Raw genomic sequence first — 72,089 nt, 5'->3', positions numbered from 1 at the left:
TGCTGGTTAGAGGCTCAATCCTCCGTGATTTTCCCAAACTCTGATGGTTAGAGGCTGAATCCACCATGATTTTCCCAAACTCTGCTGGTTAGAAGCTGAATCCACCTGATTTCCCCAAACTCTGCTGGTTAGAGGCTCAATCCACCCTGATTTCCCCAAACTCTGCTGGTTAGAGGCTCAATCCACCCTGATTTCCCCAAACTCTGCTGGTTAGAGGCTGAATCCACCCTGATTTCCCCAAACTCTGCTGGTTAGAGGCTGAATCTACCGTGATTTCCCAAACTCTGCTGGTTAGAGGATGAATCCACTGTGATTTTCCCAAACTCTGCTGGTTAGAGGCTAAATCCACTCTGATTTCCCCAAACTCTGCTGGTTAGAGGGTGAATCAACCCTGATTTTCCCAAACTCTTCTGGTTAGAGGCTGAATCTACCGTGATTTCCCGAAACTCTGCTGGTTAGAGGCTGAATCCACCCTGATTTCCCCAAACTCTGCTGGTTAGAGGGTGAATCAACCCTGATTTCCCCAAACTCTGCTGGTTAGAGGCTGAATCTACCGTGATTTCCCAAAACTTTGCTGGTTAGAGGCTGAATCCACCTGATTTCCCCAAACTCTGCTGGTTAGAGGCTGAATGAGATAAGATAAGATATTCCTTTAATAGTCCCACAATGGGGAAATTTCAGTGATACAGTTTCATAGATGGTACAGTAGTATATAACGGGAGAGAAACACATACAACCTCATGGCAGATAGAGAAATCCTAGGAATCAGAGCAACTAAAAAAAGAAAGAAACACAGACACATTGCAGGATCATTTAGTTCTCTGTGCGGATTGATGTTAATAATAATAATAATAATAATAATAATACAGCCGACTTGGTTGTAGGACACGAGGAGGGGGTCACAGCATGTAGATATAACAAGCAGAAAATTTTGCAGAGGTGGGGGACATAGTCAGCTATTATGATAACATGTGGTAGTTCTTGGTAGGTAGTGAGATCTCCTGCTCACAGCTGATAGTTCGGTATCTTGTATCAGCACTATTGTCCTTTTAACCACAAAAAAAAAAATGCCCCAAATGTCCTTCATCACAAGCCCTCCTCCTCCTCCTTCCTTCTTACCACAGTGTTCTACTGCCCCAAGGAAGTCAGAGACCATCCAGGTATACATGGTGCTGCTCTCTTGCCAAGCTTCCATAACTCCTGGGGTAGGTGGGTGATGGTAGGTTCCCAGGCTGTAGCAGAGTCCCATGTGTCCACAGTAATAAAAAGAAAGAAATACCAGTCAGCTGTAGGCATCCTCACACATCAGCAATTGACGCCAAAAATCATCTCCTTGAAGAAGAAGTCCACACTTCCATGTAGGTTTTCCTCCATGCCGCATGGTGAGCCATGCTGTCCTAGCTGGGGGGATGGTAACAGGCACATGTGGAAACCAGCTGAACCAGGTCTTGTCATTGTCCATGCTTTTCAATGGAAAACAAAAGGAACAAAATACTCCACAGGGTCTTCCATTCGATTTATAGTTGCTAATTCATAGTGCTAGATTGCTTAGTTACCGGATTCTTGAATATACAGAGAAAAAAGTGAAAAAGGAAAGAAAAGTTTGCTCCCAGCTTGGAGCACTGCATCAAGGCAGCCAAGCCCCTCAGGGGGGCGGCGCCAAAAATAAAAAATAAAAATCCACCATGATTTTCCCAAACTCTGCTGGTTAGAGGCTTAATCCACCCTGATTTCCCCAAATTCTGCTGGTTAGAGGATGAATCCACCGTGATTTTCCCAAATTCTGCTGGTTAGAGTCTGAATCAACTCTAATTTCCCCAAACTCTGCTGGTTAGAGTCTGAATCCACCCTGATTTCCCCAAGCTCTGCTGGTTAGAGGCTGAATCTACCGTGATTTCCCAAACTCTGCTGGTTAGAGGATGAATCCACTGTGATTTTCCCAAACTTTGCTGGTTAGAGGCTGAATCCTCCCTGATTTCCTCAAATTCTGCTGGTTAGAGGATGAATCCACCATGATTTTCCCAAACTCTGCTGGTTAGAAGCTGAATCCACCTGATTTCCCCAAACTCTGCTGGTTAGAGGCTGAATCTACCTGATTTCCCCAAATTCTGCTGGTTAGAGGCTCAATCCACCCTGAATCCCCCAAACTCTGCTGGTTAGAGGCTGAATCCACCTGATTTCCCCAAAATCTGCTGGTTAGAGGCTGAATCCACCCTGATTCCCCCAAACTCTGCTGGTTAGAGGCTCAATCCACCCTGATTTCCCCAAAGTCTGCTGGTTAGAGGCTGAATCTACCGTGATTTCCCGAAACTCTGCTGGTTAGAGGCTGAATTCACCCTGATTTCCCCAAATTCTGCTGGTTAGAGGATGAATCCACCATGATTTTCCCAAACTCTGCTGGTTAGAGGCTAAATCCACTCTGATTTCCCCAAACTCTGCTGGTTAGAGTCTGAATCCACCCTGATTTCCCCAAGCTCTGCTGGTTAGAGGCTCAATCCACCCTGATTTCCCCAAACTCTGCTGGTTAGAGGCTGAATGCACCCTGATTTCCCCAAACTCTGCTGGTTAGAGACTCAATCCACCCTGATTTCCCCCAACTCTGCTGGTTAGAGGCTCAATCCACCCTGATTTTAACAAACGGCTGGTTTGTTGTTTGCTGGTTAGAGGTAATACAGGGACTTTGGCGTGTTAGATGCGGTCCTGAGTCAAATATTGGTTTCCTCCTAAACGAGGATATTCGTTCGAACAGTCGAGTTTTGAGGGGCTACTCAAATTGAATATCGAAATTCGAACATTTCACTGTTCGCTCATCTCTAGTTGCGCTCTAACGAGGACAGGCATATTCAGCTTGGGATGACCACTGACAGAAAATAATGCATTTCAATGCTTTTTATAGAACAGGTGAAAGGAGAACGCCTACATGCCCAGGAACAAGATAGTCAACAGCACCTGGGATTCCCAGTCAGTCTCCCACGCTGGTTCTTGCTAGGCCTTAAGCTGCTTGGCGGCTGCGATCCGATGAGGGCAGGCATATACGACTTACTATGACCAATGACGGAAAGTAACGTATTTCAATGTTCTTTATAGAATAGGTGGAAGGGGAACACCTAAATGCCTAGGAATAAAATAGTCAACGGCACCTGGGCTTCCCAGCCAGTCTCCCGCGCTTGTACTTGCCAGGCCTTAAGCTGCATGGCAGCTGCGATTTGACAAGGGCAGGCTTTTTCAGTTTAGGATAGCCGCTGACAAAAAATGATGTAATTCAGAGGGGGCGGAGCTTGACCGCCGAGTACAGCGGACGCATGAGCCTGTAGCTCCGTTGTATCTGAGGCTAAAAGGAACGATAGAGCAGCAGTACCAAGACAAGAATGGTCAAGATCGGCAAGGAGAATCCTGGGGATTCCCCTTCTACCCCCAAAACGAGCCGTTCGCAGCTGGACCTGCGGAAATTTGCCAGGACAGCCCACATAACAAACAAGGAGAAGCCAAGAGGGCGCTGGAGATCGCGAAGCATAGGCCCGATCCCCATGTAGCGGCAGACATGGAGAGCGAGGGAGAAAAAAGTGCCTGTGAACTTAACACTTCATGTATTTCGAAATCATTCTTTAGGCAGGCACCTTCACAAGCGCTCCATCCAGTTCTGTCGGATCTAGCAGAACTTAAAGCCGAAATCCCATACTTACGTCAGAGAGTAGAAGTGGTTGAAGACGCATGCGCAGAGCTAACGACTCACTCATCCGCCATTGTGGACCTGCTTACGATACAGAAAGCTCAGCTAGACAACGCCCTGACCCTCCTGGAGGACCAGGAGAATAGGGGCCGATGCCGGAATGTACGCATAAAAGGCCTAGCAGAGTCTTACGCTCCGACTGTCCTAAAGGAGACTGTAAGTGACGTTTTTTCTATATTATTGGGCCCGGATAGAGCTAGCTCCCTAGCTATTGAGAGCACGCATACAGCCCTTAGGCCTAAGCCAAAAGAGGGAGACCCTCCCAGAGACGCTATTTGTAGTCTTCTTTCATATGTAGACAGGCAGGATATTCTTTCACTAGGTTGGTCTAAGGGAAAGGGATGGCTTATGGGGAAGACAAACTTACCTTCTATCAAGATTTGTCACCTTCAACACTTGCCAAGAGAAGGACACTCCGTCCATTACTTGAAACTTTAAGAGGCCACAACATGTTCACACTCTGGCAGACCTTCTGGCCTTGTGGGATCAGCTCGATATCACCCCAGTGGACATTCCCTCATGGCTCCCAACTCCAGATATCGCCACTCTTCCTCCGCTACCTGATTTCTCCTCCTGGCAGAAACCACTGAGAACCAAATCGCTTAAGACAAAGAGGTCACTACACCGCTATCAAGATGATACCTGAGGAATGAAGATCTGGCTCATCTCTACATGCTCTACATTTGCTGGTAACAGTAAAACAGGTTCTAATGCTTATATTTTCTGTTCTTTTTTCCCCAGTTATAGCTCTTCACATAGATACTAGGGATATGGCCAAAATACCCCTATTGAGTCACCTTAAAGTTCACATGTTATCTGTGCACACTATTTTTGATTTTTGGATTATTTACTGCTACAGTACTGCGCCCTCCAAAGTATATCTCTAAATGTGATTTTTCTTTCTACCAACCCAGAAAAGAGTTTCTCTAAGATTTTAGAAATTATTGAAAATTATGGCCATATTTCCCACTACAAAGTCAACTTGGATAAATGTGAAATTTTAAATATTTCTGTATCCGACCCATCAGCTATAGCTTTTATGAAAACCCTCCCATTTAAGTGGGCACCCTCTAGCATTAAATATTTGGGAGTTAAAATTCCAGGTCACATTAGAGATATTTACTTGCGAAATTTTGAGGAATTGCTTTTGGAAATTGATAGATTACTACGCCAATATGATATCCCATTTATTTCTTGGTTTGGTTGGCGGAACTTGATCCAGATGTATGTTCTCCCGAAGATCCTATATTTTCTGAGAATGCTTCCCATTAAGCTTGACTTCAGATTCTTTTCTGCCATCACCAAATTGTTCTCGAAGTTTTTGTGGAAAAGCAAAAGACCTCCACTAACTTATCGCTTGCTTCAACGACATAAACTAGAGGGCGGCATAAGTCTTCCAAACGTAAAACAGTACTAGGATGCAATCCAACTTCAACTCTGGGCAGAACTCTCAACACCTACAGGTACTTCCTCGGTCAAGAAATTGCTACTGGCGCTATATGGTCCAAATCTTCTTAAGGCCCTCTGGTTGACCACACCCTCGCAATCTGCGACTGATCTTAATTGCTGGAGAAACAATATCCGTTTAAGAGGGGCAGTAGACACGTGGAAAAAATACAGTGCAGACTTACCACCTTATGCCTTCTCGCTGCTTACCTTTGGGACTTATGCCACACGTCACACCAGGTTTTAGGAGACCACTAGAAGACTTTTGGAGACTCCTTCTCCAGATCTCTTTAGATCAATTGATCTCAGAAGGGTCTTTACAAAATGCAGACTTCTTGCAGACACATCTGGGAGCTGCAACCCAGAATTCCATTACCTTTTTGCATAAGGCTCATTTTGAAGCGTGCAGAGACAAATTTAAAACCTCCATGAATTGGCAGAGATCCCACACCGAGTTCGAAAAAGCTGGTCTGAATCATACGCCTTCTTCTACACGTATCACACATTTCTTCACAGATTTATTGCGCCAACTGCTCTGCCCAAACCAAAATTCATTACCAAATTGGAAAGAGATTTACACCTGCAACTTAGCCCAATAGATTTAGAGCTAGCCCTTGAAAGATCCCATGGACTCTCTACATGTGTTCACCTGCAGGAGATGCATTCTAAGTTATTCTCCAGATGGTATCGCACTCCCAAGTGGCTCTTTGAACGAGGACTCATTGATTCCCCCAGATGCTGAAGGTGCCTTGCAGATGAAGGCACGATGCTTCATTTATGGTGGTCATGCCCCAAAATGACCTCTTATTGTTGGGTCGCTATTGAGGACCAAATCAAAAGACTAGGTCTACCTAGGTTCAAGATCACATCTGACCTCCTGATATTCTTTCTCCCAATTTCCGAGACCAAGGCGGCGACGCAAAAGCTGATTTACCATCTTCTGTTAGCAGCTAAGTCACTGATCCCTCTCTACTGGAAACAAACTGCTCCACCTCCCGTAGACAGATGGATTGCGAAAGCAAACCAAGTTGCCAGATTTGAAGAAATGTTAGCATGGGCTAGAAGAACTCACCCAAAGTACCTTGAAGTGTGGACACCTTGGCTAGAGAACAGACTTGTACCCTATGCCACCCCAATGCCTAACGACGATGATACCTGATTCTACCAGACTGGGTAAACCAGAAGACTGCGTAACTTCAGACCTGGCCTCGACAGCTCAACACCTCAAACCTCCTGACCTTCTACTTCCTTTAACTTCTAGGCTTTTCTTCTCTACTCCCTTCTTCTCTCCCCCTGGTTCTCTTTCCCTCCTCCTTCCCTCTCCCTTTCCTCCCTACCTCGATTTTCCCTCTCTCTATTCTTATACTTAACCCACCCTCCTCTCCCCTCTTATATGACGGCTTTAATATGGTTACAATGGTTTCCTAATTTGTATTTCATGAAAATGGAAAATCTGTTATTATAAAAGTGTTATTGACTAGAGATGAGCGAGTAGTGTTCGATCGAGTAGGTGTTCGATCGAATACTACGGTATTCGAGATACTCGTACTCGATCAAACACTACTAGCTGTTCGAAGTTTAAGGTTCGATGCAGAATCAGCGTTGATTGGCAGAATGCTATACATTCTGCCAATCAACGCTGGTTCTTCTCTTACCTTTCCAAAGTCTTCTCCTCGCTGCGTCCCCGCGTCTTCTTCCGGGTGGAATTCACTCTGCCTAGGCATCCGGCTTAGGCAGAGCCGACTGCGCATGCGCGGGCATGCCCTCGCATGCGCAGTCGGCTCTGCTCAGGCGTCGGGCCGGGCAAAGCCGACCGCGCATGCGCAGTCGGCTCTGCCTAGGCCCCGATGCCTAGACAGAGTGAATTCCAGCCGGAAGACGCCGCGCCGGGAGAAGACTTAAAGGGGAATGCAGCCCGACCGTCACTCGTGGACTTGGTAAGTATAATTGTATCGAATTTTGCCTACCCCTGAAACGAGCATTTCCCCCCATAGACTATAATGGGGTTCGAACAGCCGAACAGTGTGCGGCTGTTCGAATCAGATTTCGAACCTCGGACATTTTAGTGTTCGCTCATCTCTATTATTGACCTATCTCACTTCAATTGTGTATGGAAGGGGTTTGCGCAGTCCCTTCATTTTGTTAAACGAGATTATAATTGTTGCTCACCTCTGTTTTCTATGTCAAACTGGTCAATAAACATTAAATTTAAAAAAAAAAAAAAAAAAAAAAGAAAATGATATAATTCGATGCTTTTTATAGAAAAGGAGGAAGAAGATCGCATAAATTTCCAGGAATAAAATTGTCAACGGCACCTGGAATTCCCAGCCAGTCTCCCACGCTCGTACTTGCCAGGCCTTAAGCTGCTTAGCTGTTGCAATCTGACAAGGGCAGCCATATTCAGCTTAAAACGACCACTGACATAAAAGAATGTAATTCAATGCTTTTTGTAGAACAGGTGGAAAGAGAACGCCTAAATGCCCAGAAACAAAATAGTCAACGGCACCTGGAATTCCCAATCAGTCTCCCACTTGCCAGGCCTTAAGCTGCTTAGCAGCTGCGATCTGACGAGGTCAGGAATATTCAGCTTAGGATGCCCGCTGGCAGAAAATGATGTAATTTTATGCTTTTTGCAGAAAAGGTGGAAGGAGAACGATTAAATGCCCAGGAATAAAATAGTCAACGGCACCTGGGATTCCCAGCCAGTCTCCCACGCTGGTACTTGCCAAACCTGAAACTGTTTGGCGGCTACAATCGGAAAAGGGAAAGCATATTGAATTTAGCATGCCTGCTGACAAGAAATGAAGTAATTCGATGCTTTTTATAGAACAGGTGGAAGGAAAACACCTAAATGCCCAGGAAAAAATATACATTCAACAGCACCTTGAACTCCCAGCCAGTCTCCAACACGGGTACTTGCCAGGCCTTCATCTGCTTAGTTTCTGCGATCTAACGGGGCAGGTACATTCAGCTGAGGATGAACGCTCACAGCAAAGGATGTAATTCGATGCTTTTTGTAGAACAAGTGGAGGGAGAACGCTTAAATGCTCAGGAATAAAATAGTCAATGGCACCTGGGATTCCCATCCAGTCTCCCACACTGGTACTTGTCAAGCCTGAAGCTGCTTAGCAGTTGCAATCTGACAAGGGCAGGCATGTGCAGCTTAGGATGACCGCTCTGAAAATAGAATGTAATTCGACGCTTTTTGTAGAACAGTTGGAAGGAGAACGCTTAAAGGGGTTGGCCACTTTCAGACCAATATTAACAAACAAATGTACAATAAAAAGATATACAATTTTCCAATATACTTTCTTTATCAATTCCTCACGGTTTTCTAGATCTCTGCTTGCTGTCACTCATTCTGTTACTTCTGGAGGATAAAACTCTGACCATGGTCATGTGATTTACGGTCCATGGTCATGTGACTTGCACACAGGTGTACAGCTGATTACCAGGCAGATGTCTGATTACTGTGCTGTGACTGTAACGAGCGGCACCTGTGTGCGCATCACATGACCATGGACCGTAAATCACATGACCATGGTCAGCGTTTTATCCTCTAGAAGTAACGGAATGAGTGACAGCAAGCAGAGATCTAGAAAACCGTGAGAAATCGATAAAGAAAGTATATTGGAAAATTGTATATCTTTTTATTGTACAATTGTTTGTCCATGTTGGTCTGAAGGTGGCCAACCCCTTTAAATGCCCAGGAACGAGATAGTCAATGGCACCTTGGATTCTGAGCCAGTCTCCCACACTGGCGCTTGCCAGGCCTTGGGCTGTTTAGTTGTTGCAATCTAAAGAGGGGAGGCAAATTCAGCTTAGGAAGACCGCTGACGCTATAGGACGTAATTCAATGCTTTTTGCAGAACAGTTGAAAGGAGAATGCCTAGGAACAAAATAGTCAACAGCACCTTGGATTCCCAGCCAGTCTCCCATGCTGGTACTTGCCAGGTTTTTAGCTGCTTGACAACTAGCGATCTGACGAGGGCAGCCATATGTAAGAGAGTGAAACAGCCCCTGTGGAGTGAATGTGCAATGTGTAATTGAGTTGGTGTTTTCATAACCTGATATTTTGTTGTTTGACCACAAGAGGTCGCTGTTGCAAGATGACAAGTAAAAGGAAAAAGGCTGTATGCCCCTGGAGTATTGATGTGGGAACCCTGATCGTTGTAGGAGGGTTTAGGAGCCATCTTTGAGACAGTATGTGCTGGAATCTGAAGCAGAAGAGAGAGCTGTGGAGACATCTCGGTGCAGAGAGGGTCCTTGGAGGAAGAAGCCACAGCAAGAATAGCTGAGAATTCAAAACTTTCAGAGTTTGTCCAGACACCATCCTAAGGAGAAGATTACTGTCAGAGACTTGGCTGAGAAGTGAGACTGTCAGTGAGACCGCATGCTGTCTGAGGAGCTCCTCTTCAACCTGATGCTAACAGAGACTAAAAGGTACCCAACAGAAGTAAACGTGCACGCACCACACTGCAAGTTTGGTGCCAAATTGCTTGGCACTGAGTAAAAGCCTGTAGTTAGCTAGTTAGGTATAATCATCACCCCAGGCTGCAATACTGGTGAACTATCTACCTGTCTGGTAGAAGGACTAAGTCACAGAAGATTTCTACAGAGTTATATCTCTCAGAAAGGGACTTTTAAGGACGTCTGGGAGCAACAATTAGTTTAACTTTGCACTGTTTGGCTTGCAAGCTAACCAACTATTATGCTTGCTTAGTTGTACTTGGTTTGGGGGGGGAATTTAGTAGTATTGCGATAAGATTGTAAACTTTGATGTTACTCCGCCGGTGCCTGTGTCACACACACTGAATTGTTCCTGTGTAATAGGATAATAAAAGGTAACAGGCAGCTGCATAGGCACAGCCTGCAGGTAGGTAAAAGCTTGGAGTGTATTGAAGGCCACATTAGTGGGCACCGTGCTGTATAACACCAGGGTCCCAGTCTCTAGGCTGTGTAAATGTAATACCTGGGAGTGTTCTTTTGGACAAAAGAGGTTAAGTAAACTAAGTAAAATCCTATCTTGGTTAAATTAAATTGGACTCACTTCCTTTGTTCGTGACTTCGCTGTATCCTGGGGAGCCCACCTCGGTACACGGCTTACACATCCTCAGCTTAGGATGACCGCTGATATAAAATGATGTATTTCGATGCTTTTTATTGAACAGGTGGAAAGAGAAATAGTCAACAGCACGTGGGATTCTCATACAGTCTCCCATGCTCGTACTTGTCAGGTCCTAAGCTGTTTGGCAGCTGCAATCTTACAAGGGTAGACATATTCAGCTTAGGATAACTACTGACGAAAACTGATGTAATTCGATGCTTTTTGTAGAACAGGTGGAAGAAGAACGCCTTTTTGCCCAAGAAACAAAATAGTCAACGGCACCTAGGATTCCCAGCCAGTCTCCCATGCTGGTACTTGCCAGGTTTTTAGCTGCGATCTAACGAGGGCAGGCATATTTAGCTTAGGATGACCACTGACATAGATTGAGGTATTTTGATGCTTTTTATAGAACAGGTGGAAGGAGAATGTTTAAATGCCCAGGAATAAAATGGTCAACGGCACCTGAGAATCCCAGCCAGTCTCTCACGCTGGTACTTGCCAGGCCTTAAACTGCTTAGCTGTTGTGATCTAATAAGGGCAGGCATATTTGGCTTAGGATGCCCACAGAGAGAAAACACTGTATTTCAATGCTTTCTACAGAACAGGTGGAAGAAGAACGTCTTGCCCAAGAAACAAACTAGTCAACGGCACCTGGGATTCCCAGTCAGTCTCCCACACTCATATTTGCCAGACCCTAAGCTGCTTGGCGCCTGCGAGATAACAAGTGCAGGAACATTCAGCTTAGGATGACTGCTGACAAAAGTGAATATAATTCAAAGCTTTTTTTGTAGAACATTTCAAAGGAGATTGCTTAAACACCCAGGAATAAAATAGTCAATGGCGCCTGGGATTCCCATCCAGTCTCCCACGCTGGCACTTGCGAGGCCGTAAGCTGTTTAGCGGTTGCAATCTGACAAGGGCAGGCATGTGCAGCTTAGGATGACCGCTGTGAAAATAGAATGTAATTTGACGCTTTTTGTAAAACAGTTGGAAGGAGAACGCCTAACTGCCCAGGAACAAAATAGTCAACGGCATCTGGGATTCCCAGCCAGTCTCTCACACTGGTACTTACCAGGCCTTTAGCGGCTTGGAAGCTGCGATCTGAGGAGAGGAGGCATATTCAGCTTAGGATGACCGCTGAAAAGAAATAATGTAAATTGATGTTTTTTATAATATAATAATATAGTTACATAGTAGATGAGGTTGGATAAAGACATTAGTCCATCAAGTCCAACCAATAACCCTACAATCACTACAGTGTTGATCCAGGGGAAGGCAAAAAAAACCCTATGAGGCTTATGCCAATTGCCCCATTTCAGGGGAAAAAATTCCTTCCCGACTACAAATCTAGCAGTCAGTATAAAAACCCTGGCTCAACGTGTCCTTAAAATCTAGAGTCCATAACCTGTGATATTTTTCTCTTCAAGAAAGGCATCCAGACCCTCTTTGAACTTGTTTAATGAATCCGCCATCACCACTTCCTGGGGCAAAGAGTTCCATAGCCTCTCAGTTCTTACTGTGAAGAATCCCCTTCTATGTTTCTGGTGAAACCCTCTCTCCTCCATACGTAGTGGATGTCCTCTTGTAACAGTCACTGGCCTAGGAGTAAAAAGATCCTTTGAAAGTTCTTTGCATTGTCGCTTCATGTATTTGTACATTGTTCTAAGATCTCCCCGTAGACGTTTTTCTCTACACTGAATAACCCCAAATTTGTTAATCGATCGTTGTACTCCAGTCCACCCATTCCCCTAATCATTTTGGTTGCCCGTCTTTGCACTTTTTTAAGTTCACTTATGTCTTTCTTGTATATCGGGGCCCAAAATTGCGCACAATATTCTAAGTGTGGCCGTACCAGTGATTTGTATAGAGGCATAACTATGTCCTTGTCATGAGAATCTAGACCTCTTTTGATGCGTCCCATAATTTTATTTGCCTTGGCAGCAGCTGCCTGGCACTGGTCACTAAAGGTAAGCTTGCTGTCCACCAAAATCCCTAAGTCTTTCTCATTGTTAGTCTTTACCCAGTAATTTACTATTAAGTACATAATTAGAGATGAGCGAACACCGTTCGATCGAATAGGTATTCGATCGAATATCAGACCGTTCGAGGTATTCGTTTCCAATCGAATACCACGCAGCATACGCAGTAAAAATTTGTATCCCCTCCCACCTTCCCTGGCGCGTTTTTGCACCAATAACTGTGCAGGAGAGGTGGGACAAGAACTACGACTACGGAGGCATTGAAAAAAATTGTAAAAACCCATTGGCTGCCGAAAACATGTGACCTCCCATTTATAAGAATAGCCAGCGCCATCTTCGTGTCATTTTGCGGCTTGTAGATGTAGGGACAGATGACCTGCTGAGGGCTAGAGAGGATTTAGTAGGCAGGGAAAAACTGAAGAAAAACAATAGCTCTTTTCAAAGCTATACTGCAGGGAGAGGAGTCGAGCTTTCCATGGGGTGTCCCCCCGAAACAGGAATACAGAGCAATTCAGTCCAGTTCTATACGCTCAACCCAGCTTTCCACGGGGTGTCCCCCCAAACACCTAACAGGGATACAGAGCAATTCAGTCCAGTTCTATACCCTCAACCCAGCTTTCCACATGCTGTACCCCCCCAAAGCTAAGTGGGAGACAGCCGTTCAGTCAGGCCATGTATGGTCAAACCTGTTTTTAATGCTGTACCCCCCAAAGCTAAGTGGGAGACACAGCAATTCAATCAGGCTATATCAGCTCAATCCAATTTTTAAGGGTCTACCCCCCAAAAGCTAAGTGTGATACACAGCAATTCAGTCACGCTATATAAGCTCAATCCAATTTTTTGTTCAATCCAGTATTGTTTGCTCTCCATGATGTGAACTATTCCTTTGTCTCTTGAAAAGAAACCCAACATGAAGTCAGCCATGTGTGCCAGTGTATTACTTGGCATGACTTCGCTGCCCCCAACTGTAAGGGTCACTCTCCTTTTCCTCCATTTTCCACTCCCCTTCACACCATCCGTGCTGAAGCAATGGATGCACTGAACTTCACCCTCAAGCCTCGTGTGGGACAGTGACATGAAATGCCACTTCATCCCCCTCGTCTTCCTCTGCCAGCCAATGGTGCGAAGATGACAGGAGTGTGCTCTGAATGTTTTCAGCCTAACAGAGGCTACTTTTCACTTACGAAAATGGCTGCACTTTGACCAGTATATCAGGCACAATGGTGTAGGTTTCAAAGAACCTTTGCATCAACAACTTTAAAACGTGGGCCATGTGTGGACCGTGTTTGAGACTGGCAAGCTCCAGATCTGCTACCAGGTTCCTGCCATTATCACATATGCAAACATGCCTGGGCCCAGGTGCAGCAGGGAAAACCATATTGCCATATCATCCAGGATGGCATCCCTCTCCTCGGAGGCAGTGTGCTGACTGTCCCCCAAGCTTATGAGCTTCAGCACGGCCTGCTGACATCTCCCCATGCCAGTGTTACAGCGTTTTCAGCTCGTAGCTTGGGTCGAGGTTGCAGCGCAGGAGTAGGCTTTCAGAGAACCCCTGCCATGAATTTTGGGCTAGGAGAGGAGATAGACCACCCCAGTTTTCACCCTGGGCCCAGACTCTACTACATTCACCTGGCCTATCATTAAAGAGAAGCAGCATCCCTGACCGCAGGCGCTTGTCGATGCGCCGGTGGTCAAGTGGACCTTGCAGCAAAGCGCGGAACTCTGGGCACAACTGATGTTATGGGACACGTGCAGGCGCAAGGCGGGGACAGCACACCAAGAGAAGTAGCAACGGCTAAGCCCAGCATAGCGAGGTGCCACAGCTGCCATCTGATGAAGGAAGGCCTGAGTAAACAGAAGCATAAACTCCAACATCTCCAGGACCAGCACTTTTTAGATGAGGCCGTTGAAGGCTTGGGCATGTGGGTGGCTTGTGCTGTGCTTCTGCCTGCAATGAAACGCCTGGGAGATGGGGAGTGGCTGGGAAGGGGCATGATGGTGCAGGCAAAAGGGCGGATGGGGGTGAACTGCTCTGCTGCAGAGCGCTCGCCATAGCAATCGGGTCTCCGCTATACGTGGAGGCCCGATGCTAATGCCTGCAATCAGAATGTACTCTGATTCAAGGCATTAAAACTTAACTCCACCCTCGTCCACAAAGCGGCCCCATATCTTTAAAGTTGCAGGCCGGGTGAGCCGACCTGTTCCGGTGACAGCCGGGAGCGTACTGAAGGCTTCCAGACCTGTCATAGCGATATTACAATCGTGGCTAGTCTATGACCAGCTGTGATAGTAATGTACAAAATCTCCCATAGACGGCAATACGCTTGTATTGTCGTCTATAGGGATATGCAATCAAATGATTGCAGGTTTAAGCCCCCTAGGTGGGGGCTAATAAAAATAGTTAAAAAAAAAAAAAAGTTTTAAAAAAAATCTAAAAAATAAAAAAAAGTTCTATTCTAAATCACATCCTTTCCCTAGAATACATATAAAAGTAGAAAACTACTGTGATACATACACACATTAGTTACCCCTATGTCCGAAAATGCCCAGCGCCAAACCGCCATTTTTTTTTTTACAGTTTCGCCTCTGATTTAAAGAAAATAAAAAAAGGTGATCTAAGCATTAGACATTCCCCTAAATGGTATGTCTTTGATAACTGTGGCCCCGCCAGATTGTCAGTGCAAAAAAAAAAAGGTTATCCAGGCGGAGAGGTCGCATACGGACACCGGCGGTTTGCTATACAACCCATTCAAATGAATGGGTTGTAAAGCAGACCGCTGGCAAGCCGCCGCCTGTTCTGTTTCTCTGGGGTTTAGGACGGAAACCCCAGGGTGGACAGCGGCGGTAGCGTGAACCCTCCTTTACAGAAAAGATGGTTCAGGACTGGAAAGCAAATAAAAAGCATTAAAGAGTATGCCATGGGGTAAATGTGCATTAAGAAGAGGTACCCCACAGAAGAGGTAGTCTTATATGGCGAGTATATCCCAAACTCTATATTTTAAATGGAAAAGTTGGGGGTCGTCTTATACGCTGGAAAATACGGTATATATGTAAAATGTATTTTTTGTCGCAGATTTTGCAGCAGTTTTTTGAGCCAAAGTAATGGAATGAGGAGAAGTGAGAAGTATAAATGCTAACTATATATTTCCCATTTCACTCTAGGCTTTGGCTCAAAAAAAAAAAAAAAAAATGCAGCAAAAACTGCAACTACAAAAAAGTTGCTTTTCCACAACATGAGGCCTTTGCCTAAAGCTTATGTTCCGAATTTCACGTGACCATTAGGGTTGAGCCGATCTTGAGATTTCAGGATCGTTTTTAAAATCCGATTTCCGATCATTTTCCATCTGAACCTGATCCCAATTCCGATCCTAATGCAAGTCAATGTGATTTTTAATGATCAAAGATCAGATTTAAAAAACGATCCTATTCACTACACAGCATGTACTCCACGCTGCGTAGTGATTAAAAAATCCGCAGGCTACTTAGTCCCCCCCTCCCTGTTGTCCGCTTACCTGCACAGATCCGCTGTCGCTCCCCGTTCTTCTCGATCCGATCCTCTCCTATTCACATGCTTTCAGAGCGCTGTGTGTGCCCCCGCCTCCCAGGCTAGTGTTACTGAAGCTGGGAGTAGGCGGGCTTGTTGTGGCTTAAGAGAGTGTGGGCGGCTACAGGGTGGGGAGACGTGAGTGCATCACTCACTTCTCCCCTCTCAGTACCCACCCACACTCTCCTAAGCCACAAGCCCCGCCTTCTTCCTAGGTCTGTAACACTAGCGCACGCCGCTCTGAAAGCATGTGAATGAGAGAGGATCGGACCGAGAAGAACGGGGAGCGACAGCGGATCTGTGCAGGTAAGTTCAGTGATCGGAATCAGAATTCCGTTCCCAATCTTTTTTTTTAGGCAGGATCAAAACCCAATCGCGATCGTGAAATTTACTCGATCACCGATCGGGATCCGATCTTTTCTGATCCTGAACGCTCAACCCTAGTGACCATGCAGTGATAACATACCACACATGTGACTTCTGCAGCCAATCACTGGCCTTATAGTTCTTGTGCCGTAAATACAATCACTACTGTGGTGACACCAGTACAAGTGAAAGACTGTTTAGAGCAGGGGTCTCAAACTCAACTCAGCATGTGGGCCGCAGAGCAAGATCCCAGCCAGTCGGCGGGCCGCACCGTGGCAAATTTAGCTCCACCCACTTTTATGTTGACTCCGCCCATTCATTTTTCATGTGCCCCCCACACTGTATAATCCTCCTACAGTCACCCGTAAACTATATGTCCCCCCTCCATCTTTCCCCCAGTTACATATACACCCTTCATCTGCCCCCAGATTCATGTCCCCCCATCTCTGCCCCCAGATTCATGTCCTTCCATCTCTGCCCCCAGATTCATGTCCCTCCATCTCTGCCCCCAGATTCATGTCCCTCCATCTCTGCCCCCAGATTCATGTCCCCCCATCTCTGCCCCCAGATTCATGTCCCTCCATCTCTGCCCCCAGATTCATGTCCCCCCATCTCTGCCCCCAGATTCATGTCCCTCCATCTCTGCCCCCAGATTCATGTCCCCCATCTCTGCCCCCAGATTCATATCCCCACATCTCTGCCACCAGATTCATGTCCCCCCATCTCTGCCCCCAGATTCATGTCCCCCCATCTCTGCCCCCAGATTCATGTCCCCTCCATCTCTGCCCCCAGATTCATGTCCCCACATCTCTGCCACCAGATTCATGTCCCCCCATCTCTGCCCCCAGATTCATGTCCCCTTATCTCTGCCCCCAGATTCATGTCCCCCCATCTCTGCCCCAGATTCATGTCCCCACATCTCTGCCCCAGATTCATGTCCCCCCTCCATCTCTGCCCCCAGATTCATGTCCCCCCATCTCTGCCCCAGATTCATGTCCCCCCCATCTCTGCCCCCAGAATCATGTCCCCCATCTTTGCCCTCAGATTCATGTCCCCCCCATCTCTGCCCCCAGAATCATGTCCCCCATCTCTGCCCTCAGATTCATGTCCCCCCCATCTCTTCCCCCAGAATCATGTCCCCCATCTCTGCCCTAAGATTCATGTCCCCCCATCTCTGCCCCCAGATTCATGTCCCCCATCTTGCTGACACACAGCCTGAACCTCCTATCATGCTCACACACAGCCTGCATCCCCTCCTATCATACTCAAACACTGCTTGCATCCACGTCCCACCCCTTGCTTACACTTGCTGTCTCCTCCCTCCATCTTACCTTCCAGTCTCCACTCACTTCAGCCTTCTCTTCTCAGCGGCTAAAGCCATCGGAAATATGTATTTTCCGATGGCTTTAGGCGACCCCTGTGCTTTGGTCGTTCGACCCCCGCCGGGGTCGTGACCCACAGGTTGAGAACCGCTGACGTATGACCTGTCCTAAACTGTATTATGCGTCGTAGGATGCTTCTGCGGGCCGCACAAAACTGTTTGCCGGGCGCGATTTTGAGACCCCTGGTTTAGAGGAACCACCACTTAAGTAGAAGTTATATTTTCAGAGGAAAACATTTCCGATTTAATTAAAAAAATGAATCTGGACAACACCTTTATACCTCAACCACAAATAGAAATAAAACTTGGATAGAATAGCAGAACTCTGTCAAACTCCAATATAGTCAGTTGGGCACTGTTTGTATTTATTATGTCACCTATAACATTATTTTCACTGTTCTGTTCCATAAGGTGTCCACACCATAATTACTTCATCTAACCAACGTGTGTATTGGAAGCAAATGTATCACCTTCAACAGTCTGTACGAGGGATTGCAAATTTTCATTTTAGGCAAGTACATTATGATCTCAGTGTTTTTGTTTTAAATTCTGATTTTATTAATAATTTTACAAATTTTAACAATGAGTTCACAGAAGAGGTACAGAAAACAGATACTAGTCAAGAAAAAATAAAAACAAGCAGCTAATAGCAAATAGAGTGAAACATAGCAAGTAATCAAACAATGAAATGAAAACAACGTAAGAATATTATCGGTAAGAAACAACCAAAATACAGATTATGGGTCGTAACCTCGTTCTACAAATATAGAAGAGTATACACATATCCCACTAAAGAACCTAACATATTAACTTTCCATACTGGGACGAGGGGTAGGTAATATGACTAGACAAATGTGTATTGATTAAGCATTAGGGGGGGAGGGTACCTAAAAAAATGGGGAAGAAGGGTTCAGGTTGGAGGATAAGAGGGGGGGGGGGGGGAATTGTGTTATCAGTCCAGAAATTGGGGTAGGAAATAAGACAATAGAATAGCCGGTTTTTATTGGCTAGTGGCTAGATCCTCATAAACCTTCCACCAGGGAGACCATATTTTCAAGTACGTATCTCGTGTGCGCGATTTGCAGTACATTAATTCCTCATACCTGGCGATTTGATGATTTTTTTTCTCTCCAGAGTCGTATCGTTGGGGGAGTAGATTAGAGCCAGAATAAAGGCAACAGTGATTTTGCTGCTTCGATTAAATGGGTAATGAGTAGAGATGAGTGAACACTAAAATATTCGAGGTTCGAAATTCGATTCGAACAGCCGCTCACTGTTCGTGTGTTCGAACGGGTTTCGAACCCCATTATAGTCTATGGGGAACATATACTCGTTAAGGGGGAAACCCAAATCTGTGTCTGGAGGGTCACCAAGTCCACTATGACACCCCAGGAAATGATGCCAACACCTCTGGAATGACACTGGGACAGCAGGGGAAGCATGTCTGGGGGCATCTAACACACCAAAGACCCTCTATTACCCCATCATCACAGCCTAACAACTACACACTTTACACACTCAATACCACCTCTCAGACAGTAGGAAAACACCTTGAAACATGTGTATTTGGCACTTGGAGTGAGGACAGCTTGTCACCAGCAGTGAATTTGGCCCTTGTAGTAAGTTGAGGTTGGCACCAACATTTGTTTTGAAAATCAGGGTGGATTGAGCCTCTAACCAGCAGAGTTTGGGCAAATTCATGGTGGAGGGAGCCTCTAAACAGCCCAGTTTGGACCAATTCATGGTGGAGGGAGCCTCTAAACAGCCAAGTTTTGGGAAATTCATGGTGGAGGGAGCCTCTAAAACCCCCAGTTTGGACCAATTCATGGTGGAGGGAGCCTCTAAACAGCCAAGCTATGGGAAGTTCATGGTGGAGGGAGCCTCTAACCAGCCCAGTTTGGACCAATTCATGGTGGAGGGAGCCTCTAAAAACCCCAGTTTGGACCAATTCATGGTGGAGGGAGCCTCTAACCAGCCCAGTTTGGACCAATTCATGGTGGAGGGAGCCTCTAAACAGCCAAGTTTTGGGAAATTCATGGTGGAGGGAGCCTCTAAACAGCCAAGTTTTGGGAAATTCATGGTGGAGGGAGCCTCTAAAAACCCCTGTTTGGACCAATTCATAGTGGAGGGAGCCTCTAAACAGCCAAGCTATGGGAAGTTCATGGTGGAGGGAGCCTCTAACCAGCCCAGTTTGGACCAATTCATGGTGGAGGGAGCCTCTAAACAGCCAAGTTTTGGGAAATTCATGGTGAAGGGAGCCTCTAAAAACCCCAGTTTGGACCAATTCATGGTGGAGGGAGCCTCTAACCAGCCCAGTTTGGACCAATTCATGGTGGAGGGAGCCTCTAAACAGCCAAGTTTTGGGAAATTCATGGTGGAGGGAGCCTCTAAAAACCCCAGTTTGGACCAATTCATGGTGGAGGGAGCCTCTAACCAGCAGAGTTGTGGGAAATCAGGGTGGAGGGAGCCTCTAAACAGCCAAGTTTTGGGAAATTCATGGTGAAGGGAGCCTCTAAAAACCCCAGTTTGGACCAATTCATGGTGGAGGGAGCCTCTAACCAGCCCAGTTTGGACCAATTCATGGTGGAGGGAGCCTCTAAACAGCCAAGTTTTGGGAAATTCATGGTGGAGGGAGCCTCTAAAAACCCCAGTTTGGACCAATTCATGGTGGAGGGAGCCTCTAACCAGCAGAGTTGTGGGAAATCAGGGTGGAGGGAGCCTCTAACCAGCAGAGTTGTGGGAAATCAGGGTGGAGGGAGCCTCTAACCAGCAGAGTTGGGGGAAATTAGGGTGGAGGGAGCCTCTAACCAGCAGAGTTGGGGGAAATCAGGGTGGAGGGAGCCTCTAACCAGCAGAGTTGGGGGAAATCAGGGTGGAGGGAGCCTCTAACCAGCAGAGTTGTGGGAAATCAGGGTGGAGGGAGCCTAGTATTAGCAGAATTGTGCAACGCTTATGTTGGATGAGTATGAGGATGCGGAGGAATTGGAGAGGTTGAGCACAGACATGGAGTTTCATGTTGGGGTGCTTTACACAGGTGGGCACGAAAATGAAGGCTCTATCCAATGGTGGTTCATTTTTATCAAAGTGAGCCGGTCGGCACTCTCAGCTGACAGACGGGTGCGCTTGTCAGTGATGATGCCACCGGCTGCACTGAACACCCTCTCAGATAGGACGCTGGTGGCAGGACAGGACAGCACCTCCAAGGCATATAGGGCAAGTTCAAGCCACAGGTCCAACTTCGACACCCAATACGTGTAGGGCGCAGAGGGGTCGGAGAGGACACGGCTGTGGTCGGAAAGGTATTCCCGCAATATGCGCCTATACTTCTCACGCCTGGTGACACTAGGACCCTCCGTGGCGGCACTTTGGCGAGGGGGTGCCATCAAGGTGTCCCAGACCTTAGACAGTGTGCCCCTCGTTTGTGTGGACCGGTGAGAGCTTGGTCGCCTACTGGAGGAACTGCCCTCCCTGCTGCCAACGTCACATGCTGGAAACATCTCCATCTTATTCTGCACCAATTGCTTGTGGCAAGCATTGATGCGATTGGCCCTCCCCTCTACCGGAATAAAAGAGGAGATGTTGTTTTTATACCGGGGGTCAAGGATAGCAAAGATCCAGTACTGGTTGTCCTCCATGATTTTGACAATACGCTTGTCGGTTGTAAAGCACCCCAACATGAACTCAGCCATGTCTGCCACAGTGTTAGTTGGCATGACTCCTCTGGCCCCCCGGAAAGTTCAATCGCCATTTCCTCCTCATCGTCCATGTCTACCCATCCGCGCTGCAACAATGGGACGATTCAAAGTTGCCCGGAAGCCTCCTGTATCACCATCACATCATCGGACAACTCTTCTTCCTCCTCCTCCTCCATTAAACGTGATGAAGCGGACAGATGTGTGGACCTACTCTCCAGCTGTGACGGATCGGATGCTATCCCTGACTCCTCTGTGTGATCTGAGTTATCCCTGATGTCAATCAGGGATTCTCTCAGAACACACAAGAGCGGGATTGTAAGGCTCACCATCGCATCCTCAGAGCTCACCCTCCTTGTGGACTCCTCAAACACCCATAGGATGTCACAAAGGTCTCTCATCCATGGCCACTCATGGATGAGAAACTGAGGCAGCTGACTTTGTGGCACCCTAGGGTTTTGTAGCTGGTATTCCATCAAAGGTCTCTGCTGCTCAACCACTCTATTCAACATCTGAAACGTTGAGTTCCAGCGTGTGGGGACGTCGCACAAAAGCCGGTGTTGTGGCACAATCAGGCGTTGCTGGAGAGATTTTAAGCTAGCAGCGGCTACTGTCGACTTGCGAAAGTGGGCGCACATGCGCCGCACTTTCACCAGTAGCTCTGGAACATTGGGGTAGCTCTTTAGGAAACGTTGCACCACTAGGTTGAAGACGTGGGCCAGGCATGGAACATGTTGGAGTCCGGCAAGCTCCAGAGCTGCTACCAGGTTCCAGCCGTTATCACAAACGACCATGCCTGGGCCCAGGTGCAGCGGCTTAAACCATATTGCCGTCTCATCGAGGAGGGCATCCCTCACCTCGGAGGCAGTGTGCTGTCTGTCCCCCAAGCTGATCAGCTTCAGCACGGCCTGCTGCCGTCTACCAACGCCAGTGCTGCAACGTTTCCAACTCGTAGCTGGGGTCAACCTAACAGCGGAGGAGGAGGCGGTGGCGGAGAAGGAGGCGGTGGCGGAGGAGGAGCCGGTGGGGGAGGAGGAGGCGGTGGAGGAGGAGGGGGGTGTTCTTCTCGTGTCCCTGCCAGGAATGTGAGGCGGGGAGACGAGGTACACCGGGCCAGTTTGGGAAGCAGTCCCAGCCTCAACTACATTCACCCAGTGTGCCGTCAGTGAAATGTAGCGTCCCTGTCCGCATGCACTTGTCCACGCGTCGGTGGTCAAGTGGACCTTTGTGCAAAGCGCGGAACTAAGGGCCCGCCTGATGTTGAGTGACACGTGCTGGTGCAAGGCGGGGACGGCACACCGGGAGAAGTAGTGACGGCTAGGGACGGCATAGCGAGGTGCCGCAGTTGCCATCAGGTCCAGGAAGGCGGGAGTTTCAACAAGCCGGAACGCCAACATCTCCTGGGCCAGCAGTTTAGCGATGTTGGCGTTCAAGGCTTGCGCGTGTGGGTGGTTAGCGGTGTATTTCTGCCGCCGCTCCAATGTCTGAGAGATGGTGGGTTGTTGTAAAGAAGCGCCTGATGGTGCCTTTGATGGTGCAGGAGAAGGAGATAAGACAGGAACAGGGGAGGATGAGGAAGAAGTCAACAAAGTGGCGGAGGCAGATGAAGTGGTGTCCTGGCTCGTCCTCTGGAGTGCATCGCCAGCACAGTCAGCAGTGGCAGTGGCAGAGGCAGAGGCAGTGGCGTGAACGGCAGGTGGCCTTTGTCCTGCCGTTGCTGCCTGCCACTGATTCCAGTGCTTGGATTCCAAATGACGGCGCATTGAAGTGGTGGACAGGTTGCTCTTCTCAGAGCCCCTAATCAATTTCGAGAGGCAAATTGTGCAGACAACACTATATCTGTCCTCGGCGCATTCCTTGAAAAAACTCCACACCTTCGAGAAACGTGCCCTCGAGGTGGGAGTTTTTCGGGGCTGGGTACGAACTAGAACATCTTGGGAGATTCCGGGTGTGGCCTGGCTTCGCCTAAGCTGCTGACCTCTGCCTCTGCCTCTAGCTACCCTTTTTGGTGCTGCACCTGCCTCAACATCCACACTACTTTCCCTGCTTGACATCCCCCCTGTCCAGGTCGGGTCAGTGTCCTCATCATCCACCACTTCCTCTTCCAACTCCTGTCTCATCTCCTCCTCCCGCACAATGTGCAGGTCAACTGGAAGCCCTGACGGAAAATGCGTCACATCGTCGTCGATGAGGGTGGGTTGCTGGTCATCCACCACCAAATCGAACGGAGATGGAGGAGACTCTAGTGTTTGAGCATCTGGACACAGATGCTCCTCTGTTAGGTCCGTGGAATCGTGACATGGAGGGGCAGGTTGAGGGACAATGAAAGGAGCGGGGAGCAGGGACAGTTGGGCTTATTGTTCTTTGAAGCTTGGGAATTTTGGGAGGAAGGAGGACAAGACTGTTGGGTAATAGGAGGAGAGGAGGCAGAGCCTGACTGGCTGCTGGACAATGTGCTGTAAGCGTTATCCGACAGCCATTGCAAGACCTGTTCCTGGTTCTCGGGCCTACTAAGGTTTGTACCCTGCAGTTTAGTTAATGTGGCAAGCAACCCTAGCACTGTGGAGTGGCGCAATGCTTGCTGCCCCACAGGAGTAGGCACGGGACACCCTGTGGCTTCACTGCTACCTTGCTCCCCAGAACCATTCCCCCGACCTCGCCAACGGCCTCGTCCACGTACCTTTCCGGGAGCCTTGCGCATTTTGAATTCCCAGTCAGAAACTGGCACTATAAGGCAGTAGCAAGAAATGAGCGTATTTGTAACCCCAATATATTCTTTGAATTCCCAGTCAGACAATGGCACTATATGGCAGTAGCAAGAAATGAGGGTATTTGTAAACCCAATATATTCTTTGAATTCCCAGTCAGAAACTGGCACTATATGTCAGTGGCAGGACTTGAAGGTATTTGTAACCCCAATATATTCTTGGAATTCCCAGTCAGACAATTGCACTATATGGCAGTAGCAAGAAATGAGGGTATTTGTAACCCCAATATATTCTTTGAATTCCCAGTCAGAAACTGGCACTATATGTCAGTGGCAGAATTTGAAGGTATTTGTAACCCCAATATATTCTTGGAATTCCCAGTCAGACAATGGCACTATATGGCAGTAGCAAGAAATGAGGGTATTTGTAACAACAATATATTCTTGGAATTCCCAGTCAGACAATGGCACTATATGGCAGTGGCAGGACTTGAAGGTATTTGTAACCCCAATATATTATTGGAATTCCCAGTCAGACAATGGCACTATATGGCAGTAGCAAGAAATGAGGGTATTTGTAACCCCAATATATTCTTGGAATTCCCAGTCAGACAATGGCACTATATGTCAGTGGCAGGACTTGAACGTATTTGTAACCCTAATATATTATTGGAATTCCCAGTCAGACAATGGCACTATATGGCAGTAGCATGAAATGAGGGTATTTGTAACCCCAATATATTCTTGGAATTCCCAGTCAGACAATGGCACTATATGGCAGAGGCAGGACTTGAAGGTATTTGTAACCCCAATATATTCTTGGAAATCCCAGTCAGACAATGGCACTATATGGCAGTAGCAAGAAATGAGGGTATTTGTAACCTCAATATATTCTTGGAATTCCCAGTCAGACAATGGCACTATATGGCAGCGGCAGGACTTGAAGGTATTTGTAACCCTAATATATTATTGGAATTCCCAGTCAGACAATGGCACTATATGGCAGTAGCAAGAAATGAGGGTATTTGTAACCCCAATATTTTCTTGGAATTCCCAGTCAGACAATGGCACTATATGGCAGTGGCAGGATTTGAAGGTATTTGTAACCCCAATATATTCTTGGAATTCCCAGTCAGACAATGGCACTATATGGCAGTGGCAGGACTTGAAGGTATTTGTAACCCCAATATATTCTTGGAATTCCCAGTCAGACAATGGCACTATATGTCAGTGGCAGGACTTGAAGGTATTTGTAACCCCAATATATTATTGGAATTCCCAGTCAGACAATGGCACTATATGGCAGTAGCAAGAAATGAGGGTATTTGTAACCCCAATATATTCTTGGAATTCCCAGTCAGACAATGGCACTATATGGCAGCGGCAGGACTTGAAGGTATTTGTAACCCCAATATATTCTTGGAATTCCCAGTCAGACAATGGCACTATATGGCAGTGGCAGGACTTGAAGGTATTTGTAACCCCAATATATTCTTGGAATTCCCAGTCAGATAATGGCACTATATGTCAGTGGCAGGACTTGAAGGTATTTGTAACCCCAATATATTATTGGAATTCCCAGTCAGATAATGGCACTATATGGCAGTAGCAAGAAATGAGGGTATTTGTAACCCCAATATATTCTTGGAATTCCCAGTCAGACAATGGCACTATATGGCAGCGGCAGGACTTGAAGGTATTTGTAACCCCAATATATTCTTGGAATTCCCAGTCAGACAATGGCACTATATGGCAGTGGCAGGACTTGAAGGTATTTGTAACCCCAATATATTCTTGGAATTCCCAGTCAGACAATGGCACTATATGGCAGTGGCAGGACTTGAAGGTATTTGTAACCCCAATATATTATTGGAATTCCCAGTCAGAAACTGGCACTATATGTCAGTGGCAGGACTTGAAGGTATTTGTAACCCCAATATATTCTTGGAATTCCCAGTCAGACAATGGCACTATATGTCAGTGGCAGGACTTGAAGGTATTTGTAACCCCAATATATTCTTGGAATTCCCAGTCAGACAATGGCACTCTATGGCAGTGGCAGGACTTGAAGGTATTTGTAACCCCAATATATTCTTGGAATTCCCAGTCAGAAACTGGCACTATATGTCAGTGGCAGGACTTGAAGGTATTTGTAACCCCAATATATTCTTGGAATTCCCAGTCAGACAATGGCACTCTATGGCAGTGGCAGGACTTGAAGGTATTTGTAACCCCAATATATTCTTGGAATTCCCAGTCGGAAACTGGCACTATATGTCAGTGGCAGGACTTGAAGGTATTTGTAACCCCAATATATTCTTGGAATTCCCAGTCAGACAATGGCACTATATGGCAGTAGCAAGAAATGAGGGTATTTGTAACCCCAATATATTCTTGGAATTCCTAGTCAGACAATGGCACTATATGGCAGAGGCAGGACTTGAAGGTATTTGTAACCCCAATATATTCTTGGAATTCCCAGTCAGACAATGGCACTATATGGCAGTGGCAGGACTTGAAGGTATTTGTAACCCCAATATATTATTGGAATTCCCATTCAGACAATGGCACTATATGGCAGTAGCAAGAAATGAGGGTATTTGTAACCCCAATATATTATTGGAATTCCCAGTCAGACAATGGCACTATATGGCAGTAGCAAGAAATGAGGGTATTTGTAACCCCAATGTATTCTTGGAATTCCCAGTCAGAAACTGGCACTATATGGCAGTAGCAAGAAATGAGGGTATTTGTAACCGCAATATATTCTTTGAATTCCCAGTCAGAAACTGGCACTATATGTCAGTGGCAGAACTTGAAGGTATTTGTAACCCCAATATATTATTGGAATTCCCAGTCAGACAATGGCACTATATGGCAGTAGCAAGAAATGAGGGTATTTGTAACCCCAATATATTCTTGGAATTCCTAGTCAGACAATGGCACTATATGGCAGTGGCAGGACTTGAAGGTTTTTGTAACCCCAATATATTCTTGGAATTCCCAGTCAGAAACTGGCACTATATGTCAGTCTTAGAAAAATAAACACAAATGTGTCAGCTCACTCACGTGTTCTCTGATGAAAAAATCTGCGGGTGCCATGACATGCAATATCCGTGGGAAATCCTGATAAAGAAGGAAGGTGCACGGAGATTCAGCCTCCCAGCCCGAGGCACAAATGCAAAACCTCCGAATAGAATACTCCAGCATCCGAATTCCTCTCGATTAAAACTTAACCTTTATTGTGAAAGTTATTCATGAACATGGAATGTTCAAATAAAATTGTATATCTCAACAAATATCCATAATGGCAGAGTTGAATGAGCAAAACGTCCGACTGACGCGTTTCGGGGCACCTATATTCGCCCCTTTCTCATAGTCTGACGCCATAGAAAGACTGACCATCTTATATAGCTCTAAATGTCATTACTGCACCTGAGGTGCTAAGGTCAGAGACTCTACGTAATAACCAAAGGTCACAATGAAAAACATAACAAACACACAAAATAAACAAAGTAAACTAATACACCTATACAATGGATTAATACAAACACTGTCACTTGTTACATAATACAAAACAAACAGGGATAAAAAATAATTAAAAACTTACAAATTAACTTGTAAAAAGAGATAGAAACGAGATGAACCATCTACCGCGTAACATGGGCTCCCGTTCTGCCCATAATGAAGATGTCCGACTTCTAACCTATGCGCATGCGTGTTCAATCCTCCCAGTCACATGGGTGGATAGACCAATCAAGGTAAGTATATGCCGCTACGCCAATGTATGGGGTAAGACGTTGTGAACTCCGTTACTACACTGATACATTGTTCCTGAAATAAATGTATTGTGAAAACTATTGTAATTTAGCAAGTATAAACACTGCAAAACCACCCTAACTTATATTACTCTCTGGAATACAAATGACTATGAATATAACAGTTGTTGACAATCCCATGAATGCCGCTGTGTATATCTATATCCTTCAGTATCCCAACCACTATTATATAACGTTATTGATGTGTCGTGCTGTAACCTGATAATATATACTCGTGACCTATATGAATCATAAACATAAGCCTAAATAAATGTAATTGACTACAAAAATGTCAACTATGGTTATGTGGTTCTCAGTATTTATATATGTAAGAAAGATCATTTTTATAATTCATTCCTTTCGGCACTCTTGTGTCCAATTTGAGCACCCAAAATGCTTCTCTAATTCTGACCATATGCTCCCAGTTACCTCCCCTAACTGGTTTGGCAATCCGTTCGATAGCCTTGAAACTTAGGGATGATATATCCCCTCCATGTTTTTCCCGGAAGTGTCTAGTTACTCCTGTAATTTTCAAAGAATTTTTGTTAACAATACTCTGTACATGTTCCGAAACTCTAAGTTTGAGAGACCTGATGGTACTTCCTATGTATTGTAAATTGCATGTTTTACACGTAACCATATAGACCACGTGATCCGTGGTACAATTCATGAATCCATTGATGTTATAGGTTGAAGTATAAGTAGAATTTTGAAATACAGATGTTTTCTCTACATATTTACATGTTTGGCATCTGCTGTGACCACATTTGTAGAAACCCTTAATATGTAACCAGGTCTCTGATTTGATTCTATTTTCCTCCAAAAAAAGACTAGGGGATAAATAATTTGCCAATGTTTTCCCTCTTCTGGAGACAAATTTCACTCCATCAGTAAGTATGGTACACAACGTCTCATCCTGATATAATATACCCATATTTCTGCGTATTATATTCATTACTTCCTTGTAGTCTGTGCTGAATCTAGTAGAGAAATAAAGGTTAAAACCTTTTTGTGTGGTAGTTTTCGGTTTGTTTTTGTTCTTATTAGAGGATAGCAGCATTGCCCTATCAGTCCCCTCTACTATTTTCCTCGCTCTGTTTAATGACCAGCTGGAATATCCTCTTTCCTTCAAACGTTTAAAAATCTGCTCAGACTGTGACTTGTATATATCATCCCTGCTGCAAGCTCTTTTGAGTCTCATCATCTCCCCCACTGGTAATGCTCGAATAGTATGGGCTGGGTGAGAACTATCTGCATGCAACAATGTGTTACCTGATTGACTTTTGCGAAAAAGGCTAGTGTGAACTACACCCTCTTCAGCATTTCCCGAAAGGGTAACATCTAGAAAATCAATAGTGATTCTGTCAAATCTATATGTGAATTTGAGGTTAAATTGGTTCACATTTATATAATCCACGAAATCAATAATTTCTCTATCCTCCCCCTTCCAAACAAGCAATAAATCATCAATGTATCTTCCATACCAGCTAATATTGTCCCGAAAGGGATTGCTGGCATGGAAGATACATTTGCTTTCCCACCATGCCATGACAAGATTAGCCAGTGAGGGCGAGAACCTCGCCCCCATTGGCACTCCGCAGACTTGGAGATAGTACCTGTTGTTGAACATAAAATAATTATGTTGCAGTAGATAATTCACAGTCTCAACTATAAAGTCACACCTTTCATTAGTAAAATCCGAAAATCTTTTCAAATGGTCCATTAACGCTAAGAGTGCTATGTCATGTGGTATTGAGGGGTATAAAGAGGAAACATCACAAGTGACCCATGCATAATCCCCCCTCCACTCAAACCCACTGAAAATCCTAAGAATTTCTTTCGAGTCCCTGACATATCCCGGTATACGGGTGACCAACGGTTGTAATATTTGGTCAATCCAATCGCAAAGATTTTCATTCAGGGACCCTATCCCAGAAACAATGGGCCTGAGTGGAGGGGGGAACACATCTTTGTGCACCTTGGGCAAACCGTGCATTATTGGAGTCACCGGATGTGTAGGGATCAAAAATTTTTCATCTTTTTCACAAAAAATACCCAATCTAATACCCTCTATAACAAGCTTACGTAGGGATAATATACTATATGTCAGTGGCAGGACTTGAAGGTATTTGTAACCCCAATATATTCTTGGAATTCCCAGTCAGACAATGGCACTATATGGCAGTGGCAGGACTTGAAGGTATTTGTAACCCCAATATATTCTTGGAATTCCCAGTCAGACAATGGCACTATATGGCAGTGGCAGGACTTGAAGGTATTTGTAACCCCAATATATTATTGGAATTCCCAGTCAGACAATGGCACTATATGGCAGTAGCAAGAAATGAGGGTATTTGTAACCCCAATATATTCTTGGAATTCCCAGTCAGACAATGGCACTATATGGCAGTGGCAGGACTTGAAGGTATTTGTAACCCCAATATATTCTTGGAATTCCCAGTCAGACAATGGCACTATATGGCAGTGGCAGGACTTGAAGGTATTTGTAACCCCAATATATTCTTGGAATTCCCAGTCAGACAATGGCACTATATGGCAGTGGCAGGACTTGAAGGTATTTGTAACCCCAATATATTATTGGAATTCCCAGTCAGACAATGGCACTATATGGCAGTATCAAGAAATGAGGGTATTTGTAACCCCAATATATTCTTGGAATTCCTAGTCAGACAATGGCACTATATGGCAGTGGCAGGACTTGAAGGTATTTGTAACCCCAATATATTCTTGGAATTCCCAGTCAGAAACTGGCACTATATGTCAGTGGCAGGACTTGAAGGTATTTGTAACCCCAATATATTCTTGGAATTCCCAGTCAGACAATGGCACTATATGGCAGTGGCAGGACTTGAAGGTATTTGTAACCCCAATATATTCTTGGAATTCCCAGTCAGACAATGGCACTATATGGCAGTGGCAGGACTTGAAGGTATTTGTAACCCCAATATATTATTGGAATTCCCAGTCAGACAATGGCACTATATGGCAGTAGCAAGAAATGAGGGTATTTGTAACCCCAATATATTCTTGGAATTCCCAGTCAGACAATGGCACTATATGGCAGTGGCAGGACTTGAAGGTATTTGTAACCCCAATATATTCTTGGAATTCCCAGTCAGACAATGGCACTATATGGCAGTGGCAGGACTTGAAGGTATTTGTAACCCCAATATATTCTTGGAATTCCCAGTCAGACAATGGCACTATATGGCAGTAGCAAGAAATGAGGGTATTTGTAACCCCAATATATTCTTGGAATTCCCAGTCAGACAATGGCACTATATGGCAGTGGCAGGACTTGAAGGTATTTGTAACCCCAATATATTCTTGGAATTCCCAGTCAGACAATGGCACTATATGGCAGTAGCAAGAAATGAGGGTATTTGTAACCCCAATATATTCTTTGAATTCCCAGTCAGAAACTGGCACTATATGTCAGTGGCAGAACTTGAAGGTATTTGTAACCCCAATATAATGTTGGAATTCCCAGTCAGACAATGGCACTATATGGCAGTGGCAGGACTTGAAGGTATTTGTAACCCCAATATATTCTTGGAATTCCCAGTCAGACAATGGCACTATATGTCAGTGGCAGGACTTGAAGGTATTTGTAACCCCAATATATTATTGGAATTCCCAGTCAGACAATGGCACTATATGGCAGGAGCAAGAAATGAGGGTATTTGTAACCCCAATATATTCTTGGAATTCCCAGTCAGAAACTGGCACTATATGGCAGTAGCAAGAAATGAGGGTATTTGTAACCCCAATATATTCTTTGAATTTCCAGTCAGAAACTGGCACTATATGTCAGTGGCAGAACTATTGCTAGGGGACTTGCAGGGTTTTTCTGGGGTGAAGGTGGGGGGGCACACCGTTGGAACGGGGATCGGGGGTGTATATATAGGGTATACAGGAATACACTGTCAGTGTATTCCATTCAGGATCCGGGGAAAGCTGGGTTGCGGCGATTGAGCCCGTCAGTGCCACATTACACTGATAAGCTTCTCCCTGGAATTTAGCTCTTACAAGAGCTGTTGGTTGTCTTCTCCTTCCTATCCTAGCCTGTCCCTTCCTACCCAGAATCTGATCCCTAGCTAAGTGGACTGAAGCCTCCGTTCTCGGTGAATTGCAAGCTCAGAATGACGCGAACCTGGGCAGCGCTGTTCTTTTAAATTAGAGGTCACATGTTTTCGGCAGCCAATGGGTTTTTCCTACTTTTTTCAACGTCACCGGTGTCGTAGTTCCTGTCCCACCTACCCTGCGCTGTTATTGGAGCAAAAATGGCGCTAGGGAAGGTGAGAGGGGAATTGAGTAATGGCGCACTTTACCACGCGGTGTTCGATTTGAATCGAACATGCCGAACAGCCTAATATCCGATCGAACATGAGTTCGATAGAACACTGTTCGCTCATCTCTAGTAATGAGTAGAGATGAGCGAAAAGTGTTCTATCGAACACATGTTCGATCGGATATCAGGCTGTTCGAGATGTTCGATTCCATACGGACACCACGTGGCAAACTCCAAAAAAATTCGATTCCCCTCCCACCTTCCCTGGCGCTTTTTTTGCACCAATAACAGCGCAGGGGAGGTGGGACAGGAACTACGACAACGGGGGCATTGAAAAAAATCGGAAAAAGTCATTGGCTGCCGAAATCAGGTGACCTCCATTTTAGACGAATAGTGGATTTCAAATCCGGGTCATATGAGAATATGAACTTTGTGACTATGAGACAGGGATAGCTGTACAGGCAGAGATAGCTAGGGATAACCTTTATTTATGTGGGAGTGTTATTAAAAATAACTTTTTGGGGCTCTATCGGGTGTGTAATTGTGTTTTTTGTGAGATAAACTTTTTCCCATAGGAATGCATTGAGCAGCGTTGATTGGCCGAATGAGATATAGAAGACGTGCAGAGACTCAGCAGTGTTGAGCCAGTTCTGCTCAACTACACCGTGTGCCGGTCAGCACTGCTGTGCGAGCTCGGCACACACTCAGCTCTGCATCACCGCTGGCATTGGCCAGCGTTGATTGGCCAGTATACAGAATCAGTATACAGAATCAGCAGAGCTGAGTGTGTGCTGAGCTCGCACAGCAGAGCCGACCGGCACATGGTGTAGTTGAGCAGAACTGGCTCAACACAGTAGAGGTGAGTGTGTGCACTCGCTCAGCTTGTCTGCATCACCGCATACCCATAGGAATGCATTGGCCAGTCTCCAGCCAATCAGCGCTGGCTCTGCCGGAGGAGGCGGAGTCTAAGGTCGGACCTGAATGGAGACTGGTGTGGAGCGATCTTAGACTCCGCCTCCTCCGGCAGAGCCAGCGCTGATTGGCCGAATTCTGAAGACTGGCCAATGCATTCCTATGGGAAAAAGCTTGCAAAAATCGCAAGCTGACAGGGATTTCCATGTAATAAAGTGACTTTTATGCCCCCAGGCATGCTTCCCCTGCTGTCCCAGTGTCATTCCAGGGTGTTGGTATCATTTCCTGGGGTGTCATAGTGGACTTGGTGACCCTCCTGAGACAGATTTGGGTTTCCCCCTTAACGAGTATATGTTCCCCATAGACTATAATGGGGTTCGAAACCTGTTCGAACAGTGAGCGGCTGTTCGAATCAGATTTCGAACTTCGAACATTTGGGTGTTCGCTCATCTCTAGTAATGAGATTCATTTTTGAAGGTGTGTATTGGGGTGAGGGCTTGGACAATAAGACCATTTCGGGTGTCAATCAAATTTGCTTTTTCATCACTCTAGAAATTTGAGTTTCTACACCTGTCCAAAAGGGTCGGAGCAAGTCACATGACCACCAGATGTGTAACATGCTACCCGTCTGTGTCCTACACCTCCAACGCAATTTGGACTCTGCTAGTCCATGGGCATGCAACCATTCAGGGGTTTTGTACCACCTTGCTAGGACCTTAAAGTGAGTCTCTTGCAATCTTACACACCTAGAGAAGCCATGAGAATTTTTCAGAATTAGGTCAGTCTCTGCACTTGTGAATTTTGTGTTTAATTCCTTTTCCCATGAGGAGAGATAAGTGGGTATTAGAGATGAGCGAACAGTAAAATATTCGATGTTCATTATTCGTTACGAATGGCATCTCAATATTCGACTATTCAAACGAATATCGAACCCCATTATAGTCTATGGGAGAAAATTCTTAGTTTCAGGGGATCCTACCATTCGACTCAGGAGGGTCACCAAGTCCACTATTACACCTCAGCAAATGCAAGTGCTTTTGGCTGTTGGACTGAGAAGAGCCTTTCAAATACAGTGCTTTTGGCCCTTGGCGTGAGCAGAGCCTTTAAAAACCAGTGTTTTTGGCCCTTGGAGTGAGTAGAGCCTTGCACCAGCAGTGTTTTTGGCTGTAGGAGTGAGTAGAGCCTTTCAAATACAGTGCTTTTGGCCCTTTGAGTGAGTGGAGCCTTTAAAATACAGTGCTTTTGGCTGTTGGAGTGAGTAGAGCCTTTCAAATACAGTACTTTCGGCCCTTGGCCTGAGCTTAGCCTTTAAAAAGCAGTGTTTTTGGCCCTTGGAGTGAGTAGAGCCTTGCACCAGCAGTGTTTTTGGCTGTAGGAGTGAGTAGAGCCTTTCAAATACAGTGCTTTTGGCCCTTTGAGTGAGTGGAGCCTTTAAAATACAGTGCTTTTGGCTGTTGGAGTGAGTAGAGCCTTTAAAATACAGTGCTTTTGGCCCTTGGCGTGAGTAGAGCCTTTAAAAAGCAGTGCTTTTGGCTGTTGGAGTGAGTAGAGCCTTTAAAATACAGTGCTTTTGGCCCTTTGAGTGAGTGGAGCCTTTAAAATACAGTGCTTTTGGCTGTTGGAGTGAGTAGAGCCTTTCAAATACAGTGCTTTCGGCCCTTGGCCTGAGCTTAGCCTTTAAAAAGCAGTGTTTTTGGCCCTTGGAGTGCGTAGAGCCTTGCACCAGCAGTGTTTTTGGCTGTTAGAGTAAGTAGAGCCTTTAAAATACAGTGCTTTTGGCTGTTGGAGTGAGTAGAGCCTTTAAAATACAGTGCTTTTGGCTGTTGGAGTGAGTAGAGCCTTTAAAATACAGTGCTTTTGGCTGTTGGAGTGAGTAGAGCCTTTAAAATACAGTGCTTTTGGCCCTTGGCGTGAGCAAAGCCTTTAAAAAGCAGTGTTTTTGGCCATTGGAGTTAGTACAGCCTTGCACCAACAGTGCTTTTCGCCCTTGGGGTGAGCAGACCCTTTAAAAAGCAGTGATTTTGGCCCTTTGAGTGAGTGGAGCCTTTAAAATACAGTGCTTTTGGGTGTTGGAGTGAGTAGAGCTTTTAAAATACAGTGCAGTTGGGTGTTGGAGTGAGTAGAGCCTTTAAAATACAGTGCTTTTGGCCCTTGGCGTGAGCAAAGCCTATAAAAAGCAGTATTTTGGGCCCTTGGAGTTAGTAGAGCCTTGAAACAGCCGTGTTTTTGGCTGTCGGAGTGAGTAGAGCCTTTAAAGTACAATGTTTTTGGCCCTTGGAGTGAGTGGAGCCTTTAAAATACAGTGATTTTGGTTGTTGGCATGAGTAGAGCCTTTAAAGTACAGTGGTTTTGGCTGTTGGAGTGAGTAGAGCCTTTAAAATACAGTGCTTTTGGCTGTTGGAATGAGTGGAGCCTTTAAAAAGCAGTGCTTTTGGCCCTTGGAGTGAGTGGAGCCTTTAAAATACAGTGCTTTTGGCTGTTGGAGTGAGAAGAGCCTTTAAAATGCAGTGCTTTTGGCTGTTGGAGTGAGAAGAGCCTTTAAAATGCAGTGCTTTTGGCTGTTGGAGTGAGTGGAGCCATTAAAATTCAGTGCTTTTGGCTGTTGGAGTGAGTAGAGCCTTTAAAATACAGTGCTTTTGGCCCTTGGCTTGAGTAGAGCTTTTAAAAAGCAGTGATTTTGGCCCTTGGAGTGAGTGGAGCCTTTAAAATACAGTGCTTTTGGTTGTTGGAGTGAGTAGAGCCTTTAAAGTACAGTGGTTTTGGCCCTTGGAGTGAGTGGAGCCTTTAAAATACAGTGCTTTTGGCTGTTGGAGTGAGAAGAGCCTTTAAAATGCAGTGCTTTTGGCTGTTGGAGTGAGAAGAGCCATTAAAATTCAGTGCTTTTGGCTGTTGGAGTGAGTAGAGCCTTTAAAATACAGTGCTTTTGGCCCTTGGAGTGAGTAGAGCCTTTAAACTTCAGTGCTTTTGGCTGTTGGAGTGAGTAGAGCCTTTAGAATGCAGTGCTTCAGGGTGTTGGAGTGAGTGAGCCTTTAAAAAGCAGTGCTTTTTGCTGTTTGAGTGAGTAGAGCCTTTAAAATACAGTGCTTTCGGCTGTTGGAGTGAGTGGAGCCTTTAAAATACAGTGCTTTTGGTTGTTGGAGTGAGTGGAGCCTTTAAAATACAGTGCTTTTGGTTGTTGGAGTGAGTGGAGCCTTTAAAATACAGTGCTTTCGGCTGTTGGAGTGAGTGGAGCCTTTAAAATACAGTGCTTTTGGTTGTTGGAGTGAGTGGAGCCTTTAAAGTACAGTGGTTTTGGCTGTTGGAGTGAGTAGAGCCTTTAAACTTCAGTGCTTTTGGCTGTTTGAGTGAGTAGAGCCTTTAGAATGCAGTGCTTCTGGGTGTTGGAGTGAGTGAGCCTTTAAAAAGCAGTGTTTTTGGCACTTAGAGTGAGTAGAGCCTTGCAAAAGCAGTGATTTTGGCTATTGGAGTAGGTAGATCCTTAAAAATACAGTGCTGTTTGAGTGAGTAGAGCCTTTAAAATACAGTGCTTTTGGCTGTTGGAGTGAGTGGAGCCTTTAAAATGCAGTGCTTTTGGCTGTTGGAGTGAGTGGAGCCATTAAAATGCAGTGCTTTTGGCCCTTGGAGTGAGTGGAGCCTTTAAAATACAGTGCTTTTGGTTGTTGGAGTGAGTAGAGCCTTTTAAGTACAGTGGTTTTGGCTGTTGGAGTGAGTAGAGCCTTTATAATACAGTGCTTTTGGCCATTGGCGTGAGCAGAGCCTTAAAAATGCAGTGTTTTTGGCTGTTGGAGTGAGTAGAGCCTTTATAATACTGTGCTTTTGGCTGTTGGAGTGAGTAGACCCTTTAAAATACAGTGCTTTTGGTCCTTGGCTTGAGTAGAGATTTTAAAAAGCAGTGATTTTGGCCCTTGGAGTGAGTGGAGCCTTTAAAATACAGTGCTTTGGGTTGTTGGAGTGAGTGGAGCCTTTCATATGCAGTGCTTTTTGCTGTTTGAGTGAGTAGAGCCTTTAAAATAGAGTGCTTTAGGCTGTTGGATTGAGTGGAGCCATTAAACTTCAGTGCTTTTGGCTGTTGGAGTGATTGAGCCTTTAAAAAGCAGTGTTTTTGGCACTGAGAGTGAGTAGAGCCTTGCAAAAGCAGTGTTTTTGGCTGTTGGAGTCAGTAGATCCTTAAAAATACAGTGCTTTTTGCTGTTTGAGTGACTAGAGCCTTTAAAATACAGTGCATTTGGCTGTTGGAGTGAGTAGAGCCTTTAAAATGCAGTGCTGTTGGAGTGAGTAGAGCCTTTCAAATGCAGTGCTTTTTGCTGTTTGAGTGAATGAGCCTTTAAAAAGCAGTGTTTTTGGCACTTAGAGTGAGTAGAGCCTTGCAAAAGCAGTGTTTTTGGCTGTTGAAGTAGGTAGATCCTTAAAAATACAATGCTTTTTGCTGTTTGAGTGAGTAGAGCCTTTAAAATACAGTGCTTTTGGCTGTTGGAATGAGTGGAGCCTTTATAATACAATGCTTTTGGCCCTTGTCATGAGTAGAGCCTTTACAAAGCAGTGCTTTTGGCCCTTGGAGTGAGTGGAGCCATTAAAATTCAGTGCGTTTGGCCCTTGGACTGAGTGGAGCCTTTAAAACACATTGCTTTTGGTTGTTGGAGTGAGTAGAGCCTTTAAAATGCAGTGCTTTTGGCTGTTGGAGTGAGTAGAGCCTTTAAAATACAGTGCTTTTGGCTGTTGGAGTGAGTAGAGCCTTTAAAATACAGTGCTTTTGGCTGTTGGAGTGAGTAGAGCCTTTAGAATGCAGTGCTTCTGGGTGTTGGAGTGAGTGAGCCTTTAAAAAGCAGTGCTTTTTGCTGTTTGAGTGAGTAGAGCCTTTAAAATACAGTGCTTTCGGCTGTTGGAGTGAGTGGAGCCTTTAAAATACAGTGCTTTTGGTTGTTGGAGTGAGTGGAGCCATTAAAATTCAGTGCTTTTGGCTGTTGGAGTGAGTAGAGCCTTTAAAATACAGTGCTTTTGGCTGTTGGAGTGAGTAGAGCCTTTAAACTTCAGTGCTTTTGGCTGTTGTAGTGAGTAGAGCCTTTAAAATACAGTGCTTTCGGCTGTTGGAGTGAGTGGAGCCTATAAAATACAGTGCTTTTGGTTGTTGGAGTGAGCGGAGCCTTTAAAGTACAGTGGTTTTGGCTGTTGGAGTGAGTAGAGCCTTTAGAATGCAGTGCTTCTGGGTGTTGGAGTGAGTGAGCCTTTAAAAAGCAGTGTTTTTGGCACTGAGAGTGAGTAGAGCCTTGCAAAAGCAGTGATTTTGGCTGTTGGAGTTGGTAGATCCTTAAAAATACAGTGCTGTTTGAGTGAGTAGAGCCTTTAAAATACAGTGCTTTTGGCTGTTGGAGTGAGTGGAGCCTTTAAAATGCAGTGCTTTTGGCTGTTGGAGCGAGTGGAGCCATTAAAATGCAGTGCTTTTGGCCCTTGGAGTGAGTGGAACCTTTAAAATACAGTGCTTTTAGTTGTTGGAGTGAGTAGAGCCTTTTAAGTACAGTGGTTTTGGCTGTTGGAGTGAGTAGAGCCTTTATAATACAGTGCTTTTGGCCATTGGCGTGTGCAGAGCCTTTAAAATACAGTGCTTTTGGCTGTTGGAGTGAGTAGAGCCATTAAAATTCAGTGTTTTGGCTGTTGGAGTGAGTATACCCTTTCAAATGCAGTGCTTTTGGCTGTTTGATTGAGTAGAGCCTTTAGAATGCAGTGCTTCTGGGTGTTGGAGTGAGTAGAGCCTTTAAAATACAGTGCTTTTGGCTGTTGGAGTGAGAAGAGCCTTTAAAATGCAGTGCTTTTGGCTGTTGGAGTGAGAAGAGCCTTTAAAATGCAGTGCTTTTGGCTGTTGGAGTGAGTAGAGCCTTTAAAATACAGTGCTTTTGGCCCTTGGCTTGAGTAGAGCTTTTAAAAAGCAGTGATTTTGGCCCTTGGAGTGAGTGAAGCCTTTAAAATACAGTGCTTTTCGTTGTTGGAGTGAGTAGAGCCTTTAAAGTACAGTGGTTTTGGCCCTCGGAGTGAGTGGAGCCTTTTAAAATACAGTGATTTTGGTTGTTGGCGTGAGTAGAGCCTTTAAAGTACTGTGGTTTTGGCTGTTGGAGTGAGTAGAGCCTTTAAAAATACAGTGCTTTTGGCTGTTGGAATGAGTGGAGCCTTTAAAAAGCAGGTGCTTTTGGCCCTTGGAGTGAGTGGAGCCTTTTAAAAAGCAGTGCTTTTGGCCCTTGGAGTGAGGTGGAGCCTTTAAAATACAGTGCTTTTGGCTGTTGGAGTGAGAAGAGCCTGTAAAATGCAGTGCTTTTGGCTGTTGGAGTGAGGTGGAGCCATTAAAATTCAGTGCTTTTGGCTGTTGGAGTGAGTAGAGCCTTTAAAATACAGTGCTTTTGGCCCTTGGAGTGAGTAGAGCCTTTAGAATGCAGTGCTTCTGAGTGTTGGAGTGCGTGAGCCTTTAAAAAGCAGTGCTTTTTGCTATTTGAGTGAGTAGAGCCTTTAAAATACAGTGCTTTCGGCTGTTGGAGTGAGTGGAGCCTACAGTGCTTTTGGTTGTTGGAGTGAGTAGAGCCTTTTAAGTACAGTGGTTGTGGCTGTTGGAGTGAGTAGAGCCTTTAAAATACAGTGCTTTTGGCCATTGGCGTGAGCAGAGCCTTAAAAATGCAGTGTTTTTGGCCGTTGGAGTGAGTAGAGCCTTTATAATACTGTGCTTTTGGCTGTTGGAGTGAGTAGACCCTTTAAAATACAGTGCTTTTGGCCCTTGGCTTGAGTAGAGCTTTTAAAAAGCAGTGCTTTTGGCCCTTGGAGTGAGTGGAGCCTTTAAAATAGAAGTGCTTTGGGCTGTTGGAGTGAGTAGACCCTTTAAAATTCAGTGCTTTTGGCTGTTGGAGTGAGTAGAGCCTTTAAAATACAGTGCTTTTGGCCCTTGGCATGAGCAAAGCCTATAAAAAGCTGTGTTTTTGGCTGTTGGAGTGAGTAGAGCCTTTAAAATACAGTGCTTTTGGCTGTTGGAGTGAGTAGACCCTTTAAAATTCAGTGCTTTTGGCTGTTGGAGTGAGTAGAGCCTTTAAAATACAGTGCTTTTGGCCAATGGCGTGAGCAGAGACTTAAAAATGCAGTGTTTTTGGCCGTTGGAGTGAGTAGAGCCTTTAAAATACAGTGCTTTTGGCTGTTGGAATGAGTAGAGCCTTTATAATACAGTGCTTTTGGCTGTTGGAGTGAGTAGACCCTTTAAAATACAGTGCTTTTGGCCCTTGGCTTGAGTAGAGCTTTTAAAAAGCAGTGCTTTTGGCCCTTGGAGTGAGTGGAGCCTTTAAAATACAGTGCTTTGGGTTGTTGGAGTGAGTAGAGCCTTTAAAGTACAGTGGTTTTGGCCCTTGGAGTGAGTGTAGCCTTTAAAATACAGTGATTTTGGTTGTTGGTGTGAGTAGAGCCTTTAAAATACAGTGCTTTTGGATGTTGGAATGAGTGGAGCCTTTAAAAAGCAGTGCTTTTGGCCCTTGGAGTGAGTGGAGCCTTTAAAATACAGTGCTTTTGGCTGTTGGAGTGAGAAGAGCCTTTAAAATGCAGTGCTTTTGGCTGTTGGAGTGAGTAGAGCCTTAAAAATGCAGTTCTTTTGGCTGTTGGAGTAGGTAGATCCTTTAAAATACAGTGATTTTGGCCCTTGGAGTGAGTAGAGCCTTTAAACTTCAGTGCTTTTGGCTGTTGGAGTGAGTAGAGCCTTTAGAATGCAGTGCTTCTGGGTGTTGGAGTGAGTGAGCCTTTAAAAAGCAGTGCTTTTTGCTGTTGGAGTGAGTAGAGCCTTTAGAATGCAGTGCTTTTGGCTGTTGGAGTGAGTGGAGCCATTAAAATTCAGTGCTTTTGGCTGTTGGAGTGAGTAGAGCCTTTAAAATACAGTGCTTTTGGCTGTTGGAGTGAGTAGAGCCTTTAAACTTCAGTGCTTTTGGCTGTTGGAGTGAGTAGAGCCTTTAAAATACAGTGCTTTTGGTTGTTGGAGTGAGTAGAGCCTTTAAAGTACAATGTTTTTGGCCCTTGGAGTGAGTGGAGCCTTTAAAATACAGTGATTTTGGTTGTTGGCATGAGTAGAGCCTTTAAAGTACAGTGGTTTTGGCTGTTGGAGTGAGTAGAGCCTTTAAAATACAGTGCTTTTGGCTGTTGGAATGAGTGGAGCCTTTAAAAAGCAGTGCTTTTGGCCCTTGGAGTGAGTGGAGCCTTTAAAATACAGTGCTTTTGGCTGTTGGAGTGAGAAGAGCCTTTAAAATGCAGTGCTTTTGGCTGTTGGAGTGAGAAGAGCCTTTAAAATGCAGTGCTTTTGGCTGTTGGAGTGAGTGGAGCCATTAAAATTCAGTGCTTTTGGCTGTTGGAGTGAGTAGAGCCTTTAAAATACAGTGCTTTTGGCCCTTGGCTTGAGTAGAGCTTTTAAAAAGCAGTGATTTTGGCCCTTGGAGTGAGTGGAGCCTTTAAAATACAGTGCTTTTGGCTGTTGGAGTGAGAAGAGCCTTTAAAATGCAGTGCTTTTGGCTGTTGGAGTGAGAAGAGCCATTAAAATTCAGTGCTTTTGGCTGTTGGAGTGAGTAGAGCCTTTAAAATACAGTGCTTTTGGCCCTTGGAGTGAGTAGAGCCTTTAAACTTCAGTGCTTTTGGCTGTTGGAGTGAGTAGAGCCTTTAGAATGCAGTGCTTCAGGGTGTTGGAGTGAGTGAGCCTTTAAAAAGCAGTGCTTTTTGCTGTTTGAGTGAGTAGAGCCTTTAAAATACAGTGCTTTCGGCTGTTGGAGTGAGTGGAGCCTTTAAAATACAGTGCTTTTGGTTGTTGGAGTGAGTGGAGCCTTTAAAATACAGTGCTTTTGGTTGTTGGAGTGAGTGGAGCCTTTAAAATACAGTGCTTTCGGCTGTTGGAGTGAGTGGAGCCTTTAAAATACAGTGCTTTTGGTTGTTGGAGTGAGTGGAGCCTTTAAAGTACAGTGGTTTTGGCTGTTGGAGTGAGTAGAGCCTTTAAACTTCAGTGCTTTTGGCTGTTTGAGTGAGTAGAGCCTTTAGAATGCAGTGCTTCTGGGTGTTGGAGTGAGTGAGCCTTTAAAAAGCAGTGTTTTTGGCACTTAGAGTGAGTAGAGCCTTGCAAAAGCAGTGATTTTGGCTATTGGAGTAGGTAGATCCTTAAAAATACAGTGCTGTTTGAGTGAGTAGAGCCTTTAAAATACAGTGCTTTTGGCTGTTGGAGTGAGTGGAGCCTTTAAAATGCAGTGCTTTTGGCTGTTGGAGTGAGTGGAGCCATTAAAATGCAGTGCTTTTGGCCCTTGGAGTGAGTGGAGCCTTTAAAATACAGTGCTTTTGGTTGTTGGAGTGAGTAGAGCCTTTTAAGTACAGTGGTTTTGGCTGTTGGAGTGAGTAGAGCCTTTATAATACAGTGCTTTTGGCCATTGGCGTGAGCAGAGCCTTAAAAATGCAGTGTTTTTGGCTGTTGGAGTGAGTAGAGCCTTTATAATACTGTGCTTTTGGCTGTTGGAGTGAGTAGACCCTTTAAAATACAGTGCTTTTGGCCCTTGGCTTGAGTAGAGATTTTAAAAAGCAGTGATTTTGGCCCTTGGAGTGAGTGGAGCCTTTAAAATACAGTGCTTTGGGTTGTTGGAGTGAGTGGAGCCTTTCATATGCAGTGCTTTTTGCTGTTTGAGTGAGTAGAGCCTTTAAAATAGAGTGCTTTAGGCTGTTGGATTGAGTGGAGCCATTAAACTTCAGTGCTTTTGGCTGTTGGAGTGAGTGGAGCCTTTAAAATGCAGTGCTTTTGGCTGTTGGAGTGATTGAGCCTTTAAAAAGCAGTGTTTTTGGCACTGAGAGTGAGTAGAGCCTTGCAAAAGCAGTGTTTTTGGCTGTTGGAGTCGGTAGATCCTTAAAAATACAGTGCTTTTTGCTGTTTGAGTGACTAGAGCCTTTAAAATACAGTGCATTTGGCTGTTGGAGTGAGTAGAGCCTTTAAAATGCAGTGCTGTTGGAGTGAGTAGAGCCTTTCAAATGCAGTGCTTTTTGCTGTTTGAGTGAATGAGCCTTTAAAAAGCAGTGTTTTTGGCACTTAGAGTGAGTAGAGCCTTGCAAAAGCAGTGTTTTTGGCTGTTGAAGTAGGTAGATCCTTAAAAATACAATGCTTTTTGCTGTTTGAGTGAGTAGAGCCTTTAAAATACAGTGCTTTTGGCTGTTGGAATGAGTGGAGCCTTTATAATACAATGCTTTTGGCCCTTGTCGTGAGTAGAGCCTTTACAAAGCAGTGCTTTTGGCCCTTGGAGTGAGTGGAGCCATTAAAATTCAGTGCGTTTGGCTGTTGGAATGAGTGGAGCCTTTATAATACAATGCTTTTGGCCCTTGTCATGAGTAGAGCCTTTACAAAGCAGTGCTTTTGGCCCTTGGAGTGAGTGGAGCCATTAAAATTCAGTGCGTTTGGCCCTTGGACTGAGTGGAGCCTTTAAAACACATTGCTTTTGGTTGTTGGAGTTAGTAGAGCCTTTAAAATGCAGTGCTTTTGGCTGTTGGAGTGAGTAGAGCCTTTAAAATACAGTGCTTTTGGCTGTTGGAGTGAGTAGAGCCTTTAAAATACAGTGCTTTTGGCCCTTGGAGTGAGTAGAGCCTTTAAACTTCAGTGCTTTTGGCTGTTGGAGTGAGTAGAGCCTTTAGAATGCAGTGCTTCTGGGTGTTGGAGTGAGTAGAGCCTTTAAAATACAGTGCTTTCGGCTGTTGGAGTGAGTGGAGCCTTTAAAATACAGTGCTTTTGGTTGTTGGAGTGAGTGGAGCCATTTAAATTCAGTGCTTTTGGCTGTTGGAGTGAGTAGAGCCTTTAAAATACAGTGCTTTTGGCTGTTGGAGTGAGTAGAGCCTTTAAACTTCAGTGCTTTTGGCTGTTGTAGTGAGTAGAGCCTTTAAAATACAGTGCTTTCGGCTGTTGGAGTGAGTGGAGCCTTTAAAATACAGTGCTTTTGGTTGTTGGAGTGAGTGGAGCCTTTAAAGTACAGTGGTTTTGGCTGTTGGAGTGAGTAGAGCCTTTAGAATGCAGTGCTTCTGGGTGTTGGAGTGAGTGAGCCTTTAAAAAGCAGTGTTTTTGGCACTGAGAGTGAGTAGAGCCTTGCAAAAGCAGTGATTTTGGCTGTTGGAGTTGGTAGATCCTTAAAAATACAGTGCTGTTTGAGTGAGTAGAGCCTTTAAAATACAGTGCTTTTGGCTGTTGGAGTGAGTGGAGCCTTTAAAATGCAGTGCTTTTGGCTGTTGGAGCGAGTGGAGCCATTAAAATGCAGTGCTTTTGGCCCTTGGAGTGAGTGGAACCTTTAAAATACAGTGCTTTTGGTTGTTGGAGAGAGTAGAGCCTTTATAATACAGTGCTTTTGGCCATTGGCGTGTGCAGAGCCTTTAAAATACAGTGCTTTTGGCTGTTGGAGTGAGTAGAGCCATTAAAATTCAGTGTTTTGGCTGTTGGAGTGAGTATACCCTTTCAAATGCAGTGCTTTTTGCTGTTTGAGTGAGTAGAGCCTTTAAAATACAGTGTTTTCGGCTGTTGGATTGAGTGGAGCCATTAAACTTCAGTGCTTTTGGCTGTTGGAGTGAGTGGAGCCTTTAAAATGCAGTGCTTTTGGCTGTTGGAGTGAGTGAGCCTTTAAAAAGCAGTGTTTTTGGCACTGAGAGTGAGTAGAGCCTTGCAAAAGCAGTGTTTTTGGCTGTTGGAGTCGGTAGATCCTTAAAAATACAGTGCTTTTTGCTGTTTGAGTGAGTAGAGCTTTTAAAATACAGTGCTTTTGGCTGTTGGAATGAGTGGAGCCTTTATAATACAGTGCTTTTGGCCCTTGGAATGAGTAGAGCCTTTAAAATACAGTGCTTTTGGTCCTTGGGGTGACTGCTGCTGCATGGCTCTCGTTTTTAATTTTTTGGCCCTTGGGGTGACTAGAGCCATGCAGCAGCAGCATTTCATTTTTTGGCCCTTGGGGTGACTAGAGCCATGCAGCAGCAGTTTTTCATTTTTTGACCCTTGGGGCGACCTCTAAAAAATTAGATTTCAGGCCCTTGGGGTGAGCCCTAAAACATTAATTTGCAGGCTCTTTGGGGGAGCCCTAAAAAATTGTTTTGCAGGCCCTTGGAGGGGAGCCCTAAAAGATTTTGCACGCTCCTGTGGGGGTATGCATGAAAAATGTTTTTTTAATTAAAAAAAAAAACAGAAAATATTACTATATTCAGTAGTAGGGGCTGTGGTTGTAGGAGGAGGATGAGAAGGATGTGGAAGAGTAAATTGGTTGCTGGCAGCCTCTCTCCAGTACCTGGACTCTGGACTGGATATACAGCTGGGTATCCACGTCCCCTGGTGCTGGCGAGGGGCACTGCTGACAGCCTCTTTCCAGTACATGGATTCTGGAGTGGATACCCAGCTTGATATCCACGTCCACGTGCTCGCCCACGTACCATGGTGCTGGCGAGGGGCACTGCTGGCAGCCCCTCTCCAGTACCTGGACTTTGGAGTGGACATCCCGCTGGGTATCCACTTCCACGCCCATGTCCCCTTGGGACCGGTGGGGGACGCAGCTGTCAGACCCACACCGATCAGATATTTGTCGCCTATCCTGTGAACAGATAAATACTTTTCATGGCATAATCCTATTTACAGGGTTTTATTTTAAGCTTAGTACCTATTACAGCGGCCATTCCCCACAGCTCTGACACTAATCTATCCTGACCACTAGGACCCCCCCACCATCATCAAAACAAGGGTCCTACATTTGTACTACTGCGCCATTCATCCCTATGGGACTGCTGAAAAGAAATAGAGATCAGAATTATCTCTGGCTGTCTCAAAGAAATGAACGAATCAGCAGCGCACATTGTGGATCATATAGGGCAGAAACAGGACATGTGATCAGTGGGGGTCCCAAAGGACAGATCCCCAGTGATCTACTTTTTATTCCTAGAGGGAATAGCTTGTTGTCTCTGGTGCTGGAAGCCGACATCTGTGTCCCTGGTATAGCGGTGGTGCCGGAGCACTACAGCCCTGCCCCCAATAACTAGGAACACAGCTGCAGTATTCACCCCCGCCTATATACAGTGAACAGAGCTGCAGTATTCACTCCCACCTATATACAGTGAACAGAGCTGCAGTATTAACCACCGCCTATATACAGTGAACAGAGCTGTAGTATTCTACCCCGCTTATATACAATGAACAGAGCTGTAGTATTAACCACCACCTATATACAGTGAACAGAGCTGTAGTATTCTACCCTGCTTATATACAGTGAACAGAGCTGTAGTATTAACCACCGCCAACATACAGTCTACAGAGCCTTCTAGGTTCTAGCACTGGAGACTGGCTGGAAGTGCTGAGTCCCACTGATCCAATATTGGTGACCCTATCCTAAGGGGGAGGGGGGGCCATCAGCCTAGAAAACCTGTTTGATGAAAGTTTTTTATAGACCACAGAGAAAACGAAAATGAAAACAGGACAATGAATATTTTTAGTTAAAAATTGATTTTTAATTTCATATTTAGTATCAAAAAGATAATAATAATTTAAGGTAAAAAAATGTAAAACCTTACAAAAGAAAGACCAAGGAGGAGGGGAAGACCCAAATAAGCAAGGAATGGGAATAGGAAGGGGAGAGGCGGGGGAACGGAATTCTAGACCACATCATGTTAAAAGATTATATAGTATATACTTAATAATGGACATCTGATGGGGCCGGGGTAACAGCTAGTGTCAGATCCTGAGGGGTCGTGCCTACACTGCACTGGGATTCGTTGTTACTAGCAATAGGTGGATTAACACCTGCAATATTTCCATTGGGGGAAAGCAGCACTTTTCTCTCTGCATGATTCGTGCGGAAAATACACAGACCCCATTATAGCCTGTGGGTCCGTGTGGTTTCATTGCTCATCGCTTTTTAATGCGTTCAATATTCCGTTCAGAGGGCATCTCCAAGCGGACTCTCCAAATGGAATACCGAACACAGATGTGAAGCAGCCTTAGCTAATGCATCATGGTACGTGTACGCTGACTTGCACTACCTCCCCCTCCGTCTCTCTAGCTATCCTGACCACTACTAGACCTTCTCAACTAAGGCTTGGTTCACACATCAGTATGCAATCAGTATGTGCATCAATCCGTTTTAAGTCTCAAACTGAATTCAAACGGACGGATGGCATACTGATGTGTGAACCAAGCATAATAAGCCCACCGCCCCCGCCCCATCATACTTGCCTCTCTCTTACTTCCAGACTTCCTCCAGTAAGACAGCTCCTCCCTCTTTTCTGACTCTGCCGCAGTACGCAATAGTCCAGCCGTTGCTCTTTGCTCTGCAGTCGGAAAGCCACCTCTACAACGCAGGCATGGGAGGCTATTGTTGTTTTAATGGCATTTACTCTGTAGCCAAAAATGACATGTCACCTGTATTCTATGTTTTGGTACAATTCCAGGGAAAACAAATTTATATGGTTTTATTTACATTTTAACCCCGTAACAAAAACCCAAAACTGTGCCAATATTATGACACCCATAACTTTTTTTCTAATTCCGTGTATGGGGGTGCATAGGGCATTTTTTTTTTTGCAGACCCAGGTATACCCCCCAGGGGGCCTTATCCCTAATGTAATGCATTACAAAATATTGGCACTTCTACTGCAGGCTGCATACATGTAGAGGCAGAGTAAGGGCCATTATATAACATGCTGCTCGCTGTGGGGCCATTATATTACATGTGGGCAGTGAAGGGGACATTCTCCTGAGTGTGGGGGCACTGAGGGGACCATCAAATAACTTTTACTGAAGGCTCCAAACAAAGCCTTATAAAGGTTTATAAAATAAGTGTTGCCTATTTGGAGGAGTCCGGTTGAGACATTTGATCACTAGGGGGCACATCGCTTGGTCTAGAGCACTGGCACCTAATGATCTTGTAGTGGAGTCTTCACACCATTGAGATCTCACATAAACCTAGAAACAAACAAAAACCTAGTTAAACATTGTTTTGAGGTTTATTTTTAGTCAAATGTATAAAAAAAAAAAAAAAAAAAAGGACATTCCGGAATTTGATGTGACAGCAGAGACATAAGCCCCATGTAAAACAATAAATCCCCCCCCCCATATGTTATTTAAGTGTTCCCTTCATGAGACTGACCCATTTGTCACACATCCTGCACCTCTCCCACCTCACACAACCTGAACCCCTCTATCATGCTCACACACAGCCTGAACGGTTGTGACTAAATACTAGATGCCCAGTGGCGTAACTAGGAATGGCGGGGCTCCGTGGCGAACTTTTGACATGCCCCCCCCCCCCCCCCCCCCCCGAACGACACCGACGTCGAAGACCTCGACCGGCCCCCTCCTCCGCACTCTATTATGTCCCTTACTGCCCCCTGCACACAGAATTATGTCCCTTAGTGGCCCCTGCACACAGTAGTGGACACCCATAAACAATTATTATACTCTGGGGTCTGAAAAGACCCCAGAGTATAATAATCGGAGACCCAGGAGAATAAAAACATAAAAAATTACTGTTTCTTACCTGTCCCCGGCTCCTACGCTGTCTTCTCCGCTGCCGTTCTTCTGAAATGACGTCAGACATCACATGACCCGGGACGCAGGCCGGGTTCATGTGACGTCAGAGACGTCAGAAAGGAGGCCTGGCAGGATCGTGGAGAGGTAAGTAACAGTGTTTTTTATGTTTATTACCTCTCCCGGTCCGTTGATCATTATACTCGGGGGTCTGCAAAGACCCCCGAGTATAATGATGGTATTTGTGGGGCCCGCAGTGTCACTTACCGATCCCAGCCCAGCCAGAATCGGCAAGTGAATAGGGTCCCTAACAGCCTATAAAGAAAAAAAAAAAAAAATGCAGCGGTAGCGGCTGTCACCGGGCCCCCTAATGGCCCAGGCCCTGTGGCAGCTGCCTCTATGGTAGTTACGCCCCTGTAGACGCTGTAGGGACCTGGTCCTTACCAGGTCTAGTATTTAGCCGGCTCAGTGTGAGTTGTCTATTCCCCCTTACTGGTAAGGACCTTTTTCCCGCCTGGTGGTCGGGTCCTTAACCGAGATAGTATTTAGCCAGCTCACAGTGAATTGGCTAAATCCCGTACTCCAGAGGGACCAGGTCCTCACCAGTGATAGTATTTAGCCAACTCTATGTGAGCCGTCTATTTCCCATCATTTGTAGGGACCATTTTTGCCCCCTATAACACGGCGTATACGTTCCTAACTCCCATTGAAATGAATGGGATCTTTTTCAGAGCGCAATCTGCTCACACGTGTATACGTGCCAGATTGCACTCCACGTTACATCGTGTGAACGCACCCTCACAGTGAATTGGCTAAACCCCGCTCTCTGTAAGGACCTTTATAATAGCTGGGCTCCGGCTTCAGTAATGTTTGTAAATCTCACAATAAAGGGACAAGATTAGATCATAAGAATTATAAGATAAAGATAATATGTGTCTTATTATTATTATTCCAACAATTGTTTGGAAATCAACAATAAAAGCGGTAAAAATATTTTTCAGCAAAAAGTGTGAGGGAGTTTTCCTTTTCCATGTTTCCTATACATACAAGGTTTCATACCGGTGAGGTCCTTCCAGTGATAGTATTTAGCCGTCTCACACTGACCTGGCAATTTACTATACTCCGTAAGGACCTTTTCCATCTTTCCTATGCTTACAAGGTTTCATACCGGTGAGGTCCTTCCAGTGATAGTATTTAGCCGTCTCACACTGTATCCATGTATCATATACTGTACTTAGAAGGTTTCAGATGGTATAAGATAGAGTCAGTGTATGAAGAGATCTGTGGAGAAAGAGAACGTTGCATTGTTTGACGGTCCGTGACCCGGCTATGTGAATAGCCTCATTGAATGTAAGGCTGCCATGTGATGACATGACCATTATTCAGTGTAGTGTGAATGTAGGCTTATAATATGAGTCCTGTATACTGTTTATATATAGTAGATAACCGCTGTATTACCCAGAAGCCGCACGGCTTGTAACATCGGCAGCAGTTTTGTGAGTGAAGCCACTCTTTTCTGGTAATATCTAGAGATGAGCGGACGCCGTTCGATCGAATAGGTATTCGATCGAATATCTTGGCGTTCGATGTATTCGTTCCCAATCAAATACAAGGCCGCATACGCAGTAAAAATTCGTATCCCCTCCCACCTTCCCTGGTGTGTTTTTTGCACCAATAACTGTGCAGGGCAGGTGGGACAGGAACTACGACAACGGAGGCAGTGAAAAAAATGTAAAAAAAACCCATTGGCTGCCGAAAACAGGTGATCTCCCAATTCATAAGAACAGTGTCGGCCATCTTCGTCTCATTCTCGTGTTGGAGTGATAGAGTGTGGCGTCAGACTGTCAGTGCGATACAGTGCTTTGTTAGGGCTCATTCACACGGAGTAACGCCGGGCGTGTATCACAGCCGTACACACCGGCGTTACGGCAGACTGCCGAAAACTTCCCATTCACTTCAATGGGAGCGCTCCCATTGAAGTGAACGGGAAGTGTTTGGCAGTCTGCCGTAATGCCGGCGTGTACGGCTGTGATACACGCCCGGCGTTACTCCATGTCAATGAGCCCTTAGGCAGGAATTGAGAATAATAACAGCTCTTTTCAGAGCTCAATTAATAGCTAGCTAGCAAATCATGCAGCATAGCAGCAGGGGACGTGGAACTAGATACCCAGCTGGGTATCAGCTCCACATTATACGTACTAGAAAGGGGCTACCAGCAGTGCCCCTCGCCAGCACCAGGGTACGTGGGAGAGGAGGTGGATACCCAGCTGGGTATCAGCTCCAGAGTCCAGGTACTGGAGAGGGGCTGGCAGCAGTGCCCCTCGCCAGCACCGGGTTACGTTGGTGAGCACGTGGAACTGTATACCCAGCTGGGTATCAGCTCCACATTATACGTACTAGAGAGGGGCTACCAGCAGTGCCCCTCGCCAGCACCAGGGTACGTGGGAGAGGAGGTGGATACCCAGCTGGGTATCAGCTCCAGAGTCTAGGTACTGGAGAGAGGCTGCCAGCAGCAGCAGGAGACGTGGGTGAGGATGTAGATATCCAGCTGGGTATCCACTCCATAGCCCAGGTACTGGAGAGATTCAGTCAGGAACCAATTTACTCTTCCTCATCCTTCTCATCCTCCTACAACCCCAGCCCCTACTACTGAATGTTTGAAAAAAATTTATTTTTTTTAATTGAAATAATTTTTCTCATGCATACCCCCCACAGGGGCCTGCAAATTAATGTTTTAGGGCTCCCCCCACAGGCGCCTGCAAATTAATGTTTTAGGGTTCCCCCAAGGGCCAAAAAATAAAACCCTGCTGCTAAAAGGCTCTAGTCAGCCAAAGGGCCCAAAGCACTGCTTTTTAAAGGCTCAACTCACCCAAAGGACCAACAAATCTCTGCTGCTGCAAGGCTGAACTAAGTTCAAGGGCCTAAAACTCTGCAGGTAAAAGGCTGAAGTAACCTGAAGGGCCTCAATTTCTGCTGGTAGCTCAGCTTAAGGGTGTGTAACTTAATTTGGAAGCGCTCATGTTAAGGGCCTTAAAAGTGAATTTTGGAAGGTCTTACCACATCACACACATCCACAACGACAGTTCGGGGTGGGGACTAAAGGATTTCCCATTGCCTATTCCATCTGTGGTTGTCATGGAGAACGTGGTTTAAAAGGGGTGCTTTTTATTGTTTGTTGAGCTTGAATTGGGGTTTGTGTCCATCCATTTGGGGAGTAAAGAAGGTTTCCAGGTATTTTCCCACTTTGATAGAGGTTTTTTGGAATGTGAAAGTGTGTAGTTGTTAGGCTGTGATAGTGGGGTAATACAGTGACTTGGGCTTGTTAGATGCCCCCCAGACATGCTTCCCCTGCTGTCCCAGTTGCATTGCAGAGGTGTTGGCATCATTTGCTGAGGTGTAATAGTGGACTTGGTGACTCTCCTGAGTCGAATGGTAGGATCCTCTGAAACAAAGCATTTTCTCCCATAGACTATAATGGGGTTCGATAGTCGAATATTGAGATGCTATTCGTAACGAATAACGAACATAGAATATTTTACTGTTCGCTCATCTCTAGTAATATCCAGCATTCACTATACAATTGTATAGTAAAGTGTGCTGAATGTATCTTAGGGCGGGTTTACACCTGCGCCCAGTCTCCGCTTTGCAGGTTTCCGTCTTCTTTGTTTGCGAGAAACTGGACAGGAGACAAAAACTGGCAGTCACTTTTCATTTGAATGGGTTTGCAAAGTGTCCGCCCGTGAGCGTCTTCTGGCATCCGCGGCGAAACCTTTTTTTTTTTTTTTCCCCAGACACAAAGTCCTGCATGTCCAACTTTGTGTCCAGTTAAAAAAAAACAAAACAGTTTCGCCGCAGAGATTTGAAGACGCTCACGGCCACTCACAAGCGGACACTGGCTGCCGGGTTTCCATCAGGGTTTCTCGGGCACAAGATGGAAACTCACAAAGCAGAGACCGGGCGCAAGTGTGGACCCGCCCTTAGATCAGTCCTATTTTGTGAGGTCTCAGCCTAGAGTTACATGAAGGTATAAATTAAAGGGATTATTGGGACTATGATATTGATTGCTGTGGTCTCTTCTCTACTTACCAAGCACAGTGGCATACACTGTATAGAGGCCGTGCTTAGTATTACAGCTCATCCCCATTCATTTCAATTAGATTGAACTGCAGCATGGCCGTGTGACGTACAGATTCTAACTGAGTAGAAGTGGAGCTCAACAGCATATTCCTAGAATACTCCTTTAGGCCGGGGCCCCACGTTGCGGAAACACAGCTTTACTTGTTGCAGTTTTTTGACTCAAAGCCAGAAGTGGATTGTGCAAAAGATATAGGAAGTTCTTATACTTCTACATTTCCCATTCCTCTTGTAGCTATTCTTGGCTTTGCCTCCAAAAACTGCAACAAAATAAGCAGCGTTTCCGCAACGTGGGGCCTCACATATTAGTAACCCTTAGGCCGGCTTCACACGGACATTACAGTATGGAACGCTGAAGCTGCGAGGAAGCCGGAACTCCTAGCATCATAAACAACTATACTGCTGGGAGTCCGGGTCCTGGTCTGGGAACCACAGCTGACAACCAAATGTGTCCATGTGAAGCCGGCCTTAGGGTGCCATTACACATGTGATCTTTATTCACATTAGCGCATGTGCTGTTGTTTCTACTCTGATCAAAAACACACCTGTGTAATAGCAGCCCTAGGGCGGGTTCAGGCTACCCTTGTTAAAGGGGCTCTATCAGCAAAATTTTGCTGTATGAGCCCCACATATGCGTGAATAGCCTTTAAAAAGGCTATTCAGGCACCGCTAACCTTATTTTAAACCCCCGTCCCGTTTTAAAATAAAACTATAAAAACATATAGGTAAATCATACTTGAACATCCACGGGGGGCGGTCGCGCACGATACGACATCTTCTAGCACACCTACCTCTTCTTTCGGCGACGCCCTCCGGTCCTGGGTCTTCCCGGCTTCATCTTTATCTACTTCCAGCGGTTCAAATCCAATTGGTTGAAGTCCGGCGCATGCGCAGTAATGCTCCCTCTGGAGCTACTGCACATACTCTGGCACCATTTTTCTCAATGGCAGTGCCGCCGGAGTGTGCGCAGTAGCTCCGGAGGGAGCTCTACTGCACACACGCCGGATTTCAACCAATTGGATTTGAACCGATGGAAGAAGATGAAGCCGGGGAAGAGACAGGACCGGTGGGCGTCGCCGAAAGAAGAGGTAGGCGTGGCAGAAGATGACGTCGGATCGTGCATCACCGCCCAGTGTGCAAGTTCAAGTATGATTTACATATATGTTTTTATAGTTTTATTTTAAAACAGGACGGGGGATTAAAATGAGATTAGCGGTGCCTGAATAGCCTTTTTTTTAAAGGCTATTCACGCATATGTGGGGCTCATACAACAAAATTTTGCTGAAAGAGCCCCTTTAATGTCCGTTGATGGATGACCGCAACGGACATTAACTGCAGCAGAGAAATGGACAGAGACAGTCAGTGTCCATTCAAGTTAACACTAATGTAGACAACACGATGGCTGCTGTCTCCTGTCTGTCCTCAGTCTCCCATCTGTCCTCAGTCTCCCATCATTTAAGTTTAGTTTTGTGACTGAAGAATAAGTTGTGCGCACCGGACATTTTCCTTCCTTTACAAAAATAAACAAAAATTACGGAAAAAACACAAGAGACAGAAAAAAGGAGACAGAAGACGGCGTCCTTAATGGTTTTTTTTTTCTTAATATTCTAGTCAATGGGAACAGACGCAGGAGGATGAGGAGACTCCATCTATGTCTGTTGCTCTCATCCTATGACAGGTAACAGTAACGGACGTGCATAACAGTAGTGTGAACGTAACCTTACTCCATCATGTTCTAGGTCTTCCACTACTGTATGCAGAGATCCTGTTGTGCCTTGATGAGTCAGAGTCGCTTTGGTGACACAAGAGGTGGGGATGGGGTAAGTTATAGCGAATTGGTGGATTTCTTACTATTAAAGTTATGACATTCAGAAAACACTATTTACACATCTATTTTTTTAATTTTTTTGCCCAAAAAATAAAATTTGTTAAAAATAAAAAAAAGTCAAAACAACAAAATAATAGCAAAACATGAACAAACTCAGAATCCCTTTAAAAAGTGACCGCTATCATTCAAACGCATTGTTTTATGACTAACACGGCAGAATAGCCTTAAGAAAGGCTATTTGTCTCCTACCTTTATCAGTCGTCTCCGGCCCGCCGTTCGGTAGAAATACCGGGTTTTTACCGGTATGCAAATGAGTTTTCACAGCACTGGGGGCTTCCCCAATGCTGCCAGAGAAGTCTCTCCAGCAATGCCTCCATCTTCAACAGCAACCACCTCTTCTGCGTCTTCTCTGGGGTCACACTCCGGCACCTGCACAGTCTGCTCTGCCATTGGGACGCAGACAAAAGCCAAGTGCACAGGCTGGCGGCCATTTTTTTGGAGGCCGCTACGCTCGCATGCACAGTAAGCTCCTGTAGTTGTATGGAGAACAGGAGCGTACTGCACATGCACGCGTAACGGCCTCCAAAAAAATGGCCGCCGGCCTGTCCACTCGGCTCTTGCCTGCATCCCGAAGGCAGAACCGACTGCGCAAGCGCCGGAGTGTGACCCCAGAGAAGACGCAGAAGAGGCGGTTGCTGTTGAAGATGGAGGCGTCGCTGGAGAAAGTTCTCTGGCAGAATCGGGGATGCCGCAAGTGCTGTCTGAGCGCTTCCCCCCACCCCACCAGTGCTGCAGAAGAACTCATTTGCATACCAGTAAAAACCGGTCTTTCTACCGAACGGCGGACCGGAGACGACGGATAAAGACGAATAGCCTGCACGTGTCAGCTATTCCGACGTGTCAGCTAGGAAAAAAAAAAAAAAAAAAAAGTGTTTAAATGATAGGATCCCTTTAAATAATTGTATCCCTTCCCGACATCTGTAATAGTACATGCCGGACCTTTAAAGATGGCGGCCATCATAGCCACTGGGTCTTCACAGTATTGGAGACCCGATACTAACGAGTGCAGCTATAACTACATCCAGGTATATCCCACTATCCCCCATGTCCCTCCGGTGTACCCCCACATTACTAACAAGCACTGCACTATCCCCCCCATTACTTTTTGTACATTGCAGCACATGGAAACTATATGTATATCTAAAGTAGAAAGTCCGCAGAGGAAAACTGCACATTTTACGTGAAAGGCCTTGTAGGAAAATCGCAATGTGTTTCCACAGAGGTTTTTCCTGCAGAGCTTTTTGGCTGTGGCCCCCTATGTGGGGCTTTAACCTAAAGCACATTGTCAATCACCTCTGCACCGCCAATGGAGGAGTTTCTTTGTGCCTCTTATGCAATCCTTAGGCCGGGTTCACACGGGGTATTTTGGATCGGAACCTGAGGCTGCCTCAGGTTCCGGTCCCAAAATACAGGTGGCTGTGACTGGATACCAGTGCACTGCACCAGCATCCAGTTGCGCACTCCGCTCCGGATTAGGTCCAAATGAATGGGCCTAGTTGGGAGGAGGGAGTGTCTTCAGGCGGATGTCGTGAGGTGTCTGAAGAATGAACATGTCCGTTCTTTTTTCTAGGAGCTGGAACAAACGGCTCCCAGAAAAAAACTGAGCAAAAAAAAAAAACCTGTGTGAACTTACCCTAAATCCACCAAGCATCAACCATAGCTTGCCATCCATTAAAGTAACACAGCTCTAAATCCCCCCCCCAATTCACCAGGCACCCCACAGTTTGCCATGCACCCATCTCTCCGCCACAGTGAATTGTGTACCCCACATCCACCCTGCACAGGGTCGGACTGGGGTGTTTAGGGCCCACCAGTGGAATTGTTTTTAGGGGCCCACCGCCAGGACCCCTGTAGATGAGTTGTACAGAGACAGGATGGCTAAAGGTAATATCAGGAGCCGGCTGCTCGCCTGCCATACGATGTGTACCACTGCACTACCTAAACCCACTGCTACATCCTGTATGGCAAGAGAGCAGCGTGGCTCCTAGAATTGTCACCATTACCTGTAGCCGCACTGTAATGAAAAAGCTCATCTGCAGAGGTCCTGGCTGTCAGATTCCCACAGATGTAATATTGATGGCTTATCCTGAGGACAGGCCATAAATATTAGAAACATGGATAAATCCTTTAAAGATATTGTCCAGGAATTGGAGCAACTCATGTGCCGGGCTGGAGGTTTAAAATAAAAGAGCATACTCACCTGTCCTCAGCAACCCGTTGTCCTCGGCCAGTGTCCATTCAGTCTCGTGCTGGCACCTTCTTGCTTGGAGTCCTGCACATCATGTGACCGCTAAGAGGAATTGGGTACAGAATTTCCAGAAATGAGGTGTTGCCATCAGACCGAACAGACAGAGGCGGAGGACAACAGGGTGCTGGGGACAGGCGAGTGTGTGTTTTTTTTTTTGTTTTTTTTTACACCTCCGTGGCTGAGGTGTAATAATGAGGGATGAATCAGCTGTTTGAGTGAATCGTGACATCTGTGCAAGCGCCGTGACCCCTTCTCTGTTTACACAGTATCGTACATCTCACAGTGGCCATGTCATGTAACTACAGCCTCGTCCTATAAGCGTCTATGTGACAAGGCTGTAATTGCACCACACGGTCACTATAAACAGACAGCGTGTGATATAAACAGGCACCATGGCCCCTTCATACAACTGATCAGGGGGTCACTTATCTCTTATTGATGATTTATTCTGAGGATAGATCATCAATATAAATAGGCTTAAGGAGTTTTCCAGTACAAGGCCCCACGTGGTGTCCTGCAGCAAAAAAGCGCTGCGGGAAAAACCGCGTCCATGACGCATCACGTTTCTTGCCGCAGCCCTTTGCACAGAAAGTTTGCAGAGCTTTCCTCTCTATTTTCTGCTTCAATTATATTGAAACCGCCAGAATTTCCATAGGCATGCTGCAATGTCTAACTCTAAAACCAAGACTGCTTTGGAAATTACAGCATGTATCTTATTTTACCGCAAAGTGTGGATGGGGCTTCATATGGCGAAAACACCACGGGAAAAGCCGACAGTTCCTGCAATGTGAATGGGATTCTAGCAAATCCCATCCACACGTTGTGGAAAATTATGGGCAGTGAACATGCTGCGATTTCCAAAACCGTTGGGGTTTTGGAAATCGCTGGAATATCACTTATACCTACGAAAACACTGATGGTTTCCCTATAGGTGTAATGGAAGCAGAAAATGAAAAGCGCTGCGGGAAAAAAAACACAATGCGTTGCTGCTGCGGTTTTTTCTGCAGCGCTATTTTGTTGCAGTTTGCAACGTGAGGCCTTAGTCTTAATAAAGCCCAAGTGCCACTTTCATTAAATTAATTGCCCCCTCATAGTATGCCCCTAATTCCCCCTGACATAAATACTGCACCCCTAATATCAATGACTACCCCCTTATGTTCATAATGCCTCCTAATATAGCCTCCCCTTGTATTCGTAATGTCCCCTAATAACCCCTATAAAAATGACCCCCCTTATGTTCATAATGCCCCCTCCTTATAATTATAATTTCCCACTCCAAACAACCCCTTGTACTATTAAAATACCCAAAACTAAGCTTTAAAAAAAAAAAAAAAAATAATAATACTCACCTACCTGCGATCCTGATGAACGGAGGTGGCCACTTTACATCCAAGTGCAGGACGTCTGTGTATCAGCACAGTCGATCTAGTTAAAAATAAGGTATATTAATGGCGGTGCCTGGACCCAGAGCAGCGCCATTGGTGTAACTAATGTTTTGTGGGCCTGGGTACAAACTTTTGTCCGTGGTCCCCTATCCCCATAACTAGAGTGAATTCTTGATAGTGGCGGTTATGGGCGCTAAAGCAATATCTCAGATACCTGAAAGAGATACAGCTTTAGTACCCACAACTGCAGCTATCAAGAATACGGTGAGAAAGCAGCGCAACGCCCCACATGTAAGCAATACTGGGACAGCATAACGTGCTCCACAGGGGCCCCCAAACAGTATGATGTGCACCACAGTGGCCCCCAAACAGTATTACGTGCTCCATAGTGACCCCCATACAGTATGATGTGCACCACAGAGGCCCCCAAACAGTATTATGTGCACCACAGAGGCCCCTAAACAGAATTAGGTACTCCATAGTGACCCCCAAACATTATTATGTGCACCACAGTGGCCCCCAAAACAGAATTATGTGCTCACCAGTGACACCCCCCACAGTATTATATGCTCACAGGGTCGTGACTAGAGTGGAGTTGCTCCTGGTAGGTATGATGTCACAGGAAGGGGCGTGGCCTCTCAGAGGAGGGCAGAGTTTCGGCCATCACTGCTCTGTGTTGTATAGAGGAAGCCGGAGCCGAGCTCATGAAGCTGGAGAACAGAAAGCAGAGAGGATTGTCTTGTGGTAATGGAGGATGGAAGAGAAGAGACAGGTTTGTTTTACATGAGACGACATGTTGGATGAGGCTGAGGGGAGAGAGTGATGTAGTTACATGGGACTGCACATTAGATGAGGCTGAGGAGAGAGAGTGATGTAGTTACATGGGACTGCATGTTGGATGAGGCTGAGGAGAGAGAGTGATGTAGTTACATGGGACTGCATGTTGGATGAGGCTGAGGAGAGAGAGTGATGTAGTTACATGGGACTGCACATTAGATGAGGCTGAGGAGAGAGAGTGATGTAGTTACATGGGACTGCATGTTGGATGAGGCTGAGGAGAGAGAGTGATGTAGTTACATGGGACTGCATGTTGGATGAGGCTGAGGAGAGAGAGTGATGTAGTTACATGGGACAGCATGTTCCATGAGGCTGAGGGAAGAGATTGATGTAGTTACATTGGACTGCACATTGGATGAGGCTGAAGAGAGAGAGTGATATAATTACATGGGACTACACATTGGATGAGGCTGAGGAGAGAGAGTGATGTAGTTACTTGGGACTGCACGTTGGATTAGGCTGAGGGGAGCGAGTTTTTTATGGGACTGTATCCCGGAGGGTCTGGTGGATTGGATTGATGTTTAGGGTGGTATAGGAGTCGTTGGCATAGAGGGAGACGGGGTCCTTTAGGTGTTTCTGGCATTTAAGGGGGCACAGGAGATCTTTGGGGGTACTGCTGCATCTAAGAGGGGAGGCAGTGGCGTGCACAGTATTACATGCCCAGCAGTGTCCCCCATTCAGTATTACATACCCAGCAGCCCCCCCCCCCATATACAATATTACATGTCAAGCAGTGCCCCCCCCCAACACACACATTATATCTCCAGCAATGCCTCCCCCCCCCCCCCCCAGTATTATATGCTCCCAACAGCCCCCTCCAGTGATATTATTCTACACTGTGGTCTCCTCAGACCCCAGAGTATAATAATCGGTGGCCCAGGGTAGGTGAATAAAAATAACAAACCCTAATACTCGCCTCGCCTTTCCTGGGTATCCTGGCTCCGGCTGTCTTCAGCATCTTCCTGACGTCTCTGTTGAGTCCTGTGATTGGTCCTCAGCAGTCACATGAGGGGTCACTGACATCATTACGCCGCTGCGCTCCATCTGACTGCTGGGGCCTAATCTCAGGCCTCAATCACATGATGGAAGACGCCGGAGAGGACGCAGAGAGGTGAGTATATCTATTTATTTTAAGTCACCTCTCCTGGGCCAGTGTCTATTGAAAAAGGGCCTGGCAATATGCCGGTGCCCCTTTTCATTTACAATATATATAGTGGTCGGGGAACCAGGCTTTCCCCTGCTGCTGTCACATAGTGGTACTGGACCCCGACTATCTCTAGCTGGCTACTGGCCCCGTGTCTCACCGGGCCAGGTCACGATCGTTACACCCCTGGCAGTGGGTCTTTGAAGTACTGCTGGTATCTAATGGGGGGCACTGGGTCTTTGGGATACTGCTGGCATCTGGGGGGGGGGGGAGGGGGTCTTTGGGGTACTACTGGCATCTAAGAAGGGGCAGGGGCCTATGGGGTGCTGCTGGCAACTAAAAGAGAAGGACAGGGATCTTTGGTGTGCTTCGAAGGGGGGGGGGTGCAGTTGGCATCTGAAGGAGTGCATGAGTCCCTTGGATGCTGCTAGCATCTAAGTGGGCAGGGGTCTTTGGGATGCTGGCATCTGAAGAAAGGTAGAGGTCCTCGAGGTGCTTCTGACATAAAGGGGGAGGTCCTTGGGGTGCTATTAGCATCTATGGTGTATGCTGTTGGCATGGATAGGGGCAAGGTGTCCCTGGCGTACTTCTGGCAACTAAAAGGGGCAGAGACCCTGGGGTGCCATCGACATCTAATTATGTTGGCATGCATCCTTGATGTGCTTGGGCATCTACAGGGGGGCGATGTCCTTGGGGTGCTGCTGACATCTAATGGATGAGCAAACATCCCTGGGGTGCTGCTTGCATGTAATGGTGGGGAGGGTCCCCAGGGGGGCCTGCTGCATGCGTTTGTGTGGGTTCCCAGGGGTATTGAATTTGTGTGTTGGGGTCCTGGGGTACTGCTTGTATGTGAGAGGGAGTTCTGTCCCAGGGTGCTGCGACCTGTGTCCTTGTTTGGAGGCCCCTGGGATGCTACCTGTGTGTGTGTGAGGTGGTTTTGGTGATGGCCCCTTGGGTACTTCCACCTGTGGGCATGTGGCGGAGGTTCCAGGGTACTGCTTTGTTGTGTTTAGGTCATTTGGGTGCTGCCTTCATGTAAATGGGGGATTCCTGCAGTGCTGTTTGTATGTGGGTGGGGGTTGTTCTTGGGCCCTGAGATGTTACCACCTGTGTGTGTTTGGGGATGCTGCCTGTGTGTTGGAGGGGTCCGGCACCTTGGATGTTGCCACCTATGTGTTAGGGTGCTCCTGCTGTATACTGAGGGGGACTGCCATCTGTAGCCTGAGAGGGGCAAGGGGGGCTGCCATCTGTATGATAGGGGAGATCCAGGACCTGGGGGCTGCCTCCTGTGTGAGCTGTAGGTATAAATATTCTGCACTGCTCACTCTCCAACCCTGCAGTGATCACTAGCACCAAACTGATGGTCATTGCTGTATAAAGAGGTTACTCACAATGCAGGAACTCCTTTAGAGCAGAAAGAGTCCCTTCACTAGATGGGGGCAAATCTTAAGACATTACTTTTCTGTGTGTCATAACTGAGTGTAAACCCTTGACTGTGACTCTTGCACTTGGGGTTAGTCGTGGTCAGGTTATGACTGCAATTAACTCTTTCTAGTGCATGAGTTAGCAATTCTAACAAATGTCATGGTCACTTTACTCTCCCTGTACAGCAGGTGCAACCCTAAGGAAGATTAGGGCAGCTATACTTTATTTCAGGGGTCAGCAACCTTCGGCTCTCCAGCTGCTGTGAAACTACAACTCCCAACATGCTCCATTCACTTCCATGGGAGTTCCAAGAACAGCAGAGCAAGTATACATGCTGGGAGTTGTAGTTTTACAACAGCTGGTGTGCTGAAGGTTGCCGACCCCTGCTTTATTTGTATAGCAGGCTGCCTGTGTTCTCCCCCCCATATATTCATTAATACAACGTGCCCCCCGAAGACCACCAAGTGTGCCTGGTGAGCTGTATTCACCACTGACTCCCCCAACCTCCTGCAGTCAGTGATTCCATCTAAGTGATTGAATTGCTGATTACCCAAGAAGGGGTTCATCACAAGCTTGACATGACTGTGGTTAAGGCCCCACGTAGCACCTGTAGCAAAAAAAAAAACACTGTTGGAAAAACAGCAACACATCAGGGTTCTTCCTGTAGCGCTTTGTACAGGTTTCCTCTGTGGACTTTCTGCTTTAACTATACCAATAGGGAAGCCGCCGCCGGTGTGTCCTGGGGTATAACTGGCATGCTCCAATTTCCAAAACCATGACAGTGCAGCGTATCCGCTGCATCTATTTTACCGTAAAATGGGGATGGGATTGGGTTTTTTTTTTCTGCCACGTTTCTTCCACGGTGTTTAAGTGGTGTGGGGAGCCAGCCTCATGGAGTTATCCACTTTCTCAGGGTAGGCCATCAATATTAGACCTGCAGGGGAACCCCAACACGTAAAACCCCTGCATATCTCCGGTACAGAGATTGTAATGGCGCATCGCTGCAGTACCTACACTCACCACTACAGTTTGTACAACACCAGAGATCTGCAGGGGCCCCCACACATCTAATACTGATGGCCTATCCTGAGGTACTATCCTTTCAGTAGGAGGCGGCCTCACATTCTGGTTCTCCATTAATTAAAAAAGAAGGTCACTGGACTAAATTTGTGGTTAGATTCACATCGGCCGCAGAAATCGACAGAGAGAAAAGTCCTGCACGGAGGATTGTTCTCTCTGCCCGTTTCACTATAGAAACGGCTGACCCCATTAAGTCAATGGAGTCCACTGGTGTCCATGAGTAACCGATGTTTTAGCGATCTGGCTTTTCATCATTCAGGTCACATGACAGATTTAAAGAGGACCTTTCACCTCCTGGGGCACATGCAGTGTAATACACCGCTAGAAAGCCGAAAGTCGTACTGTGAGAGTGGTGAGGAACGCTTCCTCCCCTCCTGATAGTACTCGTCCATAGAAGTAATCGTTGGAAATAAGCAATGCCCCTCAGTCTCACAATACAGCGCAATAGATGCTACTGTGAAGAAAGGCGTTCCTGACTGTCTGTTAGAAACTCCCTTCTGACAGTGAAGAACTACGGTACCGGCACAGAAAGGGAAAGCCGATAGTGCGCTGAATTCAGCACACTGTTGGTTTTCTAGTGGTGTATTACACCGCATGTGCCCCAGGAAGTGAAAGGTCCTCTTTAAACAACATAGAACCTGGCGCACATGTGATCCTGTCTTTACTCTAGTAACCCCACCACATGAGACGACAACGGCTGGTTTATTCCATGAAAGCAGGTAATACTAGACCAGGACAGGTAAGTTGGTAGAAGGGAGGGGGTTGATGGACTACGTTGGTAACTAGTGGAGGTGGTTTTTTGTTTAGTTTTGGGTTTTTTTTAAATATGGATAATGAGGATTGTGCGGATGGTTTTATTTCAATAAAATATAAATTTTTAAAATGTGTGTTTTATTAATATTACTGTAAGCGGAGCTTATAAGATATAGGTCCTATACTGAATAACCTATGGAGAATATACCGATACCATGAACCTACCTGCAGCAACTCCATTCTAGTCAGTTCTGTATTGAGACAGCTAGAATGGAGTTGCTGCAAGGAGGACCTACCTATAGCAACTACAGAATATACCCAGACCATGAACCTACCTGCAGCAACTCCATTCTAGTCAGTTCCGTAGTGAGACAGCTAGAATGGAGTTGCTGCAAGGAGGACCTACCTATAGCAACTACAGAATATACCCAGACCACGAACCTACCTGCAGCAACTCCATTCTAGTCAGTTCCGTAGTGAGACAGCTAGAATGGAGTTGCTGCAAGGAGGACTTACCTATTGTAACTACAGAATATGCCGAGACCATCATGAGCCTACCTGCAGTAACTATATACTGATAAATCAGGCGCACAGCGATACGTCAGAATTTAGTTCTATATCAGTTATTAAATTGCCATATATTTCCATTATCACTTACAATAAGTGGCGCAAGTTATAATAAACACGTAAGGCTGCGGCGTCACCGCCCTGTACACAGCATATGGCAAATATATATTTATATAGGTATATTTTATGTAATTATATCAGTGCCAAATGTATACATGTCCAGGAATGTGTTTTTCCTATATTTTTATTGATATTATATACATATACAATGTCTCTCTTGGCCAGTTACGGATCCTCCCTATAGACACTCCACTCTAGCTGCTCCTGTAGCGAAGTGACTAGATTGGAGTTTCTGGCGGTAGCTCCTCGAAGCAACTCCATTCTAGTCACCTCAGTACTGAACAGTCTACATTGGAGTTGATTCTAGCAGGTCCTCCCTCCAGCAACTCCAATCTAGACCGTTCACTAGTGAGGTGACTAGATTGGAGTTGCTGGAGGGAGGACCTACCAGGAGCAACTCCAATCTAGACGCAACCATGCTCACAGTGCCCATCCCCCCAGAGCCTGAACCCCCCATTCCCCCCTTCTTGCTCACACAGCCTGCACCTCCATGTCTCCCCTCTTGCTCACACAGCCTGCACCTCCATGTCTCCCCTCTTGCTCACACAGCCTGCACCTCCATGTCTCCCCTCTTGCTCACACAGCCTGAACCCCCCATTCCCCCCTTCTTGCTCACACAGCCTGCACCTCCATGTCTCCCCTCTTGCTCACACAGCCTGCACCTCCATGTCTCCCCTCTTGCTCACACAGCCTGCACCTCCATGTCTCCCCTCTTGCTCACACAGCCTGCACCTCCATGTCTCCCCTCTTGCTCACACAGCCTGAACCCCCCATTCCCCCCTTCTTGCTCACACAGCCTGCACCTCCATGTCTCCCCTCTTGCTCACACAGCCTGCACCTCCATGTCTCCCCTCTTGCTCACACAGCCTGAACCCCCCATTCCCCCCTTCTTGCTCACACAGCCTGCACCTCCATGTCTCCCCTCTTGCTCACACAGCCTGAACCCCCCATTCCCCCCTTCTTGCTCACACAGCCTGCACCTCCATGTCTCCCCTCTTGCTCACACAGCCTGCACCTCCATGTCTCCCCTCTTGCTCACACAGCCTACACCTCCATGTCTCCCCTCTTGCTCACACAGCCTACACCTCCATGTCTCCCCTCTTGCTCACACAGCCTACACCTCCATGTCTCCCCTCTTGCTCACACAGCCTGCCCCCCATGTCTCCCCTCTTGCTCACACAGCCTACACCTCCATGTCTCCCCTCTTGCTCACACAGCCTGCACCTCCATGTCTCCCCTCTTGCTCACACAGCCTACACCTCCATGTCTCCCCTCTTGCTCACACAGCCTGCACCTCCATGTCTCCCCTCTTGCTCACACAGCCTGGCCCCCATGTCTCCGCTCTTGCTCACACAGTCTGCCCCCCCATGTCTCCCCTATTACTCACACATGCTGTCTCTTCAGCACGGAGTCTCTCTCCCTTCATACTTCACAGTGACTTGCCCGGGTGCTGACACCCGCCCTGGGCAGACGCCTTACCGAACCTCCACTGTCTACTAAAAACAAAAGGCAGTGGAGGTCCGGTAGGAACCCATAATGAGGGTCTTAATAGTCCAGGCTGGGGCCTACGGGGGATTCCCCGGTCTCCCGGCGGGCCAGTCCGACCCTGCACATCTCTCCCCCTCTACACTACTCCCTGCAGTCCACCTACTGTATCTTCCCCCCCTTCACTAAATCGTGCACCTCGCAGCTCTCCATGTTGCTCCACTACACAGGATACTGTGGAAGGTCCTGCTTACAAGTAAAGACACGCCTATCCGGTCATGTGACCTTGTAACGGCAGACGGTCCTTACGGAGTCTAGTATTTAGCCTTTACCCAGCCAAACTCCTCTATCATGCTCACACACAGCCTGACCCCCCTCCCCCAGCCCTTTCCACCCCTCCCCCAGCCCTTTCCACCCCTCCCCCAGCCCTTTCCACCCCTCCCCCAGCCCTTTCCACCCCTCTTGCTTACACATGCTGTCTCTTACCTCCTTCCAGTCTCCATTCACTGCAACTTCCTTTTCCTGTGTAACTCGGCACTGTCCTGAATAGCTCCGCCCACGCCAGTCTGATCACATGATCTCGTCGTCACCGGAAGTCCTTTAGCCCACTAGGTTTTCGCGTCTACCATCTTTAATACTGGTACTGTCAGCACAGTCATATAAACTTTAGAAAGCTTTAGAAACATATTGCTTTAGACAGTCTGCTGTTTGCCTGCTATGTGAATTTATTCCAGCCACACCCACTTTCACTTGTTTGGCACGTGCTACAACAGCTGTGTAGAAACCTTCCCAATTAGTTGGCCACGCCCCCTGAGAAACACGTGAGGGGGCGTGGCAAGCATGTGATGCCTTAAATACAGCTGTTGTAGTACACGGAGACTAGTTGTGCAGAAGGAGGACGGCGTGGACTGGTGTGCTGCAGAGACGTGGAGACTGGCTGGTTTGACACGGTAGGGTTTCCCCATTTTATTTGCTCTTAGCTTTGCCTGTGGAACTCTGTGGGAGCTCTGAAGGTGACCGTTCTTATAGAGCGAGCTGTGCTTGGCAGTTCTTATAGAGACAGCGCCCGGTGGTTCTTAACAGATCTATGCCTTGGCGGGTCTTATAGAGAGCTATGCCTGCCAGTTCTACTTGAGAGCAGATCCTGACGGGTTTAGCCGTCTGTCATTGTATTTCTGTGATATTTCGGCCGGTTATTGCATTAATGCATTTGATGGAACTGGCCTCCCTTATTCCTAATGGCATTAATAGGTGTAGCCCTAGTCTGGCGGTTTTGGCTGCTTTTGTCATTGTGTTACTGTGATAGTTGGGCGAGTTATTGCTTTAATGCTCTGATGAGAACGCCGCCGCCTAGTGGCATTAGTATGCCTAGACTAATAAAACAACCTGGCAGCTCACCATACAACTGCATGGTGAGGCCATAGGCCCATCCCTACTCCTAGCTAGATAGGGTGCCGGAGCATGACCCGTTGCATTGATATTGGAGGGGATATTGATGTAACACCGTGTGAAGGCTAGTAATTAAATTAAGAAAAGAAAAAAAACTTTGCAATTGATGCTCTGCATTTCTTGCTTCACCATGCCATCAGAGTAACTTTCTGCTTTGGCTAGTCTCTGCCCTAGGCCCCCTGAGTTGTAGTAGGTTTTTCCCTCTAATACCATGATAGAAATGAGTCTAATCCTAATGGCATTAGTATGCCTAGACTAATATAAGCTGTAGGGAAATGGCAGCTCACCATACTACTGTATGGAGACTGTTGGCCCAGCCCTAGCTCAACCTACTATAGAGAATGCATGTATTACTACTTTTTTTTGGCTGTCCCCAGTCCTAATGGTAAATCTAGACGAGTTTTTTTCCAGGGTCTTATACTGACTGCCGTACTGGAGTCGGGAAGGAATTTTTTCCCATAACATGGGGTTATTGGCATCGGCCTGATGGGGTTTTTTGCCTTCCTCTGGATCAACTCTGTAGGGCTGTACTTTATGTATGTTTCTCTTTATGCAACCTTATCTAATGTGTATATGAATGTTATAAAATGACACACTGTGGATATTATATTTCAATATTCCCTACTGTATGAGGGTTTTACACTTGTTAGAATAGTTGATCCTGGGTCTTGTACTGACTGCCAGTTTTCACCTTCCTCTGGATCAACTCTGTCGGGGTTATAGGTTGTATTTGCTGGCCTTGTCTTCCTCCACCTTCCTCTGTGTATATAATATTAGACACACTACCCTTATTACTGTCTCTGGCAACTCTTGGGTAACTGGTCACTAAAAAATCTTGGTCATTATTGTCACTGTATCATTGTGATAATGGAGGGGTTATCACTTTAATACTTTGATCAGAATGACTCCGCCCCCCCCCACACTTCCCACCCCTCCATCCCCTTCTTACTTTAGCACCATAGTTTAGTATGTCTGTTCACCGTACAATGCTATTGTGATAATGTGATTTATGTTTGTTCTGCTGAGAAGATCAGGGTAAGTACGGTAAGTGTTACTGTATTGAATGTTCTGCTCACTATATAACTCTATGATGCATAAGTTCTACCCTTTGTCTGAATATTGTTGGATTTCTTAAATTCGACATCACTCTCCTGCAGTTTCTGAATCGACACTAAAACGTTTTTTAAGTGTCGTGTTTTCCTCTTTTGTAGCTGTGAAAGCTGGATCTACTACTAGAAGAACATCACCTTGCCATCTGCAAGATTGTAGGTAAGTTCCATTTGGCCTTTTTTTTGGGTATTTTGCAGCTGCTGTGAGCAAGGATCAATATAAAACTGGTGCCTAAAGCTATCCTCTTCATTGTTATGTCGGAGGTCTATGGATCATAAGTCCCTCATTATGAATTCAAGCCTTCGTGTGGTGATGGCAGGGGTGGTGGAGGGCACTAGCGGTAGATTACTATGTGCTCTTTAGGGTTTGCCTGTGTCCTTGAGAACTGACCTCTAATCTAGGTTTATAAAGCTTGTATCCTACTGTGTGGTTAGTTGTTAGAAAGATAATGCGTTGTAGAGTCATGAAGGGGCAAGTAGATGTAGACTAGGTGTGGATGGCTGTCATGACTTGTCAAATCCTGCATCCGGCTAGCACTGAGGGGACATGTCACAAGCTGCGTGGGATTTGTGATTCCCGCACTGTGATGCTGTATGATCTGAGCAGTGTAGGTGCTGAACTAAACCCCACCAAGTGGAGATTGTGGGTAACAGTTGGAGTCCAACTCAGGAGCTCCCTGAAGACGATGGTGGTGACTTCTGTGACCTGTAGGAACGGGCAGCACATGTGCCGGAGATCATGTGCTGTTTGCTCCTGCTCATTACGGAAATGGCTGCTTTCGTTCTCAGGAGTTGGCATTCCTGTTCTGTGCCAGATCTCTGAGGGGTCCTGTCGGTGCATGCTATGTTTAGGTTGTGCGATGTTGCAGTGTGTCAGTGTTCTTGTAAGATGGGGCAGGTTATTGATGGTTGTCCATATGTGGTTTGCATTTGTGAGTCTCTTCAAAGCTCAGTGGCACATTATCCTTATAGTCTGTAGTTCCCAAAACTGCCTTTACCATTGTTGCGTCTGAGGTAAGGGTTCATAAACCCCTCCTTATGAATCTGAGCCTTCATGTGGTGATGGAGAGGGTGGTGGAGGATGTGGGTAGACTGCTATATTTAGTACGTCTACTTGTAGTATCAACTTTTAGCATGGGGTCTATTTAATGGGATGAAGGCAAAACCTCTCTTGGTACTCAAAACTCTTTTCATACAGTACAGGCAGTTTGCTGTGGGGTTAACGCTAAGGGTTGTGGTGAACCGAGTCATGGGTAGGCGCCTAAAGTCCAGATGGGCTTTCTGGCAACTGGTATCAAACGCTGGCCAGTGTAGCTGTGTTCTTTCTGCGGTGCTGTGTGGTCTGAGTGGAGTAGCTGCTTCAGTGAAGCCCTTAAGCGGGCGTCTGGCTGGATGAGGCCTGGAGTCTCAACTCAGGGAGCTCCCTGTGGAAGGTGGCGGTGACTTCTGTGATATGTAGGCACAGGCAGCACATGGGTTTTTGGTGCTTGTTGGGCACTGTGCTACAAGTGGTGGTGTTGCTTGTACTATAGCGCATGGTGGCCACGCTTTCGGCCGGAGCGTATTCCTATGCTTGTCTATATTTTGGTAACATCACCGCGAGTGGTATGGGGCTTAGCAGGGGCTGGAGATCATGTGCTATTTGGGCCTGCAAGTTACAGGAATCCCTGCTTTCTTTTACAGGGAGCTTCAAGAGTTGGTATTTTAGGCCTTATCCATATCAGATTTCCAATTGAGGACTTCACTTTAGTAGCTGCGCTGCTTAGCTTATACAGCATCGTGGCGGGAGTGTAGCTGCATTGACCAGCATCTGACACCAGTCGCCAGAAAACCCTCTGGTCTAAAGGTGGCTGCTCAGGCTTTGTTTGCTGCATCCTGCAGTCTTGGTTTTGCAGCAGGTTGTCAGTGTTGTGTGGACGGATGACGGTGTGCTAAGAGTTTTTCTTTGTTTGCAATGGCGGTAAAATGTTCATTCCAAAAGTATGTAGTGGAGCGTTTTTGTCGGTCGGTTGTCGTATCTTATAGCATTCCAAATTTATTTTGTCATATCCGGTTTCCAATTTTTCTGTAAAATGACATGAACTTACTTTCTCTTCTAGACTTGTGCTTGCTTCAGGAGTGGAGAACATGTGACATGGACACCTGGCTGGACCTTCATCTCGAGTATCAACTATTAGTTCTATGAAATGTTTCAATTTGTCTTTTTGCTGTAAAGTTTCCTATGAACATAACTAGCTATATATATAAAAAAAAAACTTGAATCTTCAGAAGTGGATACATTTATTTTAATGTCTAAGGGGGCGTTCACACTACAATCTGTGTCCGCTGCTAATGTCCATTCAAAATCTTGTGCGGACATTAGCAGCGGACGCCGACGATTGTGTGAACGCCCCCTTACTAATGACAGATTACAAGCTTTTGATGCTCTCTGCTTCTTCCTCAGGTATATTTCGAAAACTCTTAATCTGTCATTGGTAGTGGATCCTTTATTAAAGACTCGTTTTTGTTTTTTATTGATTTCATATCCACTGGCTAATGCAGTACAAAAAAATGTTTTTCTTAACCAGCTAGCAATTCTGACAGATCTTAGAAAGTTCTTGCAATTATGGTCTAGACTCCAAAAAGTCACAATTCTTATTGTATTGTATATTTGTTTCTGAAATGTCTCCAGAATAATAAAGTGAAATTTCCCATTGTAATGGTTGTCTTCACATGATATCTTTATTCTACTGTGTGGTTTACAAACAAAGGTGGAATTTCTTCTTTGCTGCAGGTCCACAAACTGCCAGCAATACTAAGGGTAAGTTCAGATGGCGTTTTTTGGTCCGAAACCTGAGGCGGAGGCTGCCTCAGGTTCAGGACCTAAAGCCAGGTAACTGCGACTGAAAGCTGGTGCACTACCCCGGCATCCAGCTGCGCACTGAGGCAAAACAGCCTGAATGAGCAGCTCTCCTCTCTTCCAGAAGAAACTGCTCCTGGAAAAAAGACCGGAGTGGATCTCATTGACTTCAATGAGAGCCATCTTTTTGGTCAGGATTTTGAGACTGTATCTGGCTATGGCCTCAAAATCCTGACCAAAAAACTGAACTTGGCCTCTGTGCCAGGATTTTTTTTTTTTGTAGGTCCTGCAAAAAAACCTTGTCAGTTATGTAAAGGCTCCACACAAGTGTGACCGGTCACAGTAGCCTTATGCAAGGTAGAAGCTGTACAGGACTGCGCTAAAGGGGGACAGGGGGAGGCTGCTGTAGTAGAGCTGTGGGAGAGAATAAACTGGAAACAGAGCTGTGTGTAAAGTAACAATATGTAGTGTGTATATATAGTGTATATATATTTTCTAGCAGGAAGACCTGGCTTTGCACAGGTATATTTAATCTTTTGTTTGTGTAGTGGCCCCATACGAATAGAGTAGCTGCTATGGAAAGCTGTGTGTATGTGAACACTAAAGACCCTGTGAGTTTCTATTGGTCCACAAGCATCATGTATCAGTATGGATATCATTGAAAAACCTGCCATCAGTTGTTACCGCAAGTAAGGCTCTGCTACATTTTCATATATGCACCACCTACCAAGCTCTTCTACATCTGCCAATTTGGATTAAAGGGGGTTTTCTCATCTGTGGCAGCAGCTTCTGCAGATCAGATAATATGCAGCTGCTTGTACTGAAGCCACTGAGTACTATCTGTGTGTTTACATAGAGATAACAGAGCTGGCTATCAGCAAAACTGCAAATAGCTGAAATTTCCTGCATTTTCATATCTATATATTTTATATATCTCCAAATCTGTAGTAGTCTGCTCTATACAAATCCACAGTTCTTGCCTGATTTGAGTGAAATTTAGCACACACCCCTCTCCACCCACAGGAGCAGAGTACTGCGCACGTTACATCTTGCTAGCGCCCCCCCCCCTCGTCATGAGATTTGGGTCCCTGAAGTTAGGCCCTATTCATAGAATTGGGAAATGTGAAAGC

The 72,089-nt window shown here is 46.0% G+C and overlaps 1 long non-coding RNA gene across 1 annotated transcript; it reads right to left on the bottom strand.

Annotated features, from left to right (window-relative positions):
• Positions 1 to 47,189: 47,189 nt before the first annotated feature.
• LOC142201389 (uncharacterized) lies at positions 47,190 to 62,166 on the bottom strand. The gene is made up of 3 exons (XR_012715510.1): positions 62,108 to 62,166; positions 58,726 to 58,861; positions 47,190 to 47,932 (listed from the first exon to the last, which is right to left on the bottom strand). It is a non-coding gene; the product is annotated as an uncharacterized LOC142201389 (long non-coding RNA).
• Between the last annotated feature and the right edge of the window lie 9,923 nt (positions 62,167 to 72,089).

This window comes from Leptodactylus fuscus, chromosome 4 (genome assembly GCF_031893055.1).
Source record: "Leptodactylus fuscus isolate aLepFus1 chromosome 4, aLepFus1.hap2, whole genome shotgun sequence".
Classification (NCBI taxonomy): domain Eukaryota; kingdom Metazoa; phylum Chordata; class Amphibia; order Anura; family Leptodactylidae; genus Leptodactylus; species Leptodactylus fuscus.
This window is presented reverse-complemented; position numbering and strand designations above follow the sequence as displayed.